Genomic DNA, 68,168 nt, shown 5'->3' with positions numbered 1-68,168 from the left:
GGCATGACTTTGCAGGGCTGCCGAGCAGGTGGGTTTTGGCAGGCAAGCCCCTATCCAAGCTGGAGAAATCCCTCTTCTTCTCTGATTTCTCCCTCGATCACCCCCGCGCCCCTCCCACCATCACAGCAGCCCTGGCTCAACTCACATGGTGCAGTCGTGAACCATGTCTTCATTCATTCACACACTTTCACTCCCATTCACTATATGCAGGCAGACAAGGTGGATGTGTGCCCGAGGAATTCTCAACACTACTAGAGAAGTAAGCACGGCAGTCACAGAGGAGGAGCCAAGTTCTGATGGGGAAAACACAGGCTCAGGGAGCACAGTGGGTGCCCCGCCAGGATGGTGGAAGCAGCATTCCTGGAAGACTTCCTGGAAGAGGAGACAGCTCATCTGGGAAGGGAGGAGAGGATTCTGAGAGGAAGCCTGAGCACAAAATTGTGCGTCATTCAGCTCTCACCACAGATGGACAGTGAGAGCGGGGCCGGAGCTTGGAGGCTTGCCTTGAGATGCAGCACCCACATGGCCACAGAGTGTGTGAATGGGAACTGAGGGGAGAGACAGTCTGAGTCACTGGTTTCAGGCTGCCAGGGCCTCAAATCTTCCACTTTTCCCTCCCAAGGGATTTGCATTTGAAGAGGGATCAGAGCCCCAGAAGTTCCCAGCTCAGCTCTCCATCCTCTGCCAGAAAGACTTTCATCTGGGCCTCTTCTCCCTTCCTCCTCTGGTCTCCAGACTCTGCACCCCCCACCCATCTTATGGGGTGATCACCATGGTGACCCCCACACTGGGGGTCCTTCCCCTGCCACTAGCCTGGGGCACACCGGGTCTTACACAGCCCCCGCCTTGGCTGAACCAGCACTGAGCTCAGCGTTCCTGCTAGGCTGGGGGGGGGGGGGGGGCGGGGCAGGGGGAGAAACACTAGGCCCTCCAGGGTGCTCTGATTTCCCACCTGGTAAGACCTTCACATTGTAACAGGAGTGTCTAGAAACACTGTCACCCCGAGGAAGGTAGAAAGAGGTGGCACGGAGGACACTGAGGCCCAGAAAGCTGGGGGACCAGCCAAGGCTGCAAACTAGTAGGTGTCCTGGCCCCGACCTGAATCCAAAGCTATCTGGTTCCAAAGTTTGTGCCTCCAACCACTGGGCCATTAAGCCGCAAAACCCCGAACACCTGCCACGGCTGAGTGGGTCAGAAGTTGAGTGGAATGCAAGTGGTGAGTGGTGTGGGGAGTTGGCCCCATCTACACAGATGGCCAAAATTCTACCCCAGCTGACAGCTGCCATGTGGGAATGTAGGCCCCGGGATGTGAGATCATCTGATCTTTTCAGAAAGCAGGAATCCAGCTTTTCATAGGAGATACTCAAGTTCATAAGGGTTATCTAATCAAAATACATGTCATTAGATGTTGTATTGGTTAAACAAGACATGTCTACCTCCAGTTTATGTGTATTGACTCAACAAATATTTAATGAGCACCTACTATATGACAAGTAGGGTAACCGAATCTTCCCAGTGCGCCCAGGCTGTGCTGGTTTGCAGCCTGACAGTCCCACATCCTGGGAACCCCCTCAATCCCTCTGCCAGATACGGAGCTTTGGGTCTCCAAGGGGAGCATAAGAAAAAGTCCCTGGCCTGTGGGAGCTTCCTCTGTGGGAGAGGGAACAATACAGGCATCCCCTGGGCAAGACAGAAGGAAACAATACAGGGTGAAGGATAGACTCAGTGGGAACCTGGCCGGGGGTGGGGAGGTGGAGGGGCTGATCAAGGACGACTGCTCTGAGAGGGTGACAGTCATCCCCGCCGAATCCTGAAGGACAAGAAGAAAAGTAGTCAAGAAAATATCTGCTGTAACAGATACACCGGCGAAAATACAAAAATGTGTCCGTACAAGCTATTCGCTCGGCTCTGTAAAAACAAGACTGGAAATGACCCAGATAACATCAGTAGGGGCGTGGGTGGTGGGGCGCCACGCAGCTGTAGGAGGGAACAGGAGGAGAAGTGTACCCCACTACTCAGTGCCTGTTGTCAAGGACACACCGTTGAGCAGAAAGCTGGGGTGGAAAGATGCGTACAACAAGCTGCCATTTATCTAAGAAATTGTGGGGGTGTGCTTACATTTAAAAGTAAATAAGTACAGGGACATCTGGGTGGCTCAGTCGGTTAAGCATCTGCCTTCAGCTCAGGTCATGATCCCAGGGTCCTGGGATCGAGTCCTGCATCGGGCTCCCTGCTTGGCGGGGAGTCTGCTTCTCCCTCTCCCTCTGCTGCTCCCCCCACTCATGCTCTTTCTCTCTCAAATAAATAAATAAAATCTTAAAAAAAAAAAGTAAATAAGCGCAGGGGTGGCTGGATGGCTGTCGGTTAAGCAATCGACTCTTGATTTTGGCTCAAGTCATGATCTCAGGGTCGTGAGATGGAGTCCTGCATCAGGCTCTGTGCTCAGCAGGGAGTCAGCTTGAGATTCTCCCTTTCCTTCTGCCCCTCCCCACCGCTCTCTCTCTCTCTCTAAAATAAATAAATAAATCTTAAGGGGGAAAAAAAAGCCACCTGAATCTGGAGACAGGCAGGAATCCACAGTGTCCCAAGTAAAAACTCTATAAAAATGAATTAAAACATTGGCAAAAGAAAAAATGTATAGGCCAATGGGGGAAATTTATCCACGTCCTAGATGTCGGATGATATTAGGGAAATAGAGCTTATTTCTTGGGTGTGATAATAGTGTTGGGGTTAGGTTCTGGTAAAGAGTCTTTTTATCTTTTGGAGCTAATGCTAAAATAACTACAGATTAAACAACAACATGCCTGAGTTTTGCCTCACAAAAACCCCGCAGGGGAAGTGGGTAGGGCTATAAATAAAACAAGACTGATTGGTCATGAATTAATAATCCTTGGATCTGGGTGATGGATAGAGGAGAGGTTCATTATTTTCTCTCCTATTGTATCTGTTTGAAAGGGGGAAAAAAGTAAAAACAAACAAATGAAACAGGATTTGGGGTGAGAACTTTCTAGACAGAGGTTATCAGCCACCACAAAGGCCCTGGGGCTGGTGTGAGTGTGGCCAGGGCAAGGGTAGGGAAGGAGGCCAGTGTGGCAGGAATGCGGTAGATGAAGGACGGGAGTGCCACACGAGGTCAGAGACACAGGGGTCCCGGCCACGCAGAGCCTGGGGCCAGCGGAGGAATGTGGGCTTTACTCTGACCACCAAGCAGGATCCATTAGAGAGCTGTGGGCAGCGGTGGGGCGGGATCTTTTGATTAAAAGCATGTAGCCTCCCCACAGGGTGGAATATTACTCAGCCACAAACAGGAATGAAATACTATACACCCTATAACTTACATACTAAGTGAAAGAAATCGTAGGAAAGGCCACATATTGTAGGATCTCAATTATGTGAAATAGCCAGAATAGGCAAACTGATAGAGACAGAAAGTAGACTCATGGTTGTCCAAGGCTGGGGGACGGGGGAGTAGGGACCGACTGTTAATGGGTTACAGGATTTCTTTCTGGGGGGGTGGAATGTTCTGGAATTAGTTGTGATGGTTGCACCACATAGTGACTATACGAAAACCACTGGATGATACACTTTCAAATGGTGATTTTTATGTTATATGAATCATATGTTTTTTTGAAAACCCAAAAAAGACAAGATCCTTTCGGCTGCTCTGGAGAGTAAGCAACAGGAAGGGAGCCGGGGAAGCAGGAAGAACAGTCCGGGGACAAGACCAGCCATGGCCATGGGAAGGTACCACTGCTCATGCCCCCAGTGGGCTGGCTGGGGAGGAGGGAAAGAGGGGTGGGGGGGGTGGAGATGCCACCATCCACCAAGATGAAGAAGGCCAGGGTCCCAGGAGTAGCAGACTTCTGTTGCATATTCTTTAAGTTCTAGGTGTTTGGTGGTCATTAGTACTTCTCCGCACATCGTCCAAGCCCTTCTCTTCCAGGCCCCCAGGTGTGGTGTGGGGCCATGCAGCCAGTTTGGGCCAATGAGGTATAAGCTGAAGTGAAGTGCATAAGGAGACCCTCCAGAATTCGGTGCCGAGGAGGTTTACTACATTCAAGATGGTGGCTGCTTCGCCCACCTGGGTTCTGGAGTAAGAAGACATGAGCAGAGCTGCAGAGAGCCCACGACAGATGTCCCAGCTCCACCATTACTAAGTGAATGACCTTGGGGAAGTTGCTGAAATTCCCCATGCTTCTGTTCCCCACCTATGACATAGGGATAGTAATAATACCCACCTTTCGGCATCACCTGGCCTGAAGGAAGGGTTAAATATGTGCTGACGAGATTAATAAAGGAATGAAAGTGGGTATGTCACTCAGGCTCCTTTAGTCACCAAGAACCGAAGTCCAACCCAAGCTAGTTCGTGAGGAAATGGTGCTCAGCAGCTCCAGTAACTGAAAAGTCCAAGTATGGTAGATTTGGCTTCAGACACAGCTGGATCCAGGGACTAAACAATGTCCTTCAACCTCATCTCTCTCTCTGTCCTGCACACAGCTCCCTCCATGTAGCATGGAAGAGCAAAACTCCAGCTGACATCATCCAAATAAGCAACTTTAGACAAAGGAGAAGATGCAAAACCCCAGAGAAGAGATCTGATTGGCTCAGCCTGGATCTCATGGGCTCTCGTTAAGCAGAAAGGGGTCCAGTGATGAAGAGCTCCCACAACTAGATGAAGTGGCCAGGGGAATGTTCTCCCAAAGGAGGGGGTTCTGCCACCAGAAGAAGAGGGAGCAGTGATGCTGAGCAGATACAACAGGGACACATCAGAGTCTCCCAGTAGGTGACTGGGCAGCTGGCCAGGGTGGAGCTGCAGCCTGTGATCACTGGAGGAAAGGGTGTGGGAAGGGGGTAAAGGGGAGTTGGTGGGAGAAAGGGGAGGAGAGGGGATGGAGAGGAGTAAGAGAGGAGAAGAAAGGAAAGGAAGCATTAGGGAGAGTAGGGAAGAGGGTGTGCCTGGACATGCAGGCTCCCCCTGAGCTCAGCACCCATACAGGCCCCCAAACACCCTGCTTGCGAGGGGCCAGCCCCACCCCAGCCCCGACCCGCTTGCCATAAGGTCATCCCACACCCCTGGCCGTGGTGCTTCGTTTCCACAAACCAGGTCTGAGCCCATCCGTTCATGTTGCCCCTCTGGCCAGTCAGCGCATGGGGGGCCGAGAACTTTTGCTGGAATTCCGGGTGGACATCTCTCTCCTTCTGTGCTGGGAAGCGTGGCTGGGATGGTGCGGCCCTTTTGCCACCATGAAGGAAGCCGTCCTCCAGTTGAAACCAACACCAGGAATGGAAGAGAGTGGAGTGATGGGAAATAATTGGACCGTCCATGACCACTGAGAGGCTGAGTCCAGCTGTGGGGCTGGCTTACCACTGGGCCCCAGCGGCACGAGCTAATACACCCCCTCATCTGTTTAAGCCACTTCAAGCTGAGTTTTATTACATTCGCACAAGGGCAGCAGAAAAGCTGACGGGAATGGAGACCAGCCACTGTCCTCTCCCTGAGCATCTATCTGTTCTGCCTGATGCCAGAGGGGGGCCAATGGCCACAGAGGGGTCTGTGTTAGTCAGGGTTCTCCAGAGAAACAGAACTAATAGGATATGTGTATATATACAGAGAGAGATTTATTTAAGGAATTGGCTGGCAAGTCCAAAATCTGCAGGATGGGCCAGCAGGCTAGAGACCCAGAGGAGAGCCCATGCTGAAGTTCGAGTCCAAAAGTGTCTGCTGACCCAGAGGTCAGGCTTTTGTTCTATTCAGGCCTTCAACTAGTTGGATGAGACCTACCCACATTATGGCGAGCAATCTGTTTTTACTCAAAACCCATTGTCCACTGATTTAAGTGTTAATCTCATCCCAAAATACCCTCACAGAAACATCCAGAATAATGTTTGACCACCTATCTGGACACTGTAGCCCTGCCAAGTTGACACATAAAATAGACAGACCATCACAGGGTCCCCAGATGCACCTTGGTCAGCCCCCTCAGGTACAGATGAAGAAACAGAGGTCCAGAGAGGCCCACTGGTCTGTCCAAGGTCACACAGCAATGTAGCAGCAGAACCTGGCTGCCTCCATCCCAACTCTCAGGCCAGTGCTCTCTGGACAGTCCGCTCACTCCTGTTGTGGCTCCTGGGCACCCAGGCACCAGCTAAGAGCTAGAGCCACAGGCAGGCTAGCCCATGGCCAGCCCAACACACCTGAGCGATGGGCCTTCGAGAAGAAATGCTGGCTGGCATGGAATTTGCATATCATTTACATGCTGTTCCCCAAAGTTCAAACTATACAGAAATTTCTCAGATCTACCTTTTTCCTTACAGCCTTGTAGCTTTAGCCGCATTCCTTTGGAAGGACCCAGAAAACACTGGTTCTTCTGGGTTGGTCACCTTCCCCCTCACCTGTCCCCTGACTCCCACCCCGGGGCTGCAACAGCCATGAGGTCAGGTTCAACTGATCGAGGTTTTCCTCCATGAGGCAAATGCACCACTGCCCATGTGGGAGTTCCTTCAGGTGGTGCAAGAATAGACATTTTTTATTTTAATAGTCATGTATTCATTTTTATGTTGCTTTGAATTTATGACTAGGGATGCTGGTTTCCCATTTATGGAGGTGATATAAAGTTTCCCTTTAAACTAAATTTAAGTTTTTTAAAAGTAAGTCAATGGAAATAAAAATAGTCAGTAAATAATGGAACAGGCAGTATGTCGATATGGCCAAAACAGAGATGAAATAACCAAGATTTTAGAAATGCTGGACTGACCAAAATATCTCCTGCGACCCTGTCAACCCGCTTCCACTTGGCCTGGCCCCAGTGGAGGTGAGGGCCGAGGCGATATAGTCCCACGTGTTGGGAGGAAGTGTGCACTGTCCTGACTCAGGAACTATGGTGTGTCCAGCCACCTCACTCCAGAATCCTGTAGACCCCAGGGAAAGGGTCCCAGCACCAGTTTTGGGGATTCAGTATCTACCAAAGGAACATCCCACCAGGACTCACTTCCTCTCATGCTTCCCAGAAGGGGAGTCATGGTTTCCCACCTAGACCACCCACCAGCATGGAAATAAGCCATTACTCCAAACATAAAAGCCTGCAAGGTAATTAATATCCCAGCCATTTAACTCAGCTGTAATACCCTCACCGTTAATAAGCTAGCTAAGAGCTCCGCTTGAAATTAATAACTTGCAAATGACCCAAGAGCCCTGGTTTCCTACCTTCTTTTTTTTTAAATCAAAAAAAAAAAAAGACACACACCAGAATTTAAATAGAAAAGCAATTTTCATTTATGAGCCAGTATCATTATTCATAACGGGAGAATTGTAAGGAGTAAAAGCCTTTTCCACTTAATTAGAATCTTGAGCATCACAGCAAAGGGGAGAGGCCATATCTAGTACAGGGCATTAAGGAGGCCAAAGGTACAAATCAAAAGGGAGCAAGTCCCTCCCGGGTAGCTGCAGGTCTGCACAGCTGCATGAGGAGCAGGACCCGCCCTCTGTGCATCTACTGCAGCCCGAGTCCTGCTCTTGCAGCCCACATGGGGGCTGAGGCTGGCAGGGGAGAAATATGCAAAGATGCCTGCATGTCACGTCCATGTCCTCAAGACACAAGCGATAAAGTCTAATCTTAAACTGCAAGGGAAGCAGAAGGGAGAGAGCAGAGCCAGCAAAGGAGCCGCAGAGACCAGATGAGAGGCTGGTGGGGAGGGAGGATTGGAGGCAGGAGGGATGAAACGGGGAGAGAGAGCTGCCTGTCCTTCTTCCCATACAGAGGACCAGGCCCTGAGGCTCATGACCCCCAAACACCCCACCCCGCGTACCAGATGCGAGGCTGGTGCGCTCTCAGGTTAACCCCACAGTCGCCCGCAAGCCTCACAAGACAACCCATATCTCTGTCCCAGGGAGGGGATGAGACTCAGGGGAGCGACATGCCCTTGGGTCACCCAGCCAGGCAGAGCTACGAAGCAGACTCAAGTCTTTGATTATGCCAAGTCCAGCATCCAAGGCCACCAGCCAGCTCTGCCTTCCTTTTATTTATTTATTTTTTAAGATTTTATTTATTTATTTGTGAGAAAGAGAGAGAGTGGGGTGAGGGCCAGAGGGAGAGAGAGAATCCCAAGCAGACTGCTGCTCAGTGCAGAGCCCAACCCGGGGCTTGATCTCACAACCCTGAGATCACCACCTGAGCCGAAACCAAGAGTTGGACACAACCGACTGAGCGACCCAGGCGCCCCAGCTCTGCCCTTTCTTTTAAACCTCCCAGCATCCTGGTAAAGTAGACATCATCGTCGAAACTGAGGCTCGGGCTAGCTGAGGGCAAGTACTGGTCAGGGCTGAGGTTGGGACTCGAACCCAGGCCTTGGACTCAAAGTCAAGCGCTTGCCTAGCACCAAGGCACAAATATCAGGAAAGCTGATGGTTGAACCAAAACACAGGGTTCAGCTGAGCCCCTGGAAGTGGCATCTAGACTCAATCTCCAAGCTCTAATGATCCGGCGAGGGCGCCTGGGTGGCTCAGATGGTTAAGCGTCTGCCTTCGGCTCAGGTCATGATCCCGCGGTCCTGGGATCGAGCCCACACAGAACGGGGAGTCTGCTTCTCCCTCTCCCACTGCCTCTACCCTCTGCTCATGTTCTCTCTCTCTCTCTCAAATGAATAAATAAAGAAATCTTTTAAAAACATAAAAATAAAATAAAGATCCGACGAGTCACCTCATCCACTGCCGTACTCATTCTGTAGGTGGGGAGACCAAAGCCCCAGAGAGGATGCCCTGATTTGGCCAAGGTCACATCCTCCTCCCCCACCCCCCTGCCCACTGGCTTCCTGGGGCATCCTGGCACCCCCACCTCCCCTCCACGGCCCGTCCCACCCCACCCCCAGGCACTGGCATGCAGCGAGACCTGACAGCTCCAGGAGGAGATCTCAGCTCCCAGATGCTCCGCCAGCTGGCAGGCCTGGGTCCCCCCGTGGGCCGCCTACCACGTGTGGACACAAAGCCTTCCCCACCAGGAGGCTTAGGTTGGAGTCTGGGCTCAGCAGTCGCTGCCTCTCCAGTCGTGGGCAAGACGCACCCTGTCAGCTGTCAGGGGAACAGAGGAAACAAACCGTGCCTCGAACAGGGATGAGCTCGTCGTCCTGTCTGAGGAACCAGATTTCTTAGGCAGTGATTCGCAAATGTCCGGTTATGAGCTTGCTACATCAGAATCACTTCTCCAGAATACAGCCCCTAGGCCTCACCCCCCAGAGAGTGTGATCTGGTGGGTCTGGGGGAGGGCCCAGGAATCTGTATCTGAAAAGCCTCCGGCTCCATGCAGCTGACTCTGGCAAGCGGGCTTGGGGACCGCTGCTCAGAGCACTTTACTCACAGAGGGTCAAACTTGGGGGCACTTTAAGGACCCCCTAGCCCAGCCCACCCATTTTACAGCTGGGAAAACTGAGGCTTATGGGGCTTGTCTTGATTCAGTCATGGTGGTATTACACAGAGCCAGGTGTCCTGGCTCCCAGCCTGGGGTGCTTGCCCTTCTGTGAAGCTGTCCTGGGGAACAGAAGGAAAGGGCTTCTAGCCCAGGACTGTATAGCCCATGCTTGGCACAAAGCAAGATTTTCATGGATAGTTGTTGGATGGGAATGAAGAGCATCGATCTGGGGACAGTTAGTGCCTGTTTCTGCCCATCTCTCCCTGCTCCCTGGGGTCCTGAAGGAGCTCAGTCACAGTGGTTTGTGGGACACCTCTCTCCCTCCCTCCCTCTCTCCATCTCTGTCTCTGTCTCTCTGTCTCTTTCTGTCTCTGTCTCTGTCTTTCTGTCTGTCTCTGTCTCTGTCTGTCTCACACACACACACACACACACACACACAACATGGGTGGGTGGGCGGGCGACAGGACCGGGCTGCCCAGAGTTCTCACCTCCCTGACCTCTACACCCTCTCTTCTTGGGATCTGTGAGTAACAGCAGTTGCCTCCTGGTCTATTGGTCTCACTGCACCTAAATAATCATAAAACTCGACCATAAAACACCCTCTGCACCTCAGTTTCCCCCTTTATAACCTGGGGTTGCATCCACCCATCCTGCCACAGGGGGTCAGCAGGAATTGGATGTGATAACGCTGTAAAGAGCCTGAAACCACAGAGGGCTCTGATCTCCAGGGAGAGAGAAGGCACATCCGAAGCGAAGGGCGGCCCTTGGAGGACCCCACCGTCAGAGTGCCTCCTCGGGACCCCTCTTTGGAGTAGGTAGGGCCAGAATGAGCCCCCTCCCTCCAAAGAGGTAAAATGAGGCACGGCGAGGTCAATGACTTACCCAAGGATACACACCAGTTATCCAAAGATCCAGGACGAAATGAAGAGATGGGAGACAGTGTCATCCAGGCGGGTTGGGGTTAACCAAGGAGAGTGTCTCGGGGGAGGTGAAGAGATGGAGCAGCCGGTTGCCAGACTCGCAGGGCAGGTGCACTCACACACGTTCACACCCCCTCTTTCCGCCAGCCCCAGCAGAATTAGGAATGCAGGCAGTGTAGAGAACCGGCTAGACAATTACCCTGTCACTCCTGCTCCTAATTCTCCCTCCCTGTCCTTGGACACAATTGAGAATCTCTTTTAGGTTCACAATTAGACCCCTTCTCCAACTGGCATTGTTTCTGCACCTCACCACGTGACTTCCCCTCTCCCCAAGCTCTTCAGAGGCAGAACTCTCAGCAAAGCGAAGCCTGACAAATCCTTCCTGCAAACGTGTCTCAGGCTCAGAATAGCCTCCCCAAATAAAACAAAAACCCTCACGAAGTGATTCCAGGTAAGTTAGAGCATTCTGTGCACAGCAACGTTCCCAGTGTGTCTGCCTTCTCCCCAAGTCATGACCATTTCTCATCTCTGACAGCCATTCAGGCCAAGGCCACAGACAGCCAAGGGAAGCCCGTTGCTCCGAAGACCCCCACCGACCAGATCACAATGATTAGACGCCCCCCACCTTCTCATCTGGAGCGTGCTGGGGTGGGGGAAGGAAGACATCTGGTCTCCCGCGCAGAAACGGAATAACAATGCTCATGGATGTTGGCAATGCGAGCTACTCTAAGCCCTGTGCATTTATTAGCTCACTTAGCCCTCATACCAGCTCCCTGAGACAGGTATCATTACTGTGCCCCTTTGACAGATGGGGATGGAGACCATCTGACAACCAAGATCCACGTCCTCTCGGGGCAATGATCACTGGAGCAGAGAAATGGCTGCTTCTTTAGGTGGAACATGCACACTTCAGTTTGCCCTAGTCCGCACTGCTCCCTATTATATTATACCCTGTCTGCCTGGCCCCTTTAAGTCACTTGCTTCCTAACCCCCCCAGGTGTCGGAGTTTGTAACCCCTACAGCATGTTGCCTCCTCCCCCGTACTTCCTCTGCCCCGCATCTGACTCTTAAGGAATCGGGATCTGGCGCCTACAGATCTGCAAAAGTCGGCACCCTTCCTTCAGACCGGCTCCTCCTTCAGACGGGCTCCTCCTTCAGACCGGCTCCTCCAGGAAGCCTTCCCTGTTTAACCATCAACCCTGTAAATGTCTGAGCTGAAAGGCTTCCCAGAGTCCATCTGGTGCTCACCCATTAGTTACAGATTAAGAGCCCGAGGCCCAGAGAGCCATGACATGCGGCTACCCCCCACACGATCGCGAAGCCCTATCCCACCAACAAGGTCCCCACTTCCGCTCCTACCGGTGGTGGGGAACTAAGGCTGGGATTGTTCTCATGCATGTTCTCATTACTGAAGCAAGGTGCCGGGTGTCTCTTTGCCACGTACGAGGCGGCTCTCACTTCCAGGGTCTTCCTGCCCATGAGCCAAGGCTACTTGCCCTCTCATTCCTCCTGACTCTTCTGTAGTCCCTGAGCTCCAGGGCCAGGTTTTGGGCCCTCCCCTACCCCTCTGCCTTCATCTGGGTGCAGCCTCAGGGAGCCCGAGCCTGGAGCTCCCACAGACTCTCCTGTCCCCATACTTGCGTTCTTCGTTCTGCCTGTTTCATACCCACCCCGGTTACACTCTCCTCCTGGGCTGAAGTGAGGCCTGATTCTGCCCCGAACTTCCCAGCTGATGAAGGAGCATCACAGAGAAGCTAAATGTGACCCAAGGTCACAGCTGCTCCTGCCCCCTGACTCCTGTTTTAGCTTATTTCCCCCTCCAGTCTGCATTGCCCTCCACAGAAGCCAAGAAGGGACTCTGTGACATCGCTGTGACTATTCCCCTGTCTTGGACCTTCCCCTGAGGACCCTCACCACTTGGAAGACATCCCATTTTCTGGAGTAGGCAGTAGGGAACTTGGGGCCCCCCAAATTTTCTCAGAGCCTTTGCTATATAGGGCCTGGCAGATCCCCAAGCTCCCACTCCCTAGTCTTCCCCGGGACTCTGCCTGTCTGTGGATACCCCCAAGACTGTCTGTACAGCTGTGCAGGTTGTGCACTGCTCCCGCAGCACAGCCACATGCTGCAGTCCTAATTGTCACTCACCAAGCATCGCAGTGCATCCTACACGATGCGGCTGCCAATTGCAGGAAGCGCTGCAGCAGCCCGCCACTCCCGCGGGCCAGGGAGCATCCCTTCCCTCCACTGAGTCGCCCCCACCCCCACCCCCATCCCAGCCACTAAACTCCCTCAAGCAACTGGGAGTGGACCTCCAGGACTGACAGGAAAGGTCCCCCAAGCAGGGGATATCTTGCTTGGCCATAATTAAACTCTGCCACTGCACGGGCTGCAGACAAAAGGGAGCCCATAATGGGATTAGAATTGTCATAAATTAAAATCATAAATTCAATAAACGCCTTATCGGCCTCCCTCTGGAAGTGGCTGGCCCACAGCGGCTGGCTTTGACAGGCATAATGGAGGGGCCATGGGAAGATGGGTCACTGCAACCAGGTGGGCTGCAGGTGGGGGAGACTCTGGCTCAGCTGCCAGCCTGAGCTGAGGGGGCCAGGTCAGGGGCCCCTTTTCCAAGGAACATCCCACAAGGACAAACCATGACAGCTGACAGTGTTGGCTCCTTATCACCCCCAGGATTTAATCCAGCCTAGCTATTCACCAACTTCCTGCCTTAGAATTGGTTGACACACCTTCTGCCACACACGATATGGGCACCATTAAATGGTCTTTGGCCTCAAATGTGTGGTGCAGAAGACATACATTGACAAAGCAAAGTTCTGGGTTTGAATCCCAGCTCCAGTACATGTGAGCTGCATGGCCTTGGCCAGGTGTCTGCATTCAGGAGCATTCACTTCCCTCCCACCCTGAAGGCACCACCCATCTGTCCTTCCATTCATCTCCACATTTGGCACATAGTTATTGTGTTTGGACTGAGTGCCAGTCTGTGCTAACCCTCGGGGGAAATGGCAGTGAGCAAGACACATAAGATCATGGAGTTGACCTTCCAATGTGGAGACAGACATAAGCAGACAATTTCACAAATAATCGCAGAGGGGCCACAAAGGAGAAGCCCAGAAGACCCAACCAAGCTGGATAGGGGGATGTGCGGTGAGAGACTTTGTGAAGAACTAAAGCTTGAGCTGAGGTCTAAAGAAAAAACCAAGAGAAGAGGGTGGGGGAAGCATAAAGAGATCTCAACATCAGGAAGAGTGTGTGCAAAGGCCCTGGGGTGGGAGCAGCAGGGATCCTAGTTTAGGGAGACCTGAAGTTTATAAAACCTGGGTGGGTGACGGGGCTTAAAAAAAAAAGAATGTAAAATTAAGCATCAAAGTTAATGTTTATTTAGAATGAAATAAAGTTCTAAATAAAGTTTAGAATGAAATAATGTTTATTTAGAATGGAAAACATGTTACAAATTACACACTTTCTAAAGCTGACAAATACCACAGACATCACAAAATCCAGGAGAGAAAAATATACTTTTATTAACTGTTTAACACATCTCTATAATATTTTCTTCTTACATTTATTGGCTGCAGACTCTTGGATTCTCTCTTTGTATGTCAACATTTTGTAATATCATTTTCTAGAGGAAAGAACGATAATCCCTCCAGCATGATTGAGGGAAATACACACACACGCACATATATAAACACACATATGTAATACACACATATATAATACATATATTTTGTTACACAGGATGCATAAAGCATGTGGCTTCACACATAGACACACTCATTGTCTGTAGAGCTGCTACAGATGTATGCCCTGCTGTGGTCAGCAGAGTAACAGCCCCGCAAGTCATCTATACCATCATCCCCGTAAGCTGTGAACATGTTAGGTTACATGGCAAAGGGCAACCAGGTGGTAGCTGGAATCAAAGTTGACCTTGAAATAGGGAGACGATACGAGACAATTTGAGTGGGCCTCATGTAATCCCAAGGGTCCTTAAAAGTGGAAGAGGGAGGCAGGAGGGAGAGAACCAGAGACAGCAGTGTGAGGACTCAGCCCAGCATCACTGGAGGCTGGGGCTACAAGCCAAGGAGTACAGCCAGCCTCCAGAAGCTTGAAAAGGCCAGGAAACAGATTTTTCCATCAAAGCTTCCAGAAAGGAAAGCAGCCCTGCCAAGACCTTGATCTTAGCCCTTGATGGGAGAGCCATGTAGGACTTCTGACCTCTGGAACTACAAGACACCAAACTGGCATTGTTTAAGCCACGGAGTTTGTGGTAATTTGTGGCCGTAGTAGTAGGAAAGGAATGCACCCACAAACACAGTTATTTTAATCAGTTCCATTTCACACACTCACCATTGAGAAAAGACACACACACACACACATACACACACACACAGTGTGTTTATACTGGTATATCATGTGTTCTCAAGGATGTCCCTGACTGGAGAGAACCGGTTTTGACAAGACCTTTGTGAGAACCACTTAAGAATTTCCACATCCGGGGCACCTGGGTAGCTCCGTGGGTTAAGTGTCCGACTCTTGTTCTCAGCTCAGGTCTTGATATCAGGGTCATGAGTTCAAGGCCCACACTGCGCTCCAGGCTGGACATGGAGCCTACTTTAAAAATAATAATAATAATAATAATAATAATAATAATAATTTCCACATCCAACAACTGACTTCCTACTCCACACATGCCAAACCACATGCCAAACCTTCTGAGATGGACACCTCAGGATACACACACTCCCGAGTCAGGTCAACCCCTGGCCCATGTCTTCATGTCACGACCTTGGGAAAGTCATGGGTGGGGGTGGTAGGAGGCCTCCTTAACTAGACTCAGAGACTGTGAGTCACACACACAGATCCTGTTGAACCCCCACTAAACAAATGTCCCCTCTGCTTTGCCTTAGATGGATTCTAATGCTGTCATGGCCACCCCAGCCCCCCGACCCACAGGCAAGGGAAAACAGAGCATCTGAGTGGACAGAGACAACAGTCTTAATAGGCTGCAGTTAACACATCTCCATTAGCGAAGTTTACAAACACACCTGACCGTGTGGACACGATGTTAGGGGAAGGGACCTGTGTAACAGAAGGACCCTGAGCCTTGAGCACCGAACTTGGGCAAATCCGCGCTTGCCCCATTCAAGTAACTCAAAGCAGGTTCGGGGCCTGGGGCACAGTGGGTCTGGAGGGGTAATGGGGGCAGCTGGTGGGCCAGACGGCTGGGCCTTGCGCCCATCTGATTCACCAGTGGTAAATGGGATGGTGACAAGGTGAGGTCACAGCAGCAGCTGGATGGTGAATGGCTGGAGGAAGGTTATTGCAGGGGTCCCAGGAAGAGCTGATGGAGGCTGGGGAGCTGGGAGGAAGAACAAGCACCAGGCAGGAGAACCACAAGACCTTGGGACAGGTTGGAGGTGGGGCTTGAGGAAGAGGCAAAGTCAGGGGTGACTCTGAGGTTCTGGCTGAGAGATAAGAGGGTTGGGGTGGAGCAGGAGCTCCAAGAGGAGGGGCTGTGAGGGAGAAAAGGAGACCCTTTGTGCCCACCTCCCCTTCCACCCACAGGACGGAGAAAGGAAAATCTTCCCTCAATTCCTCGGCAGCCACCGAACCGTGGGACAAGACTAAGATCCTGCCAAGCTGGTGCTACCTAGTGCCTCAGCCCAGGAAGCAGAACAAAACCTCCAGAAACAGAAATCTGTTCTTTTCTTGGTGACAACGTTCTTGCAGCTGCTCAGGCTCCCTCAGGACCCACCCATTCCCAAGGCCAGTGCTTATTTGCCCCCGCCTTTCAAGCCCCCACTCCTCACCCTCTGGAGGTATCCATTCCCCCCCACCCCAACTCCCAAGCCAAGCCCAGAGTCTTTGCTAGTGCTTATTAAGCTACTAATTAATTGAATTTTTCCCCCTCATTGCATGCTGTTAATTAGTTTCTTGTAGTAACAGAGACAATTATTCTTGGAAGTAATAACTTGGTCCAGGAGGCAGTTTTAATGTTACTTATAATTGCTGGAGGAGGTGGGTTCTTGGGCTCAGGTGGGTGGGGCTAATTCAGGAAAGGAAATAAAAGTCGACGTGATTTTCTTATCTAAAAGATGACTTTCATGTTCATCTTAATGTTGTCCTGTGTTTTCCAAATTTTCTCCAATGGAAAGCATTATCTTTATAATATCAAAAGTATGCTGGAACTAATGTGAATTCAACAAAGTCGCAGGATATAAAAATCAATGTACAGAAATCTGTTGCATTTCCATATACCAATAATGAAGCAACAGAAAGAGAAATCAAGGAATCGATCCCACTTATAATTACACCAAAACGCATAAGATATCAGGAGTGAACCTAACCAAAGAGGTAAAAGATCTGTACTCTGTAAACTATAGAACACTTATGAAAGAAACTGAAGAGGACACAAAGAAATGGAAAAATATTCCATGCTCATGGATTGTCAGAACATTGTTAAAATGTCTACACTACCCAAAGCAATCTACACATTTACCAATTTTTTAAAAAGATTTTATTTATTTATTTGAGAGAGAGAGAATGAAAGAGAGCACATGAGAGGGGGGAGGGTCAGAGGGAGAAGCAGACTTCCCGCCGAGCGGGAGCCCGATGCGGGACTCGATCCAGGGGCTCCAGGATCATGACCTGAGCCGAAGGCAGTCGCTTAACCAACTGAGCCACCCAGGCGCCCCAATCTACACATTTAATACAATCCTTATCAAAATACCACCAGCATTTTTCAACAGAGCTAGAGCAAAGAATCCTAAAGTTTGTATGGAACCACAAAAGACCCTGAATAGCCAAAGCAACCCTGAAAAAGAAAAGCAAAGCTGGAGGCATCACGATTCTGGACTTCAGGCTATATTACAAAGCTATAGTCATCAATACAGTATGGTACTGGCACAAAACCAGACACACAGATCAGTGGAACAGAATAGAAAACCCAGGAATGGACCCACAACTATATGGTCAACTCATCTCCGACAAAGCAGGAAAGAATATCCAATGGAAAAAAGTCTCTTCAACAAATGGTGTTGGGAAAACTGGACAGCAACATGCAGAACAAAACTGCACCACTTTCTTACACTATACACAAACATAAGTTCAAAATGGCTGAAAAACCTAAATGTGAGAAAAGAAATCATCAAAATCCTAGAGGAGAACACAGGCAGCAACCTCTTCGACCTTGGCTGTAGCAACTTCTTACTAGACACATCGCTGGAGACAAGGGAAACAAAAGCAAAAGTGAACTATTGGGACTTCATCAAGATAAGAAGTTTCTGCACAGCAAAGGAAACAATCAACAAAACTAAAAGGTAACCTACGGAATGGGAGAAGATTTGCAAATGCCATATCTGATAAAGGGTTAGTATCCAAAATCTATGAGGAACTTATCAAACTCAACACCCAAAAAACAAATAATTCAGTTAAGAAATGGGCAGAAGAGGGGCACCTGGTGACTCAGTTGATTAAGCGTCTGACTCTTGATTTTGGCTCAGGTCGTGATCTGAGGGTCATGAGATGGAGCCCTGTGTCTGGGTGTGGAATCTGCTTAAGAGTCTCTCTCCCTGTCCCTCTGCCCCTCCACACAGCTCACTTGCTCTCTCCCTCTGAAAGAAAGAAAGAAAGAAAGAAAGAAAGAAAGAAAGAAAGAAAGAAAGAAAGAAAGAAAGAAAGAAAGAAAGAAAGAGGCAGAAGACATGAATAGACATTTTTCCAAAGACATCTAGATGGTCAACAGACATATGAAAAGATGCTCAACATCACTCATCATCAGGGAAATGCAAATCAAAACCACAATGAGATACCACCTCACACCTGTCAGAATGGCTGAAATTAACAACACAAGAAACAACAGGTGTTGGTGAGGATGCAGAGAAAGGGGACCCTCGTACACTGCTGGTGGGAATGCGAACTGGTGCAGCCATTCTGGAAAATAGTATGGAGGTTCTTCAAAAAGTTAAAAATAGAACTACCCTATGATCCAGCAATTGTACTACTGGGTATTTACCCAAAGGATACAAAAATGCTGATTTGAAGGGGTACATGTACCCCAATGTTTATAGCAGCAGTATCCACAATAGCTAAACTATGGAAAGAGCCCAAATGTCCATCAATTGATGAATGGACAAGGAAGATGTGGTATATATATATATATATATATATATATATATATATATATATATATATATATATATATATATACAATGGAATATTACTCAGCCATAAAAAAGAATGCAATCTCACCATTTGCAATGATGTGGATGGAGCTAGAGTGTATTTTGCTAAGCAAAATAAGTCAGTCAGAGAAAGACAAATCCCATATGATCTCACTCATATGTGGAATTTAAGAAACAAAACAGATGAGCATATGAAGGGGGGTGGACAAAAAGAGAGAGAGGGAAACAAACCAGAAGAGACTCTTAATGATAGAGAACAAACTGAGGGTTGCTGGAAGGAGGTGAGTGGGGCAGGGGCTGGATGGGTGATGGGCATTAAGGAGGGCGCTTGTGATGAGTACTGGGTGTTGTAAGTAAGTGCTGAGCCACTGAATTCCACTCCTGAAACATTTTGCAATGTATGTTAACTAATTAGAATTTTTTAAAAGATTTTATTTATTTATTTGAGAGAGAAAGAGAGAGAGAGAGAGAGCACGAGAAGGGAGGAGGCGTAGAGGGAGCGGGAGAAGCAGACTCCCTGCTGAGCTGGGAGCCCAATGCGGGGCTCAATCCCAGGACCCTGAGATGACCTGATTCGAAGGCAGATGCTTAACCGACAGAGTCACCCAGGTGCCCCTTAGCTAATTAGAACTTAGATAAAAATTTGAAAAAAAATATATATAGTATCAAAATTTAAAAAGATGCAAGGCAGGAAAGGCCTCAGAGTGTCTAGGAAGATTGTGCCAGAGTATGGAGCCACAGAGTGCTGGGCTAGGAGCTGGGAGAGTGGGCTCCCTTTGCTCCCACAGCTTCTGTCCCAAGCTACCCCTTCTGTTCCCTCCCCATGATCCCACAGCTAGTAAGCACCACAACCAGGATGCAAAATCTGGGCTCTGACTTGGAGCCCAGGGACCAATTGTGGACCCCCGGTGAGTTACAGAAAGAAAGCAGCTGGGAGTCATGTCTTCTCCAACCAGGAATCAGGGGGTCACAATGAGGAGATGATGAAGAAGCAGCATCTGAAATTGTACCCCAAACTGCTAAGCCCCTTTTTCCCATCTTCAAAGAGCTTGCATTCTAGTAAAAGAAACAAGAAAAAAGTAAGCAGAAAATAAAGTAAAGGAGAAGTTTGTGGGAGCAGAGAAATATACCATAGCTAGGATGGTCAGGGTCTCCTCGAGGAGCCGACACTGAAGCTGAGATCAAAAGGATGAGGGGAAACCCAGCCATACAAAAGGGGCATTCTAGAGGATATTCTTACCTGGAAGAAGGGCCTCAGAGCACCCCCTTCGGCCAGATTCCTGCCTAGTCCTCAGAGCACAGCAAAGAGCTATCACTCACACCAATAAAAGCACCAGTTAACCTTGATGAGACCGCAATTAGCTGGCAAAGTCTTAACTCCATCATTAGCCTGGGCATGGGAGGGGAGGGCAGCAGGAACCACATCTGATTCCCAAATGGCCTGTGATGTTGAAAAGTGGCCAAACACAAGCTGAAAACTCCTGACTCCTCCATGGGAATTCATTCTGTTCTTCCTTCAGTTCTCCCCAGACGAAGCAGCCACTTGCAGGCAAGAGGGACATCCTTGGAGGCTCCAATATGCCCCCACCCTTTGCTGCCACTTCAGAAGACAATCCCCGTCAAAGTGCTTAGGTGCAGTGATGTGCCGGTGAATGCTTACCAACCCGTTCTCCGAGGGGGGAAAGCCCTGATTTGTAGCATATGCCAACGCCCATGGTGTAAATACTCCCACCAGGGTCAATTGCAAACAACCAACCTGACCTCACTGAAGACCGGGTTGGAAAGAGATGCAGACAGGTGCGAGTTGGCCCCCCACACACCACTGCTCGACCCTTGGCAAGTTTCCTCATCTGCAAAGTGCAGATTAAATGAGATAAGGTAAGTCACCATCACCACCAGGAAGGGCTGGACAAAGGTCAGTGCTGATAAATTAAAGGTTTCCTTCTCCCACCCAAGGAAAGCAAGGGAGTTCCAGCACAAAGTTGGGAAATGTCACCGGAGCATTTAGGGATTGATTATCCTGTTTAGCCATCTGGGCGGAGACGGCGTGGAGTGGGGTTGGCGGGGACAGGCAGGACAGAGAATGTAGGAATCATTAACTCCCCGTCCCCACCAGCGCTGGGTGCAGTCTCGCCTTCCGGGTGGTAGCAGAGGGATGGCTCCCCAGGACAGGGGCCGGGCTTGGCTGGTTCACCCCTGCATGCACAACCCCCAGCCCAGTGCACAGCAGGAACAGCAGATGTTGGATAATGTGTGCCAAATGAGTGAATGAATGAATCATAGAGACCTCTCCAAAAGAAGGAAGGTAGCCTCCCCTTCTCAGCCCATGCACATGCACGACAAGCAGCCTAAATCATGGGGTTGGGCTCTGGATCGGATCACCAGGCCAGCACCCCACCCCCCCACCACCACAGGACACTGGGAAAGTATCTTGGGACCCAAGGATAGGCATGTGGTGCTCTGTGACAGCAGGTTAGAGACAGCCCTGTGATTCATAGCAGCAAATGCTGGGGAAATAAATATCACACTGCCCTAGCCCTTCCCACCTCAGCCTCTAATATCCTTTCCGCGGAAAGAGGCCTTATTATTCAGTGCCTGTGGTGACAGCTAACGAGTAAATCAGTGGCCTGGAGATTGCTCCCTGGGGAAATTGGCTATGGCTTCTGGTGACGGCCATTCTGCAGGGGCTGTGTGGGAGTAGGAGGGGTCACACTGGGGCAAGAGAGGGGGCAGGGGTTGGGTCTGGAGAGAAACTCCCTGCCCATCTTCTTGCTTCCCATGAAGCCCCACTCCCCACCTCCACCCTACCCCCATGCTGTCACTTGCCTTCCTGGAACAGAACCAGCTCATGGGGGAAATAGAGGCACAATTCAAAGGAAGTATCATATAGTCTTCTGGGCACTAGTTTCCCCAGGCCCCAACCCTGGAACCAAATCCACCCTCCTGGCCTGGAGTGGGTAAGAACCAAATTTACCAGTTACAGCACTAAGAGATCACCACTGTTTTCCCAGCGTCAACACCTGATTCTTGACTATTTGCCTGGCACATAACAATCCCTCAATAAATATTTGTGAATGAATAGATGAATAACTGAAGGCATGAAGGGAACAGAACAGGCATGGCTGTGCATTTCCATCTATTTCTCTGCCTTGTTATCTTCCTAATCTTTCCAAGGACGCACCACGACTTTTCATCACTACAGCGATATAATTCACTGGGTCACACTAATTTCTAGTCGCCTGCTTCAAGCACCGCTTGGTTTTGTTTTCCTTTCCTCCCACTGTCAAAACGACACTACCCCGAGGTCCTCTCCCTCCCTCCAGATGGTTGGCATCATAAGCAAACTGGACCCTGTCCTCCTGGCTGGTGTAATGTCTCCCGACATTCCCAGCAGGACCCCATGGGATGGCCTTCATGGTCAGAATTCCAGATGCTGGGCCAGGCAAGGAGGTACTCTCGGGGCAAGAGGGCTCTCCTATCACCTTGAAACCTCACAGAAGAGTAAATTTCATGGGACAAGTGCCTACAGGGCTCTGCAGAGAATGGGAGTCACAAACTTGGTGAGGGTAAATGGCCCAGTTCCGAGTTTTCCCCAAGGTCAGCAGGATACAGCAACACCAGCCCTGCTGCCTGCCACTCTGGCAAATCTTTCTCCTAATTACATCTGAATTATGCAAATCAATACCAATGTCGATATACGATTTCCTCTAACAAGTCAAGAACATGCAAGAAGTGAAGACCTGGAGAGACGGAAACCCATCTAATTAGGAGTGAGTTTCTCTGTTTTTCTCTTGGCTGAGGGAGTAGTTGGCTGCATGACAACCCTAGGGAAGAGAACATTGGGATACGGAGCAGGGCAGAGGGCAAACAGAACATGAAGACGGGGTGTGGGCGGAAGGGGTCAGGAGATGGGGGCCATGCTGAGAGCATGATGGGTGTAGCATCAGTCTCAGAACAAGCATGTGACCTTAGAGACTCTCCTTCCACTGAGCAGTTTAAAATCTCTCGAAACTGGTGGTTGGGGGCCCAGAAACATGGAGCAGGCACAGTCTGCTCCCCCCCGGACATGGGCTAAGAAGGAAAGAATGAGTGAATGAGTGAATGAGTGAATGAATGTTATAGCTATCATACATTGGACCTTCGCTATGTGCCTCTGCTAAACACTGCGTCTCCGTGCTTTCATTTAATCCTCAACACTCAGAGTCAGATACTACTATGATCCCATATCAAAGATGAAGACAGTGAGGTCAGAAAGGGGAAATGTCTTGCCATGGTCCCATGGCTGTAAGGAGAAGGCTGGGACACCAGCCCTGGTTGTCCCGCTGCACCCCACTGCTTCATTAAGTACAAACTGGGGGATCATAGGCAGAGTGTGGGCAGGTAGAGAGTTGCCTATGGAAGGGTCGGAGAGGGAACAAGGACCCTTGCTTTAAAGCCACAGGGGCCTTGGGCACAATGACCCCCTCCTGCAGGCCCCTCATGCAAGGAAGAAGTACCAAGACCTGAATCCAAGAACAGGAAAGTCATCACAAGAAGGGGCTGGCTTAACTCCCTTTGGAGTTTATGCCCAATCATTTTGTTATGGCATATCGTCCCCAAGTAGAGACTGGAACACACCTGGTGAGCTCTTTATCTGGTCAATGAATAAACAGTCACTCAACTGAGGACCCAGTATGAAGCACTATAGCATAGTAGCTAAGAGCCTGGCCTCTGGAGGCAGACTGTCTCCAATCCCAGCTCTGCCACTAGTAGCCATCTGGCTTATAACAAATTATTCTCCATGCCTCAGTTATCCCATCTCTGAAATGGGACTGATGGCAGTGCTTAACATATAGTAGGACCTCAATAAATGTTAGCTATCATGATTGTTCAGGGCAGGGCACCAGGCCTCAAGATGAATGAGGCACCATCTCTGTCCTTGAGGGGCTCGTGTATAAGGAGAATGGGAAAAGATAGCACTGTTTAAGTCAGGTATGGAGGTGAGCAAAGGGACCATGGGAGACTAAGAAGGAAGCTCTTAACCTTGCCTGGCTCAGTGTTCTGGGGAGCTATGGAACAATCAGGGAAGGCTTCCCAGAGGTGGCAACACTAGGGCTGAGTCGTGAATGATAAATGGTCCTTACCAGGTAGACAAGAAAGGCAATGGCTTTGCAGGCAGAGGACCCAGCCTGTGCAAAGGCCTGGAGGCATTCAGGATGTCTATAGCAGGCCATGGCAGGAGCTGAAGCTGGAGAGATGGGCAGTGCCTTGTCTTCCAGAGACCTTGAATGTCAGGCTAAAAGATTGGGATTTCATCTTAGAAATGCCAGGAAGACCCTGAAGAAGGACAAGATGAGATTTATACTTTTGGAAAGGGTGCCCTGCTGGTGAGTGGAGGCTGGAGCAGAGATGTGGAGTGGGGAAGGCAGGAGGCTGAGTCCTGGAGCCCAAGCCCCAAGCTCCCAGCTCGCAGCTCCCAGCTTCCTGCCAGACTCCCTCTGCGGAGGCTGAAGTGGAAGCCGGAGCTCAGCAGGACCAGAGAAGTTATTAATCGCTCCACGATGCCGCAAGCCATGGTCCATTTGCTGCTTTTCTTGGTCTGTTTTGAAACTGTGAAATGAGCTCCAGTCTTCAAGGCGGCTATAATAACCATCCCGATTCTGACATTTAAATTACAGATGGCATTTTCAATTAAACAGGAGCTCTCAGCAGGTTTAATTTAGCTATCAGTTCTGGTCTGTTCTTTAAGTGCTTTAAAAAAAAAAAGAAACAAAGAAAGAAACAAAGAAAGAAAAAAGGCCAACAGTGAATTCTAGGTCTCCTTCTAGGAGGAGGAAGGGTCTCTTAGAAATGACACCAACTCTCATCTTCTAGCGCCCCCAGGGACTGACGCAGCCTCCTGTAAACAGTCATACTCCACTGAATCCACCCTCATTCACAACCAGAGGCACTCACAAAGCCACACACGTAAATACAGACCCAGCCTCTCAGCTATAAGCCCAACAGCTTTGGGGTCATTTTTGCCACAAGTGTGCAGAGGCTGTGCCTCTCCTGTCTGATCAGAGTCACAGTAAGAGATTCCAGAGCCAGATAAACTTCAATGGAGGCCCATGCTCTGCTACTAACTAGCTGTGTGATCTGGGACAACTTGCTTAACCTTGCTGAGTCTCAGTTTTCTCAGCTGTAAAATGAGAATAAAGATAAGGCCAAGTTGGGGGCGCCTGGGTGGCTCAGTTGGTTAAGCGACTGCCTTCGGCTCAGGTCATGATCCCGGAGTCCCCGGATCGAGTCCCGCATTGGGCTCCCTGCTCAGCGGGGAGTCTGCTTCGTCCTCTGACCCTCCCCCCTCTCATGTGCTCTCTCTCTCTCATTCTCTCTCTGTCAAATAAATAAATAAAATCTTTTTAAAAAAAAAAGATAAGGCCAAGTTGGAGTAATGTATTAAGGTGTCCAACACTGGTGTGGGCTTATATGAATGCCCATTAATCGTTGTGCGTCCCCCTCTCCTTCCCTTAGACTGTGCTACCCTGCAGACTTGTGGTTCTCCCATTCAGGATTTCCACTCCTGGAGTCTATTTGGTGGTGGCAGGGGTGCTGTCCGCGGTGCTGAACCACGCCTACTGCTTGCTCTTCGTTCCAGATGCGTTCTCTCCTGTCTGAGCGCACTCTGGCTGGCTTGCTCTGAAAACCTCACCACCACCCCCAAGGCAGCCCCTGCAGATGACCTGGAAGACAAAGGCCCAAGTGTCCTCCTAAGGTTCTGCCTCCCCATATCCCAGAGTGATTAAACTGAGGGCAGGGGGCAGACGCACCCAAAAGAAGAGTACACTGACCTCCAGCCCATATGGACACAGAAAATTGCCAGCTTCAGCCAAGTAATAGTCCAGCTGCTTGGCTCCAGCATTTGTGTCTGAGGTTTGTATTGTTCTGGTTGATTCCTGCTCTCCTTTTGGGTTCTGGTTTTCTCTGGACTTTTGTTAGCTGGACAATAACCTTTGCCCTCTCCTTCCCTCAGCCCTAGTTCCACTTGATCAGAAGTTGATCTGGAAGTGAGGGGACAGGCAGTCCATGCAAATATACCCCAATTGGACACATCTGGCTTCTGCAAAGCCAACTTCTCTCTGAAATACTGGAACCAGCACACAGTGCGTGTGTTCCAGAAATCCACACTGTGCATCAGGTCAGGCCAAAGCTCCAGTCCACCCCAAGGCCAATAGACAGGGTGAACATCCTCCTGAAGACATTAGAAATTGGGGGGTAGGGGGGACATGAGGCTGCAGCCCAGAATCTCGATAAAACAGCATCTCCAAGGGAGAGTTTTAGAAGAGAGAAAATTCTCCCAGCCGAACCTTATTTGCAGAACATTAACAGTTCATAAAGCACTTTCTCAACCACCTACCTCATTGGTTCCAGCAGCAATCACATGTAGTACTATTATCCTATTTTATAGGGAAGGAAGATGAGTTTCAAAGAAGTAGAGTAACTTGCCTAAGGCCACTGGGAAAAAGCAGCAGTATGTGGACTTGAACTCTGGACTTGGGAAGTCCCATTCTCCCTGTCCTCATACCACAGGCCACCTTACTCAGGAAGGTAGGGCAGTTGGCAGAAAACAAGGAGGGCCCACCCCACCTCTACACACCTGCAATCAGGGCTTCCAAGGCAGGGCACACCTGGGCTCAGCAAGGCTGAAGCACCAACTCTCCAGGCAACTCCTCTACTTTCACCCCCTCGCTGTCCTTTCCAGCATTTCTCCTCCGAGCCTCTGTGCTCTGTTCCCCGAGCCACAGCCTTTAGGGGCAGCTGTGCCCAACAAGGCCCCCTTCAGAGGTCCCCACCTCTCCACTATGTGCTGGGCCTTGTAGGGGACTTGAGCCCCCTCCCTGCACACATCAAACCCAGATCAGTACCAGTCCTTGGTGAGCACGCGGAGTGTGCCCAGTGCTTTACACAGAACAAACCTAACTCTGTGGAGTAGGCATCATGATGTCCATTTAAAATAAAAATCTTACTGAGATTCTGAGAGGTAAAGAACTTGCCCAAGGCCACCCAGCTCACTAGGAGTAGAGACACATTTGAACCCCGGTGCTGCCTACACTTTTTCCAACCATGCCCACTAGTTGGGGCTGATGGCTGGGAAGTGGGGGCAGGCAGGGGAGACTGAAGGGATTCTGGAAAGCTTTCTTGGAGGCAGAGCACTTCTGAACTACCCCAGATCCAGCCTCCACACTGCCCCAGGTGCTCCCACCCCTCCACGGGTCCATAAGCTTCCATCTCCCACACCACCTCTGCTGCCCCTTCCACAAACCCCTGTGGACCACAGGAAGCAGGCTTGGATGCTCCCACCCCCTGTCCCTCACAGGGCCTCTTGCTCTGGCTCCTCTTCCAGAGCCCTAGAGTAGCCTTTATGTCCTTGAGGTAATATAATACTCATGAAATCAAATATTTGTTTTGAGCCCTAACTGTGCCAGGGGTTGCACTGTGCTTCACACACCATCTAAGTTCATTCTCATGACCACCTAACAAGGTAGGCTCAATCTTTCTCCCTATTTGACAGAGGAGAAAACAAGCTCAGAGAGGTCTGGAGTCTTACTCAGAGTCACACAGCCAGCAAGGGATGGAGCTGGTCACTCTGCACCCATGCCTGAGCCAGGGACCTCGGCGCTCTGCCACCTCTCAGAACCAGACTCCAGGTTGGCTGCTCTGTGTCCGTCAGCACCTCTTCCTCTGTTCCCCAGTGGGCAGGGGCCAGGTGGTCAGATCAGGCACCTGATGACCCCCCAGAAGCCAGAGGTCTGTCAGCTCTTCCCACTTCTTACCTCATTTCCTTTCTGGCTCCGGAGCCTTCGGAAGCCTACATGCCCCTCCCCAGCCTGGGTTCTCCACCACCCAGAGGACACGGTGTGGGATGCAACCTCCCTCTCCACACACACCTGATCCCAGAACCGAGGTGGCTGACTCTCAAAAGAGGCACGTTCATTCCCTCCTGCAACACGGACTCAGTTTCCTCATCTGTACCTGGAAAAGTGCAGAATAGGGGGTGCCTTGAGTGAAAACCCCTAAGACAAAATGTGCCGGCACTCCATGGTGAGTAGGAAACAAGACTGCTCCTCTTCTCCATCCTCTTCCTCCTCCTTGTCCTCCTCCTCCTCCTTCCTTGATCCCCAGGGCAGATGTCTAATCAATACGGTAGAGTTCATCAGAATCTCTCAGCATGGGGTGGGAGGCAGAGCTTGTAACATAAAAAGGCAACCGCAGTCTTATAACATGACTTTATATTTGGAGAACATAAAACAGATACCCAGTGCTTTCACAATACAGGCTAGAGATAATCAAGCCTGGCAAAATTGCCTTGGCCATTGGAGATATTTCCTGCATGAGGAGGATCAGACGGCAAGGGGGCATGAGGAGGGCAGGTACCCCTGGAGAGTTGGCAGTGCTCACTGCAGGCTGAGCAGCTCTCAGCTCAGGGGCACAGAGCCCCCTCTACCCCCACCCCTCTCTCCCTGGCCAGGCCTCCAGCCCCTGCAGAGCTCTAGCCTCGGCCCCCTCCCCAGCAACTCCTTTGGCCCCAGCTCATTAGCCCTGAAAAACCTGCTCAAATCCAGAGGGAGGGTTTTTCAGCTAAAATAGCTCCAACTCGGGCTAGTTTTTTCGTCTCTTCCCCACATCATTAGTGAAAGTGCAATCTCTGCATCTCCTGGACTGTGTGGGGTAAGGAAACCCACGCCCTCCCTGGGGACCCCTGGCCAGGCAGAGTGCCAAGGCTGGGATCTGGCCTGGGGGTGGGCTGGGGGAGCAGATGGAGCAGGAGACCGTGAAAGAGGCAGAGGGAGTCTGGGCAGAGCCCCTCCTATCCTGCCCAGGCGGACACTGCATCCTCCTCACTGAAAATTGGAAGCTATCACTCTCAGCAGGACCGTGGTTGGCAGAATGCTTGCCCAATGCCCAGCACTGTGCCAAGCATCCACTCATTCTCACCTGGAGCCCGGGAGGGGTGGGGCTCCCCCCCAGCATCCAGTCCCCCTTCTTTAACCCCACAGCGTCTGCCCCCCCTCTCTCAGCCTGTGGTCCTCACTGGGTGAGTCCATACCAGGCCTTGCCCACGGGAGAGCCATAACAGTCTCAGAGACGGGCGTGTGAACCCACTGGACTTAATGCTGGGGGTGCCGGGCCCCTTCCGGAGTGAGCCTGCCTGGGATGAAGCCACACAGAGCCGAGAGACAAAGAGAAAACCCAAATTCTGAGTATGCCATTGGAGTCTCTGGATCCAGCTATACCTGAAAGATATCGGCACTGGGCTTTTCTGTTACGTGAGCCCCAAATTTGCTTTTTTTTTTTTTTTTAAGATTTGATTTATTTATTTGACAGAGAGAGCAGGAACACAAGCAGGGGAGTGGGAGAAGGAGAAGCAGGCTTCCTACCGAGCAGGGAGCCCGATGTGGGACTCCATCCCAGGACCCTGGGATCATGACCCGAGCCGAAGGCAGACGCTTAACGACTGAGCCACCCAGGCGCCCCCCAAATTTGCTTTTTATTAAACCACTCTGAATTGCATTTCTGTCATTTGCAGCTGACATATTGGCAACAAGTATAAGGATTTTAGTAAATCTATTTTTTGGATTGGGAATCTGATGCCCAGAGAGATTGAGCTACTTGTCCCAGGTCACACAGCTATGCCTGGGTAGAACCAGTACCCCAGAGTGAAAAGCTCTCAATCCTAACTTGTTCCACCTGAGGTTTGGGGGGGGCGGGGGCAGGGGGATGGATTTGAGGCCATTTTCAGCTCGGCCCAGAGAGGGAGGGACAAAAAGGTAACAGTTTGTCATAGTTATTAGCTCACTGTGTGGCCTCAGACAAGCAACCTTCCCTCTCTGAGCCTCAGGCTGGGAACAAAATGTCTCACCCCTGCAGAATGCAGGTGGCCCCTTGGGCAGGTGGGATGGCTGCCTCTTCCCCCCCTCCCCACCCCGGAGGACTGTGAGTGGGGGGCTTCCCCAGCCAGGCAACAGAGGCCCCCGTGGTTGTCAGACACTCCCCACGAACATGCACACTCCACCTGGTTTTAAATGTCTCTCAAAGAGCAAATTCAATTTGGTATAACTCCACCAGCTCTGCAGTGCAGAATTCATCAGATGAGGAGCCTGCTTTTGGAGGAATAATTCATTTTTCCGGTGTCGGAGAGCAGAGTAATTGATCCAGGGGGCCGATGCCTCCCTCCCTTCTCCCTCCCCAGGACCATCTGATTCCAAATGCAGCCCAAGACTGTTAGGTCAAAGTCACAGCAATAAATAGGAGGGGGGCTTCTGCTTTAATATATTGGATTATTCCACTCAGTGGTGACGAAAAACAAGATTTAATTCCCTGAGAAACGCCAGCTGAGAAAATCATTTCCCTGCCTGCTTCTCCTTTCCTTTTTTTTTTTTCTTTTTATTTTTTCCAAAGACATCTTTGTCTTTATGCAGGCCACAAGGGCCTTGCTACACTGTGAACAGCAAGAGATTTCTCTGCACCTGCCCAGGGTCTTCTTCTATCTTAAGAGAAGGTTGAGGACCCTCTTGGCCCACCACCCTCAATCGTGGGTCCCTAAGGACACAGATTTCTGTTCAAATCCACACAACACTGTGGTGCTTATCACATTGATAAATTATAACAATAAGCCCGAGGAAATGACCGGTTACTACCACACCTCCAACTTATGGGACAGGAAGCTAAGAGCTGGCTAGATTTACCTTTCTATTACTCCTCAGATCAAGAGTCCACTCACTGCTTCCTCCAGGAAGCCCTCCCTGATTAAGGTCCAAGTTAGATGTCTCTCCGCTGGGTTCCCAAAATATGGTGGGCCTTTTTCTCATAGCCCTTTTACTATTGGACTATAAGCTGCCAGATTTGTTCATTTTACTTTTTTAACAAACTCACATATAGTACTTGATATGTGCAAGCCCTGATCTTCACAAATACTACTCCGTGCATTACAAATTAGTCATTCATTCGATCCTCATAACAACCCTATGTGGTAGGTACTATGATCAGCCCTGTTTTATAGACAACGAAGCTAAGTCGCTGACTGGTTAAGTGACTTGGCCAAGGTCACACAGCAGGGAGGGTCAAAACTGGCAATCTAGGTATCACCCCTTTTAGTCGGTGAACTCCCAGCGGACAAGGCCTTCAGGGGCTCACTGGACCCTGAGACCCACACCTTTCACCAATCCCACCCTGTACAGGACCGGAATCTGCCATGAAAGTCCTATCACGTGGGACAGCCCCTTGGTGTGGACAGGACTCCCTCCCTGGAGTGGATTCCAGCTGTGTGGCCTCTGGCAAGCCTGCATTCTCTGGCAATCAGTGAGAGCCACAGTCTCTCACATGGGAAGGAAAACAGTGCCTAGGTGTGCTGGAAGGATTCAAAAGCCACACACCGATGCCTAGCACATAGTGAGCGCTCAGTAGGTGTGCAATACCATGAACTAGAAAATGCAGACCTTGGGGATACTCTTGCCATGCTCAGAAAATAATAGAGCCTTATCAATCCCAGTAAATGAAGCAAGGCCTGAGCTCTGGATGGACCGATGGGTTTTTCTTAATAGTAGTAGTAAGACGGGTGACTTGCCAAGAATTACCAAGAAGAATTTTGCAATCACGCACAATCCATTTACTTCTGGGAGCTACCAGGATGCGAGAGAGTCTGAAACGGGGACCTACTGGGCCAGAAATGGCAATTGAGGAATGTTTCATTCATTAAGTGTGGGTTGAATGCCTTTCAAGTGCATTGAAGCAACGTGGAGTTCGGGAGGAGCACAAGCCCAAGGGCCCCTCGGATCCAGGGCCACCCCAGCCAGCTCTGCAGGTTACAGTTTGTGATCTTGACCACTAGACCCACCTCTCGGCACCTCAGACTTCTCTTCCGTAAATTGGGATGACGAGTGAAGCCTCCCCCAGGGGCTGCTACAGGGAGTCCGTGAGATATTGTAGACTGGGTAGGAAATTGACAAATGTTAGTCTCCTCCCCTACCTCCCACCCCTGCCTCTCCACAGTGGCCGCAGCGGTGCGGCAGTCCACCTGACCCACTCAGCCCCCTGTCTTATACAAAGAACCCAACAGGTGCTAGGACTGGGCCTGGAAGCTTGGGTGCTTAAGCTCCTCAGAGCTGCAAAGCAGGTTGGCAAGTGGGGTTGCAGGTCCCATTTTGCAGCTGAGGACAAGGGGCAAAGCCAAGTGAAATCCAAGTGTTTCTGTCTCCAAATCCATGCTCTGAACCCCAATTCCTGGGACAGGAAAGGAGGAGGTCAAGCAGGGTGGGGAAGAAGTTGGAAACCCCTACATGCAAGTTCATTTACTAAAGGCAACCCCAGAATGGAGCCCATGAGGCTGAGACAGGTCACAGAGCGATACCCTAAGGGAAGAAAGGCAGGGAAGGGTGTCAGCTGGCCTGGGATGGAGATGGGGCCTCAGGGAGCAAATGCCTTGTACGTGCAGGGATGCTCCCTGATGTTCCCAGGGAGCTTCCTCCTTGTCCTACAAACCTCACCTGGTATGGAATGTATCTCATACACTTCACATCCCCCTCCTTGGCTTCAGCCCCTTCTCTCATCCAGGAAGTTCTTCCTTACATCCAACTGAAATTTTTCCTGTTGCATCACCAGCAGACCCCTGCTGGAGCACTAGGAGACAGGCCCCAGCCCTGCCCACCCTGTCTGCAGAGTTAGTGGTGGCTCCTGGCTCAGGGCAGTAATCCTGCTGACAATTAATTGGCTTTTGTTGGAGGAGAATGAATACCATCTCATCTTAATCTTCTTCATTATTCTCCTTGTTCAGCGGAGTCAACACAAGATTAGGTTTAATTTATGGGGGAAAAAATAGCAAAGTCATTACTCACCAGGAGATCAGAACTGGATCTGCCTGGGTGTTCCGTGTTCACTGCAGGGGAGGGGCCAAGAGGAAGGCCCAGGGCTCTGCCAAGTTAGCAGGGGTGGTGTGAGGAAGGTGGTGTCTAGGCCCCCAGACTTATTGGGGGCTGGATTCCCAGAGACCACAAGTCCTTCCTAGTCTTATAGGACTCTAGCCTCAGAGGACCTCGCATCCTAAGTATTTCTCAGGAGCCTCTGGCGTTAGAGCAGCCCCAAAGCAGGCAGGAGGCCCAGCTCCTCAGGCCCAGACTCAGCCCCAGACAATAAATCAGGCTCCAAATTCAAATCCCCTCTGCAGATACCCCCTTCCTCTGCAGAGAACGGGGCAAGAGGAGCCCAGCCTGGGAACTACCTTGACAATGCTGACACCTAGTGGTGGTTTGAAGAACTGGTCCTTCTTCCCTCCTCCCTATACAACCACTACTGAACATATAACCATGCCTATGAAAATCCAGGTTTACAAAGAAAACAAATCAGAGATGAAAATTTTCCCATTGCAAAACTGCTAAATAGAGGGTTCCACTAAGAAATCTGAAAGAAAATTCATTTTACCTTCCCCAACCCCATAACCAAAATGGCCCAGAAACAATTATCCCCTCCTTCTGCCTGGGGCAATTAATAATATGCTTAAAAGGCCTGGAGCCCCACAGCCCTGGTCATCTCCACCATTTCCATGCTTTCTCACCTCAGAGCCCCTAGTTTCTGCCCCGGCTCTGTCCCCTGGCATGTGCCCATCTTTGACCCTGTGCCAGAGGGAAGTGGCTAGTACCTGAGCTGGGAATCCAGCTCAGCTGGATTTGAAACTGGAAAGCCATGACTCTCTGCACATTGTGTATATCCCTGGGCAAGTTACCCAACATCTTGGAGTCTAAGCTCTTTCATCTGTAAAATGGGAATATCTGTAATCACCAGAGAGGGTCACTGAGCAGATCGAAGAGGCCTGTGTGCTTAGGACAGGAATTGGCTCAAAGCAGGTCCCAACGGATGCCTGTTATCATCCCCATCACTGCTGTTATTAGCAACCTGTTCATCCTGTTACTCTTGGGAAATTTGGTTTCATCACCTCAATTGTAAGTTGCTCCTGTCTAACTCCCCATTCTCTGGTCCTGCTGGATAGAGCAAAGGGTTTTCCTTAAAATATGTATACCTTGTAAGACAGAGCACACAGTAAGTGCTCAAGAAACTCTCGGGATTGCCTGCCTATATCTCCAACCTCATGTCAAACCACTTGCCTACTTGCTCACTGAGCTCCAGTCTTTCTGATCTGTGAATGAGTTCATTCCCACCTCAGGGCCTTTGCACTTACTGCTCCTACAGTGCTCTTCCCCCAGATATCTGCATGGCTGGTTTCTCCTCATCCTTCAAATGTCCCTTCCTCAAAGAGGTCCTCCCTGATCACTTTGACCAAAGTGACCACTCTCACTCTCTAGTTTGTTTACTTCACTATAGAAGTCAAGTGCCTAAGTGGCTAAGGGGAATTCCAGTTCCACCACATATTAGCTCTGTGGCCTCAGGCAAGTTGCTTAACCTCTCTGTGCTCCAGTTTTCTCACCTGTAAAAACGGAAGTAATAATACTTCCCCCTCCATAAGGTTATTTTAATGAATCAGTATATATAAAGCTCTCAGAGTATTGCCTGGTATGTATATTAAGGGCTCTATCATGTTGATAATTATTTATTTAGTGCTTGTATTTAGGTTTCTCCGTCTAGACTGTATATTCCAGGGGGCAGAGTCCTCGTCTGGTTTTACCCTTCCTGGCAGATAGTAGGTGCTCAGTAAACACTGATTGATTAGAAAGGACCTTCGGGAATATGCACCTCTCTCTCCTGAGCCGATGTTCAGGTGCCATTGAGCCACGTGGCTAACCTGTCCGCTATCCACATTCCCCACTGTCCAGAGAGGGCCCTGAGGCGCCCCCTGCTGGACATCGTAGGTTTTCCCTTGAAGGAAGCCGACATCTGTAGTCCTATAATCAATGTTTTGGCGGGGGGGGGGGGTTATTAGGGCTTAAGCGCCCGCTCTTTGAAGCCCATTGCACCTAGGCTGAACCTTGTGCTTCTCCAATGAATCTGTGAGTCATCTGCCGAGTCTTGGCTCCTCAGTATCCTCATGTGTACAGCAGGGTTAACAATGCCCTCTCCCCCTTCCCCATCTCCGACTGGGTCACAGGGGTGGTGTGACAGGCCATGCCCCATGCACAGTGAGCTTTGCTGGCCCACCTACCCCCGAAACATCAGTCCTTTCTTTTTTTTTAAGATTTTATTTATTTATTTGACAGAGAGACAGCGAGAGAGGGAACACAAGCAGGGGGAGTGGGAGAGGGAGAAGCAGGCTTCCCGCCGAGCAGGGAGCCCAATGCGGGGCTTGATCCCAGGACCCTGGGATCATGATCCGAGCTGAAAGCAGTCGCTTCATGACTGAGCCACCCAGGCGCCCCAGCTTCAGCCCTTTGATGACTCAGGAGCAGCTGCCTGGTCTTCCCAAGCTGAATACCACCAGTGTATCCAACTAGCCTCTAGTGACAGGTACTCAGGGACAGTGGGTCTGAAGCACCCCATTATCTGAGCCCCTCAGGTCTCCTCTGTGGTTCCCATGCCCTGGGGCCTCAGGGCAAAGAATCTGGTCTCTGGGTTTCTGGCTCCCTCCTCTGAGAGCAGACAGTTGGCTGCAGATGGCCTCACTGGGCTTGCATCCTCCTTCCCCACTCCCCCATCCCCACCTCCCTGGCTGCTCTCTCTCCCCCATCGTAGCCCTGGAGGTTTCTCTGTGCCCTCTCCCGCCTCACTCCACATTCGTCCCCAGCCCTCACCAGTGGCCTTGGCTTTGGCTGCTGGCCACATACACTGCCAATCCTCCAGCCCAGAGCCCCAGACCCCTCATGGGTCTCTCTTCTGACTGCCCCATGGTGGGGGGAGCTCCTCCACCTGCAGCACCTCCCATGCCCCCACATCACAGCCCTGACATCCGGGCCCCACAGGCACCTGGATGCAACTCCTGCCTCTCACGCTCACTGAGTCTCCATCCAGCCTCTTCCTGAAACCCCCTCCGGGGCGGGTCCCAGTCCTCTCCCAACTCACCCTCATGGGGCTCTCCACATACCCATCCTAGTCCATCGCCCCAGAGCACTACCTTGCCTATTACTCTTTCATGGAAACTCATGGGGGGTGACCCTCTTCCTCCATGGCTTTCATCAAACCCATCAAGGCATCAATTCCCCTGATCGGCAACTCAGGTAATTGTGGACGGTGCCTTCCCCACCAGAATGTGTGAGATCCCCTAGAAAGGACTAAGGATGCCCATGGGGCAGGGGCTCTGCCTCCACCTTCAGATTGGGAATTCTAAGAGAGACTGAGGATGACCCCAGAGCTGGGACTCTAGCTAGAGCCCCCCCAGGACACTGGATATCTCTTCCCAGGGCACCCCATCTTCCTGGGACAAAGAGTGTCTCCCTCATCCCTGGAATCTCAAGGCCCTGCACAGAGCCTGGCCCTAGGGCTGGGGCTTCAGGAATGGGGAATGAATGAATGAACCAGTGAACAAGTGCAGGCTGGCCCAGTTTAAACCCCGCAATCCCATCTGACCAGCAGGTGGCACCAGGGCTCAGAATCAAAGGAAAGCTGGAGGGCCACTGAGGTTTTATTGGTCACCATTTCCAAGAGGAGAGCAGCTGTGTGGAGACCCTCAGTCCACCCCCAGGACCAGCAGCTGAGCATCCTGGGGAAGGGCTGGGTGTGAGAGCTGCTGGGGAGGCCAGAAAGAGTGCCGGGCACCACAACCCTGCCCCTTCCGCTCAAACCAGTGCTGGGGGCCAGCCTTTGGGTAGGGCTTGGAAAAAGACCAAAGACAAGATGCAAATGACTCCTGTTCAATCCAACACCAGGCCCGAGAGGATGACATGAAGCACGCATGAGCTAAGAGGGACACCACGTTGCTCCCCCAGCCACCCTCCCCATCTCCCCATCCCCACCCGGGCCACTGGCATCCATCCCTGGGCCCAGGAGAATTCGTATTCTAGATGAGGTGCCGCCAACCCCCCCCCATGATCCTGCCCTCAGAAAGGAACGGGATGGGGATCAAGGGATCCAGAGAGGCCTGGAGGACAACCCCACACACACACCCTGTCCTGGCCTCTGGGCAGCTTGGGTGTCAGTCAGGCGCCAGGCCCAGCTCCCCACTCCTCGCCCTCACAATCCCAGCCTTTGTCCAGCCGGCCCAGGCCTGGCTGGCTCTGCATGGGCCCAAGGGCCCCTGGAAATCAGAGCAGCTGGAGCCCCACCAAGTATTTTTCCAGGCCGGGCCAGGGGCCCTCAGGAGACAGAGAAGGATGCAAAGGGAGAGGTGTTCATTCGTCCGTTTGTTCATTCATTCCTTCCTTGGACAAATAATATTTATTAAGCGCCCACTTTGTGGCAGGCACGGTACTAGGTGCAGGAGGTTCAGCGGTGGGCCCAACCCAGGCCCATACCCTCACCCATCTTATTTTCCAGATGCAAATATGTGCCAACAAAACCCCTCCTTCGCAGTGTGGGGGCTGGGCTTGGAGTATGGGGCAAGAGAGAAGTGGGGGGTGAGGATGGTAAAAGTGAGGATGCTAACGACTAAGACCTATGTACCCCAGACCTCTGCCCCTCCAAGGTGGGTGAGGTTGGAGAAAGGGGGTCACTCAGGGCTCCACCCACACGCTGCTGTTGGTCACCCGGGCCCCGAACCAGCCCTTCCAGTAGACGGAGTCCTGACCCCCGTGCTCGAAGCGGACAAAGCGGACGCCGGGCCCATAGTCGGTGAAGGTGTGCGAGATCTGGGGAGTGGAGGTAGGAGGGTCAGGTTAGGGCCCTGGTGCCTCACCCAGCCACCCCACCCCGGCGCACTTTCCCGCCTCTAGCCTCCCCTCGATTTCTCAGCCTGGGTCCCTCTTCCACACCTCTCCGCCACGTCTGCCCCGCCCTCGTTCCGTGGGCGGGGTTTCCACGAGCCCCGCCCCTCGTCCCCAGGCCCCGCCCCGCCCCGCCACCCGGAGCCTCCAGGCTCACCTGGATCCAGCCCGCTTCGTCGCTGTCTGGGGGCACGGCCACCTGCCCGCTGCTGAACTCGGCCAGCACGTCCTCGTGCTCCGACAGCAGCTTCACGGTGAGCTCGTACAGGCAGCCGGCGTCGCCGCGGCCCGAGTACCTGCCCCGAGGGAGGGAGCGAGTGCCGGCCGCGCCCTGCTGAGCCGCTACTGTGGGCCGGGCCTGCTACACGGGTTCTCATTTCCGCCCGACCCCGCCGGCCGGTACTACCAAGGTCCCCGTTTTACAGATAAGGAAACTGAGGCCACAGAGAGAAAGGACTCGCGCAAGGTCCTAACCCAACGACTACACCCCAGGTCGGCCAGACCCAACTTGAGGCTAAAGCCAGCCCACAGTGACACGTTTTGCTTTTTTGATTGCCAACATTTAGAAATCAGGAGGGGAGGAGGAGTTCCACCTTCTCCTGAAAACCCCTGGCCCACGTGACCACGACCACTAGAGTTGGGAGGCAGCGGCCCGTGGGACAGGGCAGCGGATCCAAGTTGCCCCTCACACACACACACACACACACACACACACACACACACACTCCCTCCTTCACCCCGTCCCCTTTCCCTTCCCCACAGTCCTGGCCCATCCCCACGGCTGCTCACCAGTCCTTCGCCACGATGGCCGGCTGAGTGGTGTCCAGCAGCTCCTCCCAGTAGCCCTCAGCCTGCAGGTCAACGACCTGCGCTTTGCGACACCACCTGGGGAACTGGAGTTAGGAGGGAGTGGCGGCCCCTCTCCCCCGCTTTGCCCTCCATCCCCCTTCTCCTTACTCAAAGGAGGAGGCGAAGTACTTCTTGACGCTCTCATCGTGGATGAATTCCACCCCACAGTCTCCGGGCAGGTCCTCCACCCTCCAGCCGTCCCCACCGTGCTCCACGTCGCACCAGCCCTCCAGGTCCTCTGTAGGAAGACGACAGCCCCACCCTGGTCACCCACTCCCTGCTGAGGGTGTGGCAGGGCTGGCCCTTGCTCCTATAGTTTGGGGGGAGGGGGTGCAGGGCTGGGCAACGTGGGACTTGAACGGTGGGCTGGGCAGGTGATGGTGCGGGTAGAACGGGAGGCCCTTCCTGTCCGTCCCCAGATCCTCTCTCCCTCCTGGGAGGGTCCTCCCGAGGGCCGGTGTTGCCCCAGCTCGCTGAGGGGGGAAGGACCTGGGAAAGGGGACCCCCAGAGAACAGGCAGCCAGGGAGGCAACCACACGTACAGTATGTGTTGGGGCCACCCTGCAGAGCATTGCTCCAGGGCTTTATCTCACTGAGCCCTCCAAAGCGGGCTAGCCTTGTTCCGGCCCATTTTGCAGCAGGGCAAGTTGAGCTCGCCGAGCCCCTCACCTTCCCCGCACGGATTGCGCAGCAGGTTGCGCCGCCGCTTGCTCAGGAAGTAGAACTGCTGCCAGTGGTCGCGCTCGTCCTCGGCGCCGCCCTCGGGCACCAGCCCCTCCTGCTGGCACTTGAGCAACCAGAGGGGGGCGCCGTCCACCAGCTCCTTCCAGCGCAGGCACACCAGGCGGCAGGCCTGCACCAGCTGGGCGGCCGGCAGCTCGGCCAGCACGCGCAGCAGCAGCGGCTCGGGCAGCTCGGCCAGGTACGCGGCCGCCTCCGCCGCCGCCGCCGCCGCCTCTTCCTCCTCCTCCTCCTCCTCCTCCTCCTCCTCCTCCTCCTCCTCCTCCTCCTCGGGCCGCTCCTCCCCGGCGCTCGCCTCCTGCGCGCCCGCCTCCTCCTGCTGCCCCTCCGGGCTCACCTCCTCCGGCTGGCCCACGCTCTCTGCAGGCGGGGGTGGGGCGCTGTGACTCCGCTCAGACTGTCCCCCTCCGAGCCTGAGAACCCCCGTGTGTCGGCTATCTGCCTCCCACCCAGCCTCGGGCAATCCGCAGCTGGGCCCCAAGATTCTGCGCCCTGAGACTGGTGCCCAGTGGAGGAGGTCCACCCAAGGGGGAGGGGCGGGATGAGGGCCACAGACCAGCCCCGTCCCAAGAGTGGCCTCAGAGGCCTCAGTTGTCCCTGCAGGGCCAGTAAACCTGAGAAGACACCAGCAACTGATAATATTCCTATAAGGGCATCCATCTATTGCACGAACTTGACTCCATGTATCACACATCCACTCCTTTAGCCTTACCACGACCCCCTGAGATCCCTGCTCCCCTCGCCTCCTCCGGGGAGTGCTCCCAGACTTCCCACCACGACATCTTCCCACTCTGGAGTTCCTGTCCTTCCTAGCTCTTGTCCTAGCGTGTGTTGGCTTATAAACACCTCTCTCAGGACCAGACTGAGCGTGAGAGGGCAGGAACTGGGTCTGGAACCCTCCCTGGCACACTGTCAGCAGCTAATGTTTCCTGGGCATTTAGCAAGAGCTAGGCATTGTTCTAAGCAGTTTCTTTACTCTAAATCCTTACAGCATCTCTTCCAGGCTGTTCCTACTGCCATTGCTATTTCATTGATGAGGAAGCTGAGGCGTAGAGAGGTGAAACCACCCGGGATCACACAGCAAATGAGCGGTGGGAGCCTGGACTTGAACCCAGGCAGTCCAGCTCCAGAGTCACCATTAACCACCGTGCCCTCGATAAAATAATGTATTGACTTTGGAGGCACCGTTATGAGTTTGATTTTGACTCGCCAAATGTTACACCACTGGTACGAGGGCAGGGCGGTGGCGATCTGAGGCTGAAGGGAAGGGAGCACAGGGGTTGGAACCCCCTGCCAGCCACAGCTGTATGACGTGGGGGCTCGCTAGAAGAGAGCAGGTATACGGAACAAGGAGATATAATAAATGCTGGAGAAACGAAGGTCCTTTCACTAGCTTTTTTACCTACCCCTGGCCCTCCGTTTCCTCATCTGTGAATGGGAGTAATCATTGGGCCAGGCCATTCAAACAAGCGCTGATGTTCCGATCCCCTGAGGAGAGGGCCAGGGCACTCTAAATCGTAAGGAGGGGGCAGATGTCAGGAGCTACAGGCTGGGCGGTCTCCTGGAACCCAGCCGGCCTCAGCTGGACCATCAAAATCTTGAGTAAGCAGATACTGAGCACACAGTGTCTCAGGAGGAGGAAGACACGGTGGCGAGGAGATGGGGCCACTCCGGATGATGGGGGAGGAGGGACAGTGCTCTCAGAGCTAGGATGGGGGGGGGTCCTAAGGGCTAGAGCCTGGAAAGCCCAGGCGGTGGTAGAAACAGGCCGAGCCTTGGGGGAGGAAACAGGCAGGGCCTAGACCCAAGTCTGTGTGTTGCCAGGACCCCAGCCTGTCAGTGCTTACCTCCCCCCACCACATGCGGTATGTCTCTCCTCCTGCAGTCAGACCCTCGAACTGAATCAGGGTGTACCTCTTCTTCAGAACCCAGAGCACAGTCAGTCCTCATAAATCTTACTTAGTGAATCTTATTGAGCATAACACTTTCCTTCATTAATAGCTTTTTTTTTTTTTTGCGACATCTTTATGATGTGGGGGTTTACCCTTTCTTTTTTGCCAAGAAGAAACTGAGGCCCCCGAGAGGCTTACTAGCTTCGCCCAGGAAAAATGGGTGTGCAGAGAGGAAAATGCCAGGCCCCAAAGCCACATCACCCGTTTGTCTTGCTGCCCACAGCTCTCTGGGGAGCTGGGCCCAGTGTCCTCACCTCTCCACCTTTCCCCCTGCCCTGCCCTGGCCCTGCTGGACACCTGATGCTCCCCCGAAAGGTGCACCTTGCCCGGTCCCCTCTTCTGGCCTCAGGCCTGGCACTCCAGGCCCCAGATCTGATTACAGTCCCCGCCCCCCCTTTCCAGCACACACAACTCTCCACATTGTTGCCATCGGAAAGTTATCTGGCCCCTGGAAGCTGCCTCCCAGGCTGACTCACTCACCTGCATTGGGCCCTGGAGTCCAGGGAATAGCTGAGCCCTGGGAAAACGCAGGAACCCATTCTGGGACCCTATAGAGGGTGTGGCAAGGGGGTCATGGATGGGTAGCAGGGGCTGAAGGAGCTGGGAGTTTCAGGGCTAGAGGAGAGGGGTTTGGCCTCCTGAGCGTGCATCAATATTTCTGGTGGCCTGCTCAAAGCAAGGCCCACTCTCAGATGGGCCCGATGGGGCAGGGGTGGGGGAATCTGCAGGTAGGTCTTTTTCCCACCCTGACTCAGCAGACAACCCCTAGAGGCTCAGTAGGGAGTTCAAGGGATGGGGTTGGGGGGGGGTCTCTGGTGCCAGACAAGATGACTGGGCAGTCTCTGAGGGCCCTGAGCACAGGCGAGAGCTATGCCCCAACTCTCCCTCATGGCTGGCCTGATCCCCACTGGGCAACCAGCCACCCAGTTGAAGAGCAGCCCCTCCAGCCAAGGGAGCCCAGGAGGAAGAGTGGGATGGGGTGGGGAGAGGCCGGTAACCGCAAGAAATCTATGGGGATACAGCAGCTCAAGGGCCAGAGCTGACAAATGAAAGAAGTTGATGGAAGAAAAAGGCTTGCAGCCTCCTACATCCCAGATGGGTCCCAGACCCAGACCCAACAAACCCTAGGAAGCTGACAGGCGGGAACGTGGGATTACTCCTTTGCTATTTCCCTGGTAAATAGGACCCAGGAGCCTGTCACCTCTAGAGGCCTCCAGCCAGACAGAGGGCTGCGCTCTTTTAAGACTGTCTCAAGGGCTTTGCTTGGGTGAAAGTTTGCTGCGCCTGGTGTCGGGGACCCCCTCGCTCTCTGATGTCCCCTCTCTGTAGCAGTCGCCCGCCTGCCCCGGTCTCCCCTCCCGGGCTGAGCGAGTGGATCCGGGTGGCGGCAGCTACCTGGTTCACCGTCTCCGTCCATCGCTGCGGAGGGCGGTCTTGAGAGGAGGAGGAGCCGTAGCGCTGCGGGGCTGCGGGGCTGCGGGGCTGCGGGGCTGCCAGAGTCCCGCGGCGGCGGCGAGTCCAGGCGCTGCCCGCGTCTAGGTCGGGCCCGGCTGGCCGCGCCTCTTAAAGGCCCCCGCCTCCGCCCCCGCCCCGCCTTTGGCCCGGCGCCGGGACGCCCCGCAGTCCGGAGCGGTCGGCCCCAGGCCTGAGGCTACCGGTTCCTCGGCGGCCCCGGGAGGCTGGGAAAGGTCGGGAGTCGGGTTTTTTAATGGGGGGAGGGAATCCGATTTGGGGCGTCTTCCAGCTCCCTCCAGGGGTGGCTGCTGGGAGGTGGAGGCTAGGGGGCAGCGAGTTTGGGTCAGGTGGAGGGTGCGGGGCGCGCAGTCCTGGAGGAGGGAGGGGGGCGGAGGCTCCTCCCGGCGCCCCCCCCCCAGGTAATTTTCCTACGGCGCGGGGAGGGCCGAGGGGCGGGGGCGGGGCAAGGGCGGGGTCTGGCGGGCCGGGGCGGGGCCGCACGCTCCAGCTCTGGCAGGCAAGGCCCGCTCAGCCCCACCGCTGAGAGGGACCGCGCCGCGGCGGCCGAGCGCAGGTGACGCGGGGGAGTGGGCGCGGGGAGCTCCGCGGTGGGGACGCGGGCGGGCCAGGGATCCGCGGGCGGGCGGACTGGGCGGTTTCCGGGCAGTGCGTGGAGCGAGGCCGGGTGCAGACAAGGCCCAGGCCTCGGGGGCTGCGCGGCGCGGCCGAGAGCGGCGACAGAGGCTAGAACCCGGGCTGGGGTCGCTAATCGATGCCCAGGGGTCCGAGCCCCGGCTTTGGGGGGCACTTTAAGGCCACAACGCGAGGTGGGAAGGCTGCAGGCGCGCCGGGGATCCTGAGGCTGAAGCCCAGCCGCGGGGGTGGAGGTGGGAGTATGGGAAAGGCCTTTCCCCGTCGCCCACCCCCTCTCGAGTCCCAACCGGGCAGATCATTTATTCTGTGGCCTTGAGAAGGTCTCTTGAGCTCTTTGGACCTCCGTCGGAGACAATGATAATCATCCCCCTGCCCCCAACCTTTCTCCCTCCTCCGTTTGAGGACTTGCTGGACGGTTCTGCGGTCCTGCGCATTGTTACTTACACTCTAAAGCCTGGCCCATTGGAAAAGGCTTGCTCTAGAATCAGAGAAGACTCTCTGTCCTCTGTCTGTGTCTCCTTAGCGTCGTTAGAGGCTGCTGGGAGGTGACAGTAAAATCAATCACCTTTATTTTTTTTTTAAGATTTTATTTATTTACTTGAGAAAGAGAGAGTGAGCAAGAGAGCATGAGCAGGGGCAGAGGGATCATGACCTGAGCCCAAGGCAAGCGGCTTAACCGACTGAGCCACCCAGGCACCCCCAAATCAATCACCTTTTATCAAGCATCTGCTGTGTCAGGTCATTTGAAACCATTTTAGTACCGTTCCTGGCCCCATTTTACAGAGGAGGAAACTGAGGCTCGGAGAGGCACGGTGAATTTCCTGAGATCATAAATGGCAAATACTCAGTTCTGGGGAGGGGGCCCGGTCTCTAGTGCAGCTTTTCAATAACCACAGGGGGGGCGCGTCCAGAAGCCACATGCCATGGCCGTGGGGAACATCAACGAGCTCCCCGAGAACATTCTGCTGGAGCTGTTCACGCACGTGCCCGCCCGCCACCTACTTCTGCACTGCCGCCTGGTCTGCAGCCTCTGGCGAGACCTCATTGACCTGGTGACGCTCTGGAAGCGCAAGTGCCTGCGGGAGGGCTTCATCACCGAGGACTGGGACCAGCCCGTGGCCGACTGGAAGATCTTCTACTTCCTACGCAGCCTCCACAGGAATCTCCTACACAACCCATGTGCTGAAGGTGGGGTGCAGAGTGGGTCTGGCATGCCCCCAACGCACACACTGTCATGATAGCAGCTGACTTTCATTATGCACTTACTGTGAGCCAGGCACTTTGGATGGTTTAACTCCTTTAATCCTCTCTCAATAATCCTAAAAGGTAGGTGCTGTTAGTGCTCCCATTTTTCAGATGGGCAAACTGAGGCCAAGAGTGGCATTTTTGTATTCCACCCTCATTTCCCCAATGACCTGTCCTAGGAGAGGGACTGTTGGCCAGTTGGGACTACTTGTGCCCAAGACCCAAGACCAGGAAGTCAGAGCCATAATTTGTGGGCCTAGATCCTAGACTCCAGGGCTAGGCCTCCTAGGACTGCCCCAGAGTGCAAAGGGGACTTTACTTATGGAAGAATGAGAGATCCAGTCTTCTTTCCAGCATATTACAACAACAGGTAAAACGAAACTTCTACATCATCTAGAGCTCCCTTTTCCCCTTACTGTGGCGTAACTCATCGCCTCAACACTAGGATGAGATGGGTGCCTCATTTCCCATGATGTGGGCCAAATTCTGGAGCAAAATGATAATGAAATGACTCCAAGCTGTCCAGAGCTTTCAGATGCCTGCCTCACTTGGCTCCCCAAAAGCTGTGTTCTTGACCAGCAGTTGGCATACTGTGGTCCATGAGCCAAATCTGGCCCAGAAGCTAAAAGTCGTTTTTGCAGTTTTAAATGGTTATTTAAAAAAAGAGAGAGAGAGAGAGACTGCAACAGAGATAGTATGTAGCCCACAAAACCTACAGTATTTTGGCCTTTTACAGAAAAAGTTTGCCAGCTCTTGTTCTTAACTCCAGTTTACAGAGGACAAAACCAAGGCTCAGAGAGGGAAAGCAACTTATCTAAGGTCACACAGCCCAGTACTGGTAGAGCTGGGACTAGCCCCAGATCAGATCTGTCTGGCTGGTGTCAGAGCGTTTTCTATCACAGAAGGTATCTGGTCATCCACATGGTCACATGTCTTGGGATTCCCAGTGGAAATCCCTTACCATGATGCTGGGCACACAGGAAGCATCTAATAGAAGACGGCCACTATTGATCTGCAGTGTCCCACACGGTGTCCCACAGCATGGGGCTTGAGGGCAGCTACAGAGATCCAGAGAGAGGATCTGGGAGGAAGGGGCACTTGCAAGAAAGAGACCACTGGGGGGGTGGGGGGGGTGCTTCCCTATGATGTGAATTCTGCTTTCTGGCCAGAGGGCTTTGAATTCTGGAGCCTGGACGTGAATGGAGGTGATGAGTGGAAGGTGGAGGATCTCTCTAGAGACCAGAGGAAGGAATTCCCCAATGACCAGGTCAAGAAATACTTCGTGACTTCTTATTAGTAAGATCTGAGGCTGGGGTACTGTTGGGGTTGGGGGGAAACCCAAGTCACTTCACCCCAGGGTCTCCTGCTCTGGGAAGGGCAGTCTTCGCCCCCCCCGCCCCCAGTGCCCTAGTGCTGAGCCCCAGCCCCTCCCACCCCTCTGCCCGCCCCTAGCACCTGCCTCAAGTCCCAGGTGGTGGACCTCAAGGCCGAAGGGTATTGGGAGGAGCTGATGGACACCACACGGCCGGACATCAAGGTCAAGGACTGGTGAGTGCCTGGGGCGAGGGTCTGGGGGAGGGGGGCCTGCTACTCAGGCGCCCCACCCCCACCCTGCCCCCCATCTCCAAGGCCCTGATGGGCCCTCCCTCTGCCCGCAGGTTTGCAGCCAGGCCAGACTGCGGGTCCAAGTACCAGCTGTGTGTTCAGCTCCTGTCGTCAGCACATGCACCCCTGGGGACCTTCCAGCCAGACCCGGCAACGATCCAGCAGAAGAGCGATGCCAAGTGGAGGGAGGTATGTGGGCCAGGAAGAGGGCAGGTGGCATATCGCCCAAGGCCGGGACTGCAGTCAAACAGGCCTGGGTTCAGACCCCAGCTCTGCTGCTTCTGACCTGGGCCTCAGCTGCTCAGGCTCTGAAATGATGCTGGTAAAGCCATGTTCAAAAAGGTTGACTGTTATTAGTTATAATATCGGTTATTATTACTATCTAGACCAGGGGGCCGCAAACATTTTCTTAACAGGCCAGATGCAGATATTTTAGGCTTTGTAGGCCGAGTTGTCTCTGTTACAACTACTCCACTCTTCAACTCTGCCATTGTGTGGAGAAAGCAGCTTTATGGACATGGCTGTGTTCCAATAAAACTTTATTTACAAAAACAGGCCGTGAGCCCCGAGCCATAGTTTGCCAGTCTGACGAGTGCTGTCCAGTAGAATTTTCTGCAATGAGAGAGACGGTCTGTGTCTGCAACTGTGCAGGACGGTAGTCAGTAGCCACGTGTGACTATGGAATGCTTAAAAGAGCCAGTTTCTGCTGTGATTGAGGAACTGAATTTTTAATTTTATCTAATTTTAATTAATTTCAACTTAAATAGCCACACGTGTCCAGGGATGACCGTAGTGGACATCTCTGGGCAGTTTGCAGAGTTTCCTTCAGTTCCCTTCAGTTCCCTTGAGTTGTACTTAGGTAATCCTGTGGAGTGGCCCCGGGAGGATTTTGCTCCATTTTACAGATGAGGAAACTGAGGCAGAGAGGAGAAGTGGCCTGCCCAAAATCACAGAGTTAGGACTAGAACTCAGTTCTGCTGACTCCTTGTCCAGCACTAAGATCTTGGCCCCTTCCTGACCTCTCTCCCTCCTTCCACCTGTCCCCCCCCCCCGCCCCCGCCAGGTCTCTCACACGTTCTCCAACTACCCGCCCGGCGTCCGCTACATCTGGTTTCAGCACGGCGGCGTGGACACTCACTACTGGGCCGGCTGGTACGGCCCGAGGGTCACCAACAGCAGCATCACCATCGGGCCTCCCCTGCATTGACGCCCCCCAAGCCCTGATCCGCCAAACCCTGACTGCTGTCAGAGAAGGGCTGGGTTAGGGAAGGGGAGGGGGACCAGGCTCCCCCAGACCTCCTAGTTCATCCTTGCCCCACAGTTGCCTATTTTATGGAGCCTCTCAGTTTGTGCGGCCCTCACACGCCAAGGGGGGGCCAGTGCTCTAGGCCCCAGGTCTCAACCAGTGATGACAGGGGAGGCCTGTGTCAACCCCTTTAAGAGATGGGGCCCCTGAGGTTGGGGAGGTGCAAGGTGTTCTCCCAGGCTCCTCCAAGAGTGGTCTCCAAGCTCAGATGCCAACCTAGATGTGTGTCTCTACCTTCCCCTCCTGGGCCCTTTCTCTCTGTCTCCATTGGGGGCCCTCGGAGCAGGGACAGTCAGGACATCTGGCAAGCCTGTGGCTGCCCTGCATAGTGCAGATGTTGGGAGGTGACCATGGAGCTCAGACAGATCTGGGAGTGGAAGAGGGGCTGTGCTGGCCTGTCCTCTGCCTCATTCTGCCACTTCCAAGCTCTTTGCTCTGCCCGCCTGCTCGGAGAGGCAACTTGGACCCAGAGGCTCAGGCGTAGTCGGAGATGGGCAGGGCCAAGATGGAGTGGGGGCCAGGCCAGGTCTGGACTGACCTTACTGTCAGTGAAGCCCCAGAAGTCAGATGGGTATCAGGTGGGGGCAGAATCTCCAAAAGATCCCTGGAATCCCGTGCATGATAACCCAGGGTAGGTGGGGGGAAGGATTAGACCCTGATTCTAAGAATGGGGCATGCAAGCCCTGGATGAGGTGAGTGGGTGGTTTTCAAGGACCACCTGTCCACCTCCATGCCTCGACCAGCTTCCCTGGGGCTTGAAATGCCCTATCCCACCCTTGGAACTGCCTTTCCTGAACCTCCCCACCTGCCCAACCTCACTCCTACCTCTCCCTCCTGCTGGAAGGACCCCAGTGCTCGGATTCTGCCCCTGCTGCATGCAGCTAAATAAAAGGTGTTCCTAGCCCAACTGTGTCCTGTGGTTTCTGGGAGGAAAGGCAAATTTCATGGGAAGTCCTGCCCTGGACCTGCAGAAGGTGAGCCTGTGCAGCTTCTGTCCAAGGTGCAGGGAATGGTTGACATTTCAGGAGCCAGACTATGGCAGGACCAGAGTCCCAGTACAGACCCCTTAATGAGCTGCCAACATCTCACCCCTGCAGCCCTCCAGTACTGTGAGCTTCCTCCAGAGGCGGGGCCACAAGGCCGGCGGCGGCGGCGGTGGGGGGGGGGTGGATATCTGGGTGGCCCCTGGATACACCTCATGCTGGGGCAACAGTACTCTCGCAGGCACTGCTCTCTGGTGTCTCACCTACTCTGCCAAGTGCTTTACTGACATTAGATGAAGCCAAAGCATTTAGAACCGTGTATGGCACACAGTAGGTGCTCAATGTACTGTTTAATTATCTCAGTAGTGAGCTGGATTAGGGCCTCAGCCATGGCAGGGACACCACTCACTAGCTGTATGTAAGTTAGCAAAAGACACCCTTGGGGGAGATGCAACCCTGGCGAGTTAACAAGGTGGCCTGGGCCCGGCATCCTTGGGCAGTGCACAGCCTGCACAACCCTTTTTGGTTGCCTTAAGTAGATGCTTGATGATTACTTGTTGAAGGAAGAAAGGAATTCATGACAAAAACGCAGAGAGGTTTTTACCTTTGAGTAAACTGAGGTCTCCGAGGCCATGCCCTAGTGAAAGCCAGGCTCCAGCCCGGAGTTTCAGCAATCACCCTCCGGAGAGAAGCCCGCCTCCCTCCCTATAGCGGAGGAAACTGGTGAAGAGTCCTCGGAGTGGCTCGCGCAGAGGTGGAGACTAGGTTAGGAGAAGGCTCGGAATTCCCGGAGGGAGGAGAAAGCAAAGGGAAGCGGTGGGACCCTGCTGCTGAGCCGCCGATCACCAGGAGGGGAAGACAGGTTCAGGCTACGAGGTCCGGGGAGTCCATCGCGCAGCCCCGGCAGCAGCGGAAGAAGCGGGCTGCCGGCTGAAGAAGGCTGTGGGCGGGGCGAGGCAAAGCGGTGGGCGCGGCCCCGGAGCCCGAGGGGGGCGGCCCGAGCGCGGCGCGTGACACGGGGCGGGGCGACAGCGGACGGCGCAGCGAGGGCTGCAGGCTCCAGGCCGACCCGGAGGTCCGGTCCCGCCGGGCGTCAGGTCCCGCGTCCAGGTCGCGGCCCAGCTGGGGAACGGGCTGGGCGGGGGGGGGGGGGAGGGCGCGACAGGACCGGGAAGGGCTTGGGCGTCTGACCCCGGAGGGCGGGGGCGAGGGAAGGAGGGGCGGGGCGTTAACTGAGCCCGCGGCGCAGTCTCCCGCGGCCGGGGAGTCCGGGGCCGCGGGGTGGGGGCCCGGGCGGCGCGCTGTACGCGCAGGGCAGGATCCCGCACGGCCCGGCTCTGGCTCCGACTCCCGGAAGTGCTTCCTGGGAGCGACACCCTGGCCACACACCTCACTGGTGGCGACCCGGCCCAGGGCCGATCTGGGACCTCCCGGCACCCCCACGCCCGCGGGTCCTGGGACGGGCTTTCCGAAGCCTCAGCTTCTGCTCTCGAGAAATGGGCGTAGTAACCGTGCCTGCAGGGGTCGCTGAGAAGGTCGCGACTCGGGCCGGGCATGTGGGAAGCACAGGTACCCCCGGGGTGGTGGGGGGGAGGCCTCACCCCATGCCCCATCCGTGCGCAGTCAGGCTTCGCCCTAGACCCAGGAACGGCAGAAACTAAGGAGGCTGATAACGTGCGACCAGACCCAGAGACCAGACTCTGGACGCCTCGGCGGGGAGCTCTTCGTACCTAAGTCGCCTCTAACTCTGACGCAGCGACTTTTATTTGGCCTAGACAGTGTTTTTAGAAGTTGCCAACACTTTAAACCTGACAGGTTTTGTATTTTCGAAATTGTTCAGAGTTCCTCCTGAAAAAGCAGAAGACCTAGCCACGCGGAGTTTTTACCGTCATAGCATTTTTGCACAAGGTGCAAGCACCTTATTTATTGTTCTCTGCCATGCTGAAATGCTCCTGCCTGGGCAGGAGCCAGAGGATGCGCCCACTCTCATTTTTGCTGGGATGGTAGCTTTGAGAAGTCTGTGGAGGGCTTCTTTGGCCAAGTCTCTATGGACAATGAGAAGCCTCCTCAGAGACTGTAGGTGTGGGAGGGGAATATTCCCTCCCTCTCCCACCTGTGAACAGATGAGGCCCATCTGAGTGACAGTGGCTGGCCTGCCTTCCCCCACCCCACCCCCACCTGGGGGATCCCCTTAGAGATCTAGATTCAGGCCAGGGTGGTGGCACTGTAAATTTTCCAAAACCCTTGTGCAACTCAGGTGTAGAGGGAGGAAGGTGTTCTTGGGGGCAGCTAACTACAACCATTGGAGAGTGTTTTCGCGCCAACCTTAGAGTAGAAGTAATGATGCTCTGGAGCACTTTTCTGCCAGCCGGGTGCTAAATGCTTTACTTGTACTAACTCAGTCCTCCCGGCCCTGCTGAGGTCGGGACAGTTGCTTGCTCCTGCTACGGCTCCCCAGCTAACCACTGCAAGCCAGGATTCAACCCCCCGGCAGTCTTGCTGAGGGTCCGTTAATCGGCTTTGCAGTTTCTGAGCATTTCAAAGTGGGCTCTGGCCTGATGCCCCAACCAGAATGGAGTGGCAGGCGCTCCTCACTGGGGTGTTTTATTACATCTGGCTTCCAGGCCAATGTGAGCAATTTGGGGAGAGGAAGTTGGTTTTAGCACTAGCTAAATGACTTAATGAAGCTGTGACGTAGAATGTAAAATCTTTATTACACCCCCAGACTAACTGAATTCCCAGCACTAAAATAACCTGACCACAAATTCCTGCAGAGCTCAGACAACAGCGTGGCCTCGGCAAGGTCTGCCAGTTCACTGGGCCCAACAACTTAAAATTAAGCGATTATTTTTTTTTAACAAGGGGATGGGGGGCCTCTTTAAATATTAACGCCTAAAGTCTTTATTAACATTTTTATTACACTCTTCCAAATGTGTGCAACGTGTGTGACTGCTCCATATTTTGTCCTGGAAGAAGGCTCCAGCCCCTCTTGTTTCACCAAAGAAAGAGGATGAAGAGCCCCCGGCCCAGGTCCCTGGAAATCTGAGGGCTCCACCTCCTTGGTCAGGGCTCATAACCACTGTTGCCCCTCACAGGCCTGTGGGCGCCCGCTCCCTCCCCACCAGCCATGGCCCTAGTCAGCATCAACGAGCTCCCCGAGAACATTCTGCTGGAGCTGTTCACGCACGTGCCCGCCCACCACCTACTTCTGCACTGCCGCCTGGTCTGCAGCCTCTGGCGAGACCTCATTGACCTGGTGACGCTCTGGAAGCGCAAGTGCCTGCGGGACGGCTTCATCACCAAGGACTGGGACCAGCCCGTGGCCGACTGGAAGATCTTCTACTTCCTGTGCAGTCTCCGCCGGAACCTCCTGCGCAACCCATGTGCTGAAGGTGGGCTGGGGGCTGCCCCGGGCTGGCTCCCTCGCTGGCTCCCTCCCTTTTCCTGAAACTCAGGGCCTTTGCCCCTGCGATTCCCACACTATCTGGAATGTTCTCTCACACCCCTGACACCGGACCACACGCTCTTGGTTCCTCCTCATTCTTCAGGTCTCAGTTCAGACACCTGCCCTGGGCCCCCATCTGGAGACTGTGCTCCCCCACCTCTATCCTGTCCATTCCATTTAGTTCCTTCGTAGCACTTTCGTAACCTGTAATTGCCTGTTGTATCTCGTGGTTTTTGTTTTTGTTTTTGTTTTCTCTGCTACAAACTCCAAGGTCCAGGGGCCTAATGGGTCTTGTTTGCCACTCTACACCCAGTGTCCACAATGACGCCTTCACACATCCGGTGCTCGAAAAACGTTTGTTGAATGAATGAACAAACTGCACGTTCACCTTTCCCTCTCTAGCTCAGTCTAAGCTGCCTGACATGTTTGGAGGGCGTCCTCTGTACCAGGCGCTGGACTTCACCCGGCTGAGGACTTCACCCGGCTGTGGGCTTCACAAATGTCATTATCCTCCCACTGTCCCCATTACCCAGAGGAAGGAAAGGAGGATTTCCAGAGGTGACTGCAATCACATCATTTGAGGCCCCTGTTTAACTTGTAATGTTCTCTTGTACTTGCCAGGGTCTTTTTCCTTCACTGAGCACCCACTGCCCACCAGGCTTCTTGCTGGGCTACGGCAACAATTAACAGAGGCATAGTTTGTACACTTAGAGTCCCTGTCGTGTCGATTTTCTCTCTTGATCCTCACAAGGACCTGGGGAGTTGGCCAAATAAGTAGGGTTGGCTCCATTTTATAGATGGGGAGTGTTAGGCCATGGTGAGGATCCTACCCAAAGGTCTGGAACTGCCCAGTTGCCGGGGCCTGGTCCTGACCGATGAAGGGCCTCAGGCCCCTCTCAGAGGCCCCATAGACCGTGGCTCAGACACTCCGTCTCTCTGCCTGCCCCAGATTCCACTCAGAAGCTGCCCAGCCGGGCCACCAGCTCAGCTCACACAGCTCCACAGAGCCCCCCTGCAGCCCGGATGTGCACTGGGCTGGGGGCTGGCAGCCATCAGTCCGGCCTTGCTTGGATCTCTCCTTGGGCCTAAGCGAGGCACAGCCCCACTCCTGGATTTCTGTGTCACTCCTCTGGTTCTCTCCTGGCAGGCCCCAGGGCACCCGGGGAATAGGTGTGGGCTCGTAGGAGAGGGAGCAATTTGGAAAAGCTCCCTTGGTGATTGTTCTGGAAAGCCTTGGCAGGGAAACACTGCTGGGTTTTTTTAAGGTCCTCTTGGCTCAGTCTGAAGGGGGAGACCAGAACCTACAAGCCAACCTGGTGGGGATCACGAATACGGGGTTCCTGCGTGCCACCAGCACCAAGGATGCCCACCTTCACAGTTATCCCTCCCACCCTGGGCAGAGGGGGTCAGGGCTGGCACAGCTGCAAACCCAGAAAACCAGTCCTTGGGCCCCCTCGGATCTCAGTTAGCTAGTTAGGGTGTTGGGAAATGTCAGTCATCAAGTAAGTGGTCTGCATTGGGACAAACTGACATTAGTCACCAAGGACAGAAATATATCACAGGCCCTTCATAACTTCCTGTTTTGAGAACTGAAACTTTGGTATTTCCCAGAGCCCCTCAGCAACATGAAAGGAAGGAAAGGCTAGTTTAGAATTTTTGGTAATACTTTTTTTTTCCCCCAGCTTCATGCTAGGAGTCAAGCCATTCAGGAACAGAGTGGGAGGGGGAGGGGGAGGGTCCCAGATCAGAGCTGATATGGCAGGGACAGGTGGAAACGTGTTAGAGGAAGGGCACTCTGTAGGGGTGCTCTGAGCCACAGCTGGGGTGCACCCTTGAGATGTGAGCATGAGCAAACCCTGCCTTAACCCCCTTCCTCCCTCCCTGGCCCAGGTGGGCAGGACCGGACTGGACATTTACACAGGAGATCTGACCTCGGCTTCTGTTTTTCCCTAGAGGATATGACATCCTGGCAAATTGACTCCAATGGGGGAGACCACTGGAGGGTGGAGAGCCTCCCTGGAGACCATGGGACAAATTTTCCGGACTCCAAAGTCAAGAAGTACTTTGTCACATCTTTTGAGTAAGATAAACAACCGAGCTGGTGGTTTTGAGGGGGAGAGGGGTCAGGACTCCTTTTGCCAAATCTCAGGCCTAAGTGAGGGCCTCCCTGTGCAGCTGGAGGAAAGTGGTTCCCAGACGGGCTCAGCGTCTCTGCTTTCCATGAGCAGGAGTACTCAGTGGCCAGGATTAATAGCAGTGGCGGGGGGTGGGGGGGTGGGTAGTAATCTGAGGCCGCTGGGAGCCACTGGGTGATTAGGGTAAGTCAGAGGTGTGTGCAGCTTCCTCATCTAGGAACAGGAATTCACGGAGGTGCCCTCATCGGGGCCCTTGAACTAGGATCACGTGCCACCTAGGCACAAGTGGGTCAGAGCCCCTGCGCCAGCCAGAGGCAGCGGTCCTGCAGCAGTCAGGGGACACTGCTGGGGCCTGGCCATGCAAAGCACACCCGGGAATGTAAGCCTTTCTTTTTGCTCCACAGGATGTGCCTCAAGTCCCAGCTGGTGGACCTCAAGGCCGAGGGCTACTGGGAGGAGCTGCTAGACACATTCCGGCCTGAAATCGAGGTTAAGGACTGGTGAGTGGGGCTCGGGCCATGCTCTGCATCCTTCCCTCTTCCTGCGGACATCTATAGGCAGTGCCCACTCTGTGCCCGGCAGTGTCCTAGGGTAGGGGCAGCCCCAGGAGCCAGCACTTGCTCATTCCGCACCTCCTGGCCTGCCACCCTGCATCAGCAAATGCTAATTCCAGCTCACAGATGGGCAGACTGAGGCCTAGAGATAAGTTGTCACAAACAGGTACTAGAGCAACAGAGGCAGCAGGACCCAGCCTCCCTGGACCTCACTCCCACGCCTTCTGCCCATCTGCCTCCCCTAGTCCCTTCACTGTGCATCCCTCAGCTCTTTCCCAGGCTCCTGCTCTGTGCCCAGAGCTGTGCAAGGCCCCAGGGCCACCACTCTAAGGGGAAGGGGTGGGGTCTGAGGAGCGTGCAGAGCTGCAGAGGGGTGGACAGCAGGGCTGAGCAGAGGGTGAGCTCTGTACCAGCCCCCATCACACAGGCCACCCCTTGAATCTCCCAGAATCCCCAGTCAGATCCGTTATCACGTACAGGAAGCACAGCTCCCACAGCCCAGGATCTTATCTCTGTGGAGCGCCTTTTGCTTTGTTAAGGGGACGTCTTCACTGGACACCCAGAAGGGTTGCCACTTTGCTCTGATGTGGCCCCGCCCAGAGATTGCTCACCCCGGGGGCACAGCTGGGCCTCAGGAGCAGAGCAGGGCAATCCAACTCAGAGCGCCAGTCTATGGGTCTGCTGCCTGCCCTCCTCCAGGGTCACCTTCTGTCCGGGGGTGTACAGTCCTGAGCCCCACCCTCTCCCAGGTTCGCTGCCAGGGCAGACTGTGGCTGTACCTACCACATCCGAGTCCAGCTGGTCTCAGACAACTACATCGTCCTGGCCTCCTTCGAGCCCCCGCCCGTGACTATCGATCAGTGGAACAATGCCAAGTGGACTGAGGTGAGGCCCCACCTGCTTGCCCCTCGCCACCCACTTCTCGGAGCCCCTGCCTTCCAGCCTGCCTGGCTCTCCCTTGCAGGACCTGGCGCTTCCCCTTTCCCCTCTCCAGTGGAGTGATCACCCCATCTTTTCCCCTCCCCAGTCCTCGTGATCACTTCTTCCTCTTCCCTCCTCCCAGGTCTCCCACACTTTCTCGGATTACCCCTCAGGGGTCCGCCACATCCTCTTCCAGCATGGGGGCAAGGACACCCAATTCTGGGCAGGCTGGTACGGGCCCCGCATCACCAACAGCAGCATCACTATCAGCCCTAAGATGACCAGGGACCCAGCCCCCTCCACAGCTCAGCCTGAGACCATGCAGGGGCAGGAGAAGGCTGCCCGCCCGCCCTCCTCACTTCGTCTCCACAGGCCCTTCTGACAGTCTGTCATCTGATGGCCATTCATCCGTCCTCTGTCTGGGCCACCAACTTCCAAAGGTCCCCTCCAGCTGAGCCTGTCGTGGGCAGTGAGGGCCCCTGCCCCGGGAGCTCCTGCCCCAGTTCCAACCTTGGGCAAACCCACCACAGGGAGTTTGTGGTAACTCCCTGTCATATGCGCTGACATTTTGTGACAATAAATGTTTTCAGTAAAACCAGCCTGGGGTTGGGTCTAGTGGTGGGGGCCCTTGGCACTTTGGCAGCGAAGCTGCCCCTCCTCCCAGGTTAATTTGGCTGTTCCTGTACCTCCCACTCCAGTTAGTGACAGCCCAGCTCTGCCCTTGGGGCCCTTTATTGAAGCAAATCACAGCACAGTATTTGAGACAAACAGTGTTGGCCGGCCAAATCCCAGGAGGCGGAGGTAAGAAATCAAGGTCCGAGCATCCTTCCCTGCCCTCCTGGGGGGAGCTTCTCCATGAAGGCAACCAGACCTGAGCAGTGCCGCGCAGGAGGGTGGGTGGTCCATACACAGAGGCAATAAGAGCACTTGGAATCAGAGTGGCCCTACAGCACTTCCCGAGGCTGGGGGCCCCCAATGTCCAACAGTTGTAGCATCCATGGTGGGGGCAGGCACACCCTCAGCTGCTTTTATGAGCTCGCTCTTCCACGTAGAGCTGCATCTGGTAGGCAGGAATACACAGCCAAGGTCAGGAGGACGGCCGCGGCACCTCCTCAGGAGGGCCCAGAAGCCCCTGGCAGACAGATCTCTGCCGAAGGTTGGGGTTGTGTGTGAATACCTGCCTTATACCAGGTATTCCCTGGTCATCTCCTCCAAGCCTTGAGCCATACATAAGCTTCTGGCAAGGCCTCAGCATACCTTCAGTAAAGCCTACCAGGTCCCCATGCAGCTCACCTTTAAAATGTCTGACGTCATCGTTTTTAGTGGTATCAGCCGGGGGTCGTGCATGTGGACATCCTGCTCATCTGCCAGGATCCAGGGAAAGTCCTAGGGAGGGGACCAAAGGAAGGGGGTGAAAGGGGGCTAGACCGTGGCCTGCCCTCACTTCGCTACCCCCTCTCCTCTCCAGAGCTGGGGTCCTCAGACTTCGGGGAGCAGCAGAATCACTAGGGAACTCCCAGCATGACAGATGTCCAGCTTCTTCCTCCTGAGAGGCCGAGTCTACAGATCCGAGCTGGGCTGGGAACCCAAGTGATTTAACCAGGCCCAAGCACCAATTCTGAAACTGGTGGGCAAAGACCATCCCCACCCCACCCCACCCCCGAGAACTGCCGCTGAGCTGGCAGCCCCAGGACGAGGCTCCACCCTCCTCTATGCTGAGTGCCCAGGTGGGCCAATGACAAGCACGTGGCCACACAGTTAACACACGACAAAAAGCCACTGGATGCCAGGCACTGCCATAAGCAAGGTAATGAGGGCACTGTCAGCGACAGCCCTGCCTACTCTGGTTTTCAGAGCCTCCCAGCTGTTGTCGCCCTGCCCAGCTTCCCTGACCAGTCTCATCTCACCTTGATGACCTGAATCTTCTCCATATTGCGAGTGGCAGCTTCTCTCGTGTGCACTAAGACTGTGAAGGTACAGCCTGAAGAGGCAAGAGTTTGGTCAGGGCCAGGCCACCTCATGCCCGCCACTGGGCGTAGCCTCTTCCCACCTCCCTGGCTGGCTCGGCAGCCCCCCAGAGGAGAAGAGTGGAAACCAAGTGCCAGGACAAGACACGGTCAGTCGGGAGACTGAAGCCAGGTGGAAATCAGGGTAGCTTCCTGGAGGAGGTGGACTTTCAGAGAGGTTCTAAAAGGCAGGAAGAGTGGCGGTTTGCTGCAGCTAAGTAGGGCCCTGAGAACGCACACCAAGCCAAGGGAGCTGTGGGCATGCCCGAGGATGAGGGCGTGGGGATGAGCACACCTGGGGGGTTGTGGTCCAGGACAGCATCACATACACTGATCTTCAGGATGAAGGCTCGGAGCAGCTGCTCCACGTGAGACAGCAGGGAATCTGAGCTGGGAAGAGAAAAGGAGGATGTCCCATCACACTGGCGCCCCCTCCCACCAGCAGGCAGTCAACCCTGGAAGCAGACCCCGGGGGTCCAGAGCCCCTCTCTGCTTCTGAGTGTGTTGGCTCCTAAACGCCTGGCTACCTATCTTGTCTACACAGTTAAAATCATCTGGAGAGCTGAAAACCAATGTCAAGTCCCATCCCAAACTAAGTCCAAATGGGCCATAGGGAGCCCCTGTAGGTCCTTCTAATATGCAGCCCAGGCTGAGAACAAGGACACAGCCCAAGCCTCTTCATACCCCAGGACACCAAGCCAGGAATGGACAGGGCTTGCCCGAGGCTACACAGCAAGTGGAGAAAGATTCCAGTGGCCTGACCAGCCAATACCCTTGCCCAAGGGCAGCTTCTGGTTGCCTATGGACTGGACGCTTGACTGGGAAGGCAGAAAACTGGGTCTGTGTCCTGGCTCTGCCACCATTTGGGTGATCCTGGGTAGCTCATGTCATTTCTCTGGTCCTTGGTTTCTCCATCTATAAAATGAGGTTAGGACTAGCCATTTAGCAACCCTATGATTTTCCAGGTGTGGACATCACAGAGGCTACAGGGAGAGCACTGGGTGGCTAGCTGTGGCTCAGCTGCTAACAGGCCTTGTTAGGATGGCGTGCCTTGCCGTTCTCTTTACCAAGCTCCCTGGAGGAGGTGGGCTTTCAGAGGGGCTCTGAAAGGCAGGAAGGAAGAGAGGCAGCTTGGTGCAGCCAAGGAGGGACCTGAGAATGTGGACCAAGCCAAGGTATTCAGGGGCTGCCCTAAAGGGGTGAACGTGAGGGCTGTTTCTAGGGACCTCACACCAACCAGCCAGAAGACCAGGGAGAGGCAGCTTACCTGATGGACAGCAATGGAGGCTGGGTGATTTCAAAGACGAATTTCTCCACTGGGCGGTGCTCTTTGTCCAAAATTACCACCACCACTTTCTCCACATCATTCTGCAAGGACAGGAATCCCCTACTCCAGAACAGGGTAACCCACCCACCACCACCACCTCCCTGCCCAAGGAAGGATGGGAAGGGCACACTCACAGCCCCACTCAGCTTCGAGGCTAAGGGTCCCTGAGAGCCCAGAAGGTTTGAGAAGTTCAAGTAGGCACCCCCTGGCATGAGTGGTACAGACTGAGAGGGGAGAGGACACCTGGCCCCATGGGGGTACATCTCAGAGAGCAGGACAAAACAGAAGGAGGAAATTCTGAGGGGCCAAGCCCAGACAGAAATTGGGGACGGGGAGAGAAACAGATGTGGGGAAAAACCCAGAACCCTCTGGGGCAGGCCCCACTCAGCCAACTCCACTAACCAGGGCTCCCAGGCCCAGCACACACGAATGTGGCTCCCGTGCCCTGAGGTCTGTCCCTGGGCAGGGGTGGTCTCCAGGATATAGGAGACAGGCTTTTGGGTGTAGAGTCATGGGGACCCCGCACAGTCCCAGCATCACCCCATCCCGGAGCATTGGAGCAGACTGGGGGGGAGGTGGGCTGGGGGACTTGGTGCCCTCACCTTCTCCAGGAGTGGCTTGACACAGTGCAAGGTGTCCTGGATATACTGGTTCAGCTCTGGGTGGCAGGACATCTGCATACAACCCCATGATGGCTCATGAGGCCCGAAGCACCAACGGGGAAACCACCCGACACCCCTCCAGGAGCCCAGGGAGGGAGGCCAGCAGTTCCCTAGGGCTCCCCACCCAGGACACTGACTTCCCATCATGGGGCTAAGAACTGGAATTATCCAGAGAGAGGGAGAAGTTAGAAGATAAGAATTTAGTCTCAACATTAGCACTTAATATAGCATTGGGGGTTTCTAATGTGGGGTCCGTGGGCTCCTCCAGAAGCTGAGAAGTCCCTAAATCGTGTGTATTTGGGCATGTAGGCATTTTTCCCAGAGAAGGGATCCAAAAATATAATCAATTTTAAAAAACTGAGAATCTGGGGGTGCCTGGGTGGCTCAGTTGTTGAGCGTCTGCCTTCGGCTCAGGTCATGATCACAGGGTCCTGGGATCGAGCCCTGCATCGGGCTCCCTGCTCGGCAGGAGGCCTGCTTCTCCATCTCCCACTCCCACTGCTTGTGTTCCCTCTCTCGCTGAGTCTCTCTCTATCAAATAAATAAATAAATAAAACCTAAAAAAAAAAAAAAACCACTGAGAATCTGGAACTAAGAGCTACGTGGCCTCAGGTAAATCACTTAACTTCTCTGAGCTTTACGTACTTCATCTGTGGAAGATCTCGTAAAGACAAAGTGAGGAGTGAGAGAAGCACCCAGTACACAGCAGGTGCTCAGTAAATGCTATTCTGTTTTCCTTTTCCTTGTATATCCTTCAAGCTTCCACCACCTTCCGGTATTGGGTCATTCATTTATTCTAACGTTTACTGAGTGCCTTCTAAGGGGCTGGCACTTCTAGAGAGTGGGGACAGGGGAACATATATTTACTGCTTTGTCTGCCTTTTGACCTAAGACAACCCATTACAATGGGGGCAGAGAGAAGGTACCTGAGGTTTATACGAATCACCTCCTCAAAGCAACCATTCACCAGCCTCAGGAGCTCTTTTAAATACAACCATGCCCCAGGGGCAACTCTGATCTCAGGGCCTGGTCTCTAACTTGGGGCAAAGGGAACTCAAGTTCAGAGGGGACAGAAAACTGCAGTAGGGGTGGGAGGCTGTCAGGCTGTCAGCTGCGGCTGGGAACTGGAAAGCAAGGCCAGGCCGCTGGGGAGAAGAGGGGGAGAGGGGCTGAGCCTGCAAGTGGAGGACGGTTCAAAAATCCACCCTCTACCCTCCTTGAGGTTCGGGGGTGACCCAGTGGCCCCAGCCCAGACGTGGGGGCTCACCTGGACAGGCACGTTGTACTTCTTACGCTTCTGGAAGATGCCCACCGGGTAGACCTCGCGCACGTAGAGGATGAGATGCACGGCCACCTCCAGGAACTCGCACAGCACGTCGGCCACCACTGCGAGGGGACAGAAGCCAGTGAGCTCGGAAAGCCCGCCGGCCCAGGCCCTCCCTCGCCCCCCACCCCGGGTCCACAGGCTCCGCCTCCCTACCTTGACCAAAGTTGAGGTCCTGGCGCGTGAGTGTGGTCATCCTTACCGCCACCTAGGGAGTGGGGCAGCAGTGGGGGCTAGTTCCAAGGGGCCAGGCAGCCGCAGGGTCCGCCCGCCTCCACTGCCCCTCCCCTCCGTCTGGGGGGAATCCGGGCAGGACGCCCCCCCTTCACACAGAATCGGGGCGGCTGGAAAGGACCCCCCCCACGCTGGCAACATAGCTCGGGGACATCAGTTGCGCCCCGATCAGCCTGTCTACTGGCCCTCTCGCCCTGCCGCCTCGGTGGGTAGGAAAGGCCAGAGCTGTGTTCGCAAAAAGGGCATGGCCACAGAGGGATCAGCGGGTTGCGCAGGCCCACGAGCGTAAAACGGGACGCGCGGAGAGCGAAACTAGGCTGGAATAAGACTCCCCCCCGCTCTTCCTGGCCGGAAACCTCCTCGGAGAGAACCCCGCCCCTCTCCCCTCCCCCGGTACCGGCTCCGGCCTCGGGGCCCGGCTCGGGGCCCGGCCCCAGCGCGGGAAACCACCGACCCGACCGCTCGCGCCTCCCGCTCAACCAGGGGCCTGGAGGCCGCTCGATGACGTCCGCGGCCCTCGCCAGGTCCTAGTGACCGCCTCCGGCCACGCCCACTTCCCCCGCGCAGCCAACCGTGGTGGCGGGAGGGAGGGGCAGCCGGAGGGGCGGGGCCTGTGAGGGGCGGGGCCCGGCCTCGGCGCCTAGATGCCCGCGCCCGAGGAGGCTGAGACTGCGTCGCGCCGCTTCCCTTCGGTTTGGGGTGGGCGCGAAAAAAGACACCTTTGCAGATCGCTACGCTCCCCAGGCCATTTCTCTCGCTTTGGGAAGCTCTGAGAGGGGACGGATGGGTGTTGCTGGTGAGGACCAGGTGGAGGGCACAGCTGGGGACTAAAGACAGCGACATCTACTGCTAGCCCCAGAGTCACCATCCCCGGACCTCAGGGCCCAACCGAAAGCGAATCCGCCGGCTCTGGGGGCGGGGACAGCAGAAGACAGGGTGCCCTAACCTGCCCGAATCACACATCTATTGAGGGAGGGGATGCGTGGAGTTGTCCTCGGCCACTAGAGACACGGACCCTGGAAGGGCTGAGAGGCCCCTGGGATATAAGAATAGTAATATTAAAATCAACACCAACATTTATCTGTCAAGAACTGATTTCTTTAATTCCCTCATTAACCCTCAGAGCTAAGCACCCATTTTCCAGCCCCACTTCATAGATGGTAAACAGGCTTAGAGATGTTCCCTAATTTGACAAAATCACACAGCTGGTAAACACACCTAGTTCTGACTTCTAATCTGACTCCAGGGCCTCAATTCATTTTCAGCCGCTTTATTTTACAGGGGGGGAAACTAAGGTCAAAGAAGTTGCTGTGGAGTTATAGGTAACAAATCATGACCAGAAGCCTGGGGACATTGCCCCTGACCTCCAGGGACATAAGAGCTTGTTAGGAGTCACGCCCACCTGTGGGTACACAGATCTCCCCAGAAATGTTCACTGGTTACAGCTCAGTATTGGAGACCTGTACCCCTTTTCACTCCGGATGCCTTCAAACCCGCATTTGCCCATTCTGATGGGGTGAAGGCAGGGGAGGGGATAAGTAACTTGGCCCATTAAGCCAGGAATACCAGCAAAGCATTTCTCAGAGGCAGTCCTCGGAAATCTGCATCAGAATCCTCCCCCCCCCCCCCGGGAGCCCATTAAACACCTGGAACCCAGGCCTCCCTGACCTTCTGGACCAGTCTGGGTGCAAAGCGGGGTTTTGGCCCTTTAACAAGTTCCCGAAGGGCCCTGATGCCCAAAAAAGTATGGGAATGGCCAAAGCAGTCTGGGCTGTTCCCAAGGAAAGTCTGCATTTCATACAATTTCCATGCTTACCCCAAAGTGATAGATGATTTATTTCAAGAATTGATACACCTGGCAGCCCATTTTGGGCACAACAGCCCTTCTCAAGACTTGGGGACCCTGCCCATGTCATGCCATGTAGGAGAGGACCATTGCCACAGGAGTTGAGCAGCTCAATGGCTTGTAAACAGTGTCCCCTGGCTCCTTGAGATTTCATCATTGTGGCTACTTTAGCGCTGGAGAAAGCAAGGGTCCTTTGCCCCTCTCTGGAGGCTGTTCAAGCAGTTTTTTTCAGTGGCAACTGGAAGTGGCAGTCTTGGGGGGGGGGTGCAATTCCTTGTAAAGGGTTTCTTAGGATTGGATCCTGGGGTGGGAAGCTCAGAGTCCAGCTACTCCTGTGGGGTGGCCTCCAGGGTATAGTGTGAACACCGTGGGGTCTCATGCCAGGCCCCCAGCCTTAGCCCCCTGCCCTGAGAAGACACAGTACAAGCCACCTGTCGGTCTCCTGACCCACGGAGCTAAAGCACTTCAAAGAAACCTTGGCGGACATACGACCCATCACTCAACATTTTTCATATGCAGAAAGTGAGGTCCCAACAGCTTTTGTTTGACACTTGGGGCACCTGCCTTGTCAACTAGAAACCCATGGACGAAATGCCTACATTTGAGGCTTTGGATTCAAAGCCAGCCATAAGCAGAGGAAGGCAGGCGGGGAGACAGATGAGGAAGGATTCAAGTTGATCTGCCCCCTAACCCCAAAAAGGCCTCTGTCTCCTCGTTTGTGAAATGAACATAGCCTTGGATTCCACGGGGGCCAAGAAGCTGGAGGGGGGGGGGCCAAGGGGGAGCTCTATGAGGACTCATCTGTCATTTTTATCCATAGGGCTCTGAGGCATCTGGGTTTCTAGATCTTAAGCCCATCAGCGTGATGGATAGTCTTGGGACCCAGATTACATTATGGGGTTAATTTATTACATTTTTGAATACCCATTTGCTGGTTGACTGTTTTTCAAAGTTATTTGCATATTTTTCTCCATAACGACAATATGTAGGAAGGCATCTGGGAGGAAAGGATGGATGTTTAGGAGGAGAGAGAGCTTATTTGCCAACTGGAGCAGGTCCCTGAGGGTCTGCAATGAGGACAGAAAGAAAATCACTCCCAAGACACATTTAAATTGAAACCAAGAGAAGGCAAGATGTAACAAAGTCTTGCAAAGACCAAGGCCTTCAGGGGCAAAGGAGAATTCCTGGGGTCCCCGGAACAAACACGTAACTAGTGAACTGGGTAAAACAACAGGTGATGAAGGGTCCAGACCCCTAAGATGCTTCCAAAGTCCTCCCAAGACTCAACATTCATCCCATCCCTGTCTAAGATTCCTAAGACACCAAACACAGGAAGGGACCGGGGGGGGGGGGGTGCTCAGAGAGTCAGCCACATAAAGCCTGGTGACAATCCCACTGGTCCCCTGCTGCTCAAGGACCCAGCCAGTTGGAAAGTCCTCTGAGCAGAGACCCAGCCTTGTTCATACTTTTGGTCCAGCACCTCACCCAGTGCCTGGCCATACCCAGGTTCTCAGTGAGTGCATGCAAATGAATTAATGAAAGACCAGAGAGAGGAAGTAAGGGTGCACAGTGACTCATTGCCACTTGCCCCACTTGAATCCTGACTTATTCTGGATGAGAACAAAGACCTGGGATTTCAGTGCCTGAGCTACAGGTGGTGGTGTGCAGAGAAGATTGGCTTTCAAAAATGAAGCAAGAGCTGGGGGATGCTGTCTATGTGCCCCCTCCCCGCACCCACCAGGCTGTCCCTGTGCATAAGGCATCGCTCCTCTCCCCACCACTGCTCCTTAGCCAGCGGTGAGGTCCTTCCCTCTCTGAATCTCAGGTTCTTCATCTGTAAATGGGATAATGGTAGCACCGATTCCGTAGGGCTGGGGGATGGGGGTGGGGAGGTGGGCAGGAAACAAGTGAGATGTTTGTAAAAATGTAAAGTCCACAACGCCTGGCACATAAATTCTCCATTAGTGCTGTTATGACAATGAGATTAAGATCTACACACACGGGTGCCTGGGTGGCTCAGTTGGTTAAGCGACTGCCTTCGGCTCAGGTCATGATCCTGGAGTCCCTGGATCGAGTCCCGCATCGGGCTCCCTGCTCGGCAGGGTGCCTGCTTCTCCCTCTGACCCTCCCCCCTCTCATGTGCTCTCTCTCTCTCATTCTCTCTGTCTCAAATAAATAAATAAAATCTTTAAAAAAAAAAAAAAAGATCTACACACACTATGTAAGCACGAGAGCAACCACTCCGTACCAGCCACCATGCTTTTCAAAACCCCATCTAGGGGCGCCTGGGTGGCGCAGTCGTTAAGCGTCTGCCTTCGGCTTGGGTCATGATCCCAAGGTCCTGGGATTGAGCCCCTCATCAGGCTCCCTGCTCCATGGGAAGCCTGCTTCTCCCTCTCCCACTCCCCCTGCTTGTGTTCCCTCTCTCGCTGTGTCTCTCTCTGTCAAATAAATAAATAAATAAAATCTTTAAAAACAAACAACAACAACCAAAAAAACAAAACCCCATCTAAAACATCCTCAGCTGCACCCCCTTCCCCATTTCCAAAAAGGCAGCCCCCAAGGTGCCCTAAGGGAGGACATGTATCCCCATGGCCAAGACGCCTAAAGACAAGGGACTGTGGCCCACACTCAGCTCCTCCCCTCTGTGATCAGACCTTCTGAGATGAGGCCTGACCTACACAGCTCCCTGGATCCTCTGCTGACCTCGGACCCAAGCCAGGGCCCTGACCTTAGGCCAGCAACACTGGGTGCTTCCAGCACCTTAGCCAGGGCAGAGCCTACACATGCCATCCCCTCCCTGGTGTTTTGTCAACTCCCCAATATCATTGACTCCTTGTCGGTCAGGAGGACCTTACAAATCATCTATTCTTAAACTTAGAACCTCCACCCAGAGACACAAAATGTCTTCCACAATTTCAGGGGTTCTTGGGCCTTCTGAAGTCATCCCAGACCACAGGGTAAGAACCCTTGATCCAGCTCAACTGCCACTTTTTTTTTTTAAATAACTGCTTTATTGAGATGCATTTCACAACCATGAAGTTCTCCCTTTAAAGTACGCAATTTAGGGACGCCTGGGTGGCTCAGTTGGTTAAACATCTGCCTTCATGGTCCCAGGGTACTGGGATCGATCCCCGCATTGGGCTCCCTGTTCAGTGGGGAGCCTGCTTCTCTCTCTGCCTCCGCCGCTCCCCCTGCTTATGCGCGCTCTCTCTCGCTCTCTCTCTCTCTGACAAGTAAATAAATAAAATCTTTAAAGTATGCAATTTAGTGGGTTTTAGTAAGTTGTGCAGTAATCAGCACTAATCCCAGAACATTTTCATCACTCCAAAAAGAAAAACCCCGCACACAGTAGCCGTCACCTCCCCACCCCCGTCTCCCCTTCCACCAGCCCCAGGCAACCCCTAGACTACTTTCTGTCTCTATGGGCTTGCCTATTTTGAACATTTCATATAAATCATACAACATGTGGCCTTTTATATCTGGCTTGTTTCACTTGGCATAATGTTTTCAAGATTCATCCACATTGTGGCGTGTATAGGTACTTCATTCCTTTTTATGGCCAAATAATATTCCATTGTATGAATCCACCAGATTTTCTTCATCCACTCATCAGTCGATGGATATTTGAGTGGTTTCCACTTTGGGCATACAACTCTGGGGGAAACTGAGGCCCAAAGTCACCATAACCACAATGGGCTAGGCCTCTCCTCACATCTGTCTTTTTCCACTGCATCACTCTGGGACAACCCAGAGAACAGAGAGCTTGACATAAGATCACCCCACTGGTGGGGCGCCCAAATGGCTCAGCTGGTTAAGCGTCTGCCTTCGGCTCAGGTCATGATCCTGGGGTCCTGGGATCGAGCCCTGCATCAGGCTCCCTGCTCTGAGGAGAGCCTGCTTCTCCCTTTCCCTCTGCCTGCCGCTCTGCCTACTTGTGCTCTCTCTCTCTGTCAAATAAATAAATAAAATCTTTAAAAAAAAAAAAAGATCACCCCACTGGTGAAGAGCCAGAGTAGCAGCCTTTGAACCAGAGTCCGCAGTGAATACCTGGCCACAGTTTCATTCCTGAAAAGGAGAATCATGCCCACAGACCCCCCTCTCATCCAAGCCACAGTTACTGTCTCCCCACTTTTGTCCCTGCCCTACAGCAGTCTATTCCCAACTTTAGGAATTGGAAGGAATTAGTTAAAGCCTATCAGTTTGGGTCTCTACTCTGCTCAGAAGCCAGTCCATCCTGGTGTCCATCAGGCTGATAATATTACAATAACAATAGCACTTCATTTTTCTAGAGCATTTCCCATGAGGTCAGGATCTTAGGAACATTATCTCCTTACAAAGGCCATCGCACTTAATCCTTGAACTCCAAGAGTTAGGGATGATGATAATGAGCTCAGAGAGGTTGGGCGCCTTGCCGGAGGGGACCAGGAATGGCAATCAGCAGATAAGCCCAGGCATCTGGCCAGACCACAGAACGGAGCTCCTAAACCTCTGAACCATAATTGCCACATTCTGGAGGAAGAGGAAAACAAGTCCAAATGGAAGCCACTGGGCGAACTCTGGGAGCCAGGCAAGACTCCCGCCCCACCACTCTTTGATCTTTGCAGTGCCTGTGGCCCCACTGACCCCGCCGTGAGTTATGGGGGCCGCGGGACTCATAACACAGCATTCCCGGACTCCCAGGGTCGTCGGGACGCGGCGCCCCACGCGGTGATGGATGAGCCGCCCCTGGGGCTGGCTTTGTCCCGGCGGGGCTGGGCTGGGGAGCATCAGACGGACTTTGGACGGGGCGTGGCGAGAGGAAGACGGTGTGTGTGTGTGTGTGTGTGTGTGTGTGTGTGTGTTGGGTAGGAGAATTGTATTTCTCCCTTCCCTCCGGGGGGTGGGGAGGGGACACGCCATGCGGCAGTCAGCGCCCGGGATTCCCACCTGGTAACGTTGGAAGACCCCCCTATACCCCTTTATCGAAGAGCGACCTCTCCTAGAACCCCGCCCCACCGCTCGGCGCACTTTTCGAGGCTACAAAGGCCCCGCGGTGCCCCGTCCCGCCTTCCTTGCACCGGGCATTTCTTCCGTCCCATTTGACAGCCTGGGCGGAATAATCCTTTTGGGGACTGGCCGGCCCCTGCCCAGCCAGACGCGGCCGCGGCTGAGCGCTCAGCTCCGATCCATTGTTGGGGTCTGCCAGGGACCCCCTGCCGCGGCCTTTTGTCGCCCACTCCCGGCGGGGCAGCTCCAGATGCGCCACCGCTGCCCGCGCCCCGCCCGTCCCACGCGCTCGGGGCAGCGCCGAGGCGGCTCTTACGCACCGGGAGGAGTGGGCCCGCCTCGCCCGGTGCCCGCACGGCCGCCCGGCTGCGCCCGCCTTTGTCTGCCTCCTTTGTCTGCCCCGCGCCCTCGCGGCGGAGGCGGCACGGCCTCTGGGGAGCGGGCCCGGAACGCCGAGCGCAGCTGGCGAGGGCGCGCTGGCCGGGAGCGCGCGGGGGACCCGGCCCGGCCCGGGGCTGCCCCTCAGCAGGGGGCTAGCCCAACCCGCTCCAGCCGCCCCTCCCCCGCCCCCTCCCCGCGCGCCCGCCCCCTTCCCGCGCGCCCGCCCCCTCCCCTTCCCTCCAGCCCCACTCAGCCTGGGCACATCCTCCTGCCG

The 68,168-nt window shown here is 53.9% G+C and overlaps 4 protein-coding genes across 10 annotated transcripts; 2 read left to right on the top strand and 2 right to left on the bottom strand.

Annotated features, from left to right (window-relative positions):
- Positions 1-36,580: 36,580 nt before the first annotated feature.
- FBXO2 (F-box protein 2) lies at positions 36,581-42,352 on the bottom strand. The gene is made up of 6 exons (XM_045899160.3): positions 42,218-42,352; positions 38,799-39,230; positions 38,238-38,367; positions 38,070-38,165; positions 37,438-37,576; positions 36,581-37,205 (listed from the first exon to the last, which is right to left on the bottom strand). The coding sequence occupies exons 1-6, from the start codon at positions 42,237-42,239 to the stop codon at positions 37,071-37,073; spliced, it is 954 nt and encodes a 317-aa protein (XP_045755116.3). The 5' UTR covers positions 42,240-42,352; the 3' UTR covers positions 36,581-37,070.
- Positions 42,353-42,375: 23 nt separating this feature from the next.
- FBXO44 (F-box protein 44) lies at positions 42,376-48,011 on the top strand. Of its 5 annotated transcripts, none has more exons than XM_064589935.1 (6): positions 42,376-42,510; positions 43,828-44,119; positions 45,346-45,472; positions 45,629-45,724; positions 45,835-45,970; positions 46,845-48,011. In XM_064589935.1, exons 2-6 carry the CDS (start codon positions 43,855-43,857, stop codon positions 46,986-46,988), a joined length of 768 nt encoding a protein of 255 aa, XP_064446005.1. In that variant the 5' UTR covers positions 42,376-42,510; positions 43,828-43,854; the 3' UTR covers positions 46,989-48,011. The 5 variants fall into 5 exon arrangements, with proteins under 5 accessions (XP_064446005.1, XP_064446006.1, XP_045754658.1 ...); XM_064589936.1 differs by lacking the exon at positions 42,376-42,510 and adding an exon at positions 42,741-42,851 and having other exon boundaries at positions 45,346-45,443; positions 45,806-45,970; XM_045898702.3 differs by lacking the exon at positions 42,376-42,510 and adding an exon at positions 42,743-42,851 and having other exon boundaries at positions 45,346-45,443.
- Positions 48,012-49,061: 1,050 nt separating this feature from the next.
- FBXO6 (F-box protein 6) lies at positions 49,062-55,723 on the top strand. 2 transcript variants are annotated; one of them, XM_045898699.3, is made up of 6 exons: positions 49,062-49,180; positions 51,166-51,462; positions 53,469-53,595; positions 54,055-54,150; positions 54,954-55,089; positions 55,268-55,723. In XM_045898699.3, the coding sequence occupies exons 2-6, from the start codon at positions 51,198-51,200 to the stop codon at positions 55,505-55,507; spliced, it is 864 nt and encodes a 287-aa protein (XP_045754655.1). In that variant the 5' UTR covers positions 49,062-49,180; positions 51,166-51,197; the 3' UTR covers positions 55,508-55,723. The 2 variants fall into 2 exon arrangements, with proteins under 2 accessions (XP_045754655.1, XP_064446003.1); XM_064589933.1 differs by lacking the exon at positions 49,062-49,180 and adding an exon at positions 49,357-49,639.
- Positions 55,724-55,841: 118 nt separating this feature from the next.
- MAD2L2 (mitotic arrest deficient 2 like 2) lies at positions 55,842-61,231 on the bottom strand. Of its 2 annotated transcripts, XM_045898700.3 has the most exons (9): positions 61,076-61,230; positions 60,601-60,652; positions 60,388-60,506; positions 59,061-59,132; positions 58,399-58,499; positions 57,427-57,521; positions 57,033-57,106; positions 56,419-56,511; positions 55,842-56,185 (listed from the first exon to the last, which is right to left on the bottom strand). In XM_045898700.3, exons 2-9 carry the CDS (start codon positions 60,638-60,640, stop codon positions 56,144-56,146), a joined length of 636 nt encoding a protein of 211 aa, XP_045754656.1. In that variant the 5' UTR covers positions 60,641-60,652; positions 61,076-61,230; the 3' UTR covers positions 55,842-56,143. The 2 variants fall into 2 exon arrangements, with proteins under 2 accessions (XP_045754656.1, XP_064446004.1); XM_064589934.1 differs by lacking the exon at positions 59,061-59,132 and having other exon boundaries at positions 61,076-61,231.
- Positions 61,232-68,168: the final 6,937 nt, after the last annotated feature.

Source organism: Mirounga angustirostris, unplaced genomic scaffold, assembly GCF_029215605.1.
Source record: "Mirounga angustirostris isolate CCGP_5_RB_7025 unplaced genomic scaffold, mMirAng1.0.hap1 SCAF_4, whole genome shotgun sequence".
NCBI classification, from domain to species: domain Eukaryota; kingdom Metazoa; phylum Chordata; class Mammalia; order Carnivora; family Phocidae; genus Mirounga; species Mirounga angustirostris.
This window is presented reverse-complemented; position numbering and strand designations above follow the sequence as displayed.

Coding starts and splice junctions, on each gene's coding strand:
- FBXO2 (XM_045899160.3), bottom strand. CDS start 42,239: ATGGACGGAGACGGTGAACCAG. Junction 39,231..42,217: donor GGACGGAGACGGTGAACCAG/GTAGCTGCCGCC, acceptor CCCCGCCTGCAG/AGAGCGTGGGCCAGCCGGAG. Junction 38,368..38,798: donor GCGCAATCCGTGCGGGGAAG/GTGAGGGGCTCG, acceptor GTCTTCCTACAG/AGGACCTGGAGGGCTGGTGC.
- FBXO44 (XM_064589935.1), top strand. CDS start 43,855: ATGGCCGTGGGGAACATCAACGAGCTCCCCGAGAACATTCTGCTGGAG. Junction 44,120..45,345: donor ACACAACCCATGTGCTGAAG/GTGGGGTGCAGA, acceptor CTTTCTGGCCAG/AGGGCTTTGAATTCTGGAGC. Junction 45,725..45,834: donor GACATCAAGGTCAAGGACTG/GTGAGTGCCTGG, acceptor CTCTGCCCGCAG/GTTTGCAGCCAGGCCAGACT.
- FBXO6 (XM_064589933.1), top strand. CDS start 49,567: ATGGGCGTAGTAACCGTGCCTGCAGGGGTCGCTGAGAAGGTCGCGACT. Junction 51,463..53,468: donor GCGCAACCCATGTGCTGAAG/GTGGGCTGGGGG, acceptor GTTTTTCCCTAG/AGGATATGACATCCTGGCAA. Junction 55,090..55,267: donor ACAATGCCAAGTGGACTGAG/GTGAGGCCCCAC, acceptor CCCTCCTCCCAG/GTCTCCCACACTTTCTCGGA.
- MAD2L2 (XM_045898700.3), bottom strand. CDS start 60,640: ATGACCACACTCACGCGCCAGGACCTCAACTTTGGTCAAG. Junction 59,133..60,387: donor AGTACAACGTGCCTGTCCAG/GTGAGCCCCCAC, acceptor GGTTGTATGCAG/ATGTCCTGCCACCCAGAGCT. Junction 56,186..56,418: donor TGACGTCAGACATTTTAAAG/GTGAGCTGCATG, acceptor CCTGCCTACCAG/ATGCAGCTCTACGTGGAAGA.